The 70,666-nt window shown below is 51.0% G+C and overlaps 3 protein-coding genes across 3 annotated transcripts; 2 read left to right on the top strand and 1 right to left on the bottom strand.

Annotated features, from left to right (window-relative positions):
* The first annotated feature begins 4,661 nt into the window (after positions 1 to 4,661).
* LOC309451817 (olfactory receptor 14A16-like) lies at positions 4,662 to 7,142 on the top strand. The gene is made up of 2 exons (XM_082076512.1): positions 4,662 to 4,744; positions 6,085 to 7,142. The coding sequence occupies exon 2, from the start codon at positions 6,108 to 6,110 to the stop codon at positions 7,062 to 7,064; it is 957 nt and encodes a 318-aa protein (XP_081932638.1). The 5' UTR covers positions 4,662 to 4,744; positions 6,085 to 6,107; the 3' UTR covers positions 7,065 to 7,142.
* Positions 7,143 to 21,528: 14,386 nt separating this feature from the next.
* LOC309451814 (olfactory receptor 14J1-like) lies at positions 21,529 to 22,461 on the top strand (the record flags this gene model as incomplete). Its single annotated transcript, XM_082076510.1, has 1 exon — positions 21,529 to 22,461. One exon carries the CDS (start codon positions 21,529 to 21,531, stop codon positions 22,459 to 22,461), a length of 933 nt encoding a protein of 310 aa, XP_081932636.1.
* A 12,476-nt stretch (positions 22,462 to 34,937) lies between these two features.
* Positions 34,938 to 55,129, bottom strand: LOC309451813 (olfactory receptor 14A16-like; the record flags this gene model as incomplete). Its single annotated transcript, XM_082076509.1, has 2 exons — positions 34,938 to 35,614; positions 54,847 to 55,129. 2 exons carry the CDS (start codon positions 55,127 to 55,129, stop codon positions 34,938 to 34,940), a joined length of 960 nt encoding a protein of 319 aa, XP_081932635.1.
* Positions 55,130 to 70,666: the final 15,537 nt, after the last annotated feature.

Here is a 70,666-nt window from a genome sequence, read left to right as displayed (position 1 = left end):
TGATAGATTGGGTGCTGTCCTGTGACTGCCCTTTCTGCACAAATGATCAGGCTGATGGCTTTAGTGAACCCTTCCAGCCATGTCTGAGCCCAGAAATGGAAAGCAGTTGATGTCTGCAGGTGGAGGAGGAACAGGAGGAAGGTTTTCCTGGGAATATGGAAGGAAGAAAGGCCTCTCTGGGCTAATCATGTATGGCAGTGACATTTCTATCCTGTGGGCATGGCTGTGCCTGGGAGATGGGGAATGGCTGCTGCTGGGGTGGCTGTGCTCAGTCATGGCCCATGAGCTGACCCTGCTCTGCTCCTCTCTTACACTGCCCACACTTGGATGGTCCTCAGGAATCATCCATGTACCTGGTGGATCCATGAACCTCCTGGAGTGATGGGTATGGATCTAAATAGAGGATTCAAGCAAGTGTGGGACTGGGACATTGAGGTGACTGGTGACCATTGCAAGGTGAATGAAAGAAGCTGGATGAGTTGTGATTTGCTCACAGACATTTCCAACTCCACAGAAAACCAGAGCCTTGCAGTTAAAGCAACAACATAAAACCCACAACCAAAACACAAAACACTCACACTGACCACAGGAAAAGCCTTGAAAAACATTGGAGAAAAATCTACCAGGTCCCAGGGGTCAGGGCTCAGCCATTCTGGTGATGAACAAGCATCAAGGGCTGACATGGCAGAAACTTGGGGTTTGCTTCTGCCTTTCACTTCATTGGAGGTTTGTTCCTTCTTTCAGTAGCTACAGTTCAGGATCATGGCAGCAGAGGGCTCACTAACATCGAAAATAATCTCAAATGCCAAGGCTCTGTGCATCATTTTCCTAAAGGCTTCAAGTCGGGTGTGGATGATTAGAGAGATTTCAGGAATAGCCAAACAGAGAGCATTTCCACAATAAATAGCAGTTACACCAAATTTCTTCTATTTCCTTCCCTGCTCGCCTTTCCCTCCCTTTCCAGAACAGGTGGCATCAGCAGCTTCCAGTCCATACTGATGTGTTGCATCTCCTGATAAAGACTGAATATATTGGAAAAGTGGGTGCCTAAATCACCATGTGAGTGAGGAGACAGGCCAGGACACCTCAAGATGAGTCACACTCCTCTGGACCAAGAGGTGGGTGTTCCTGGCAATCTCAGGTGCCACAGCACAGCGATACTTGTGTTCAGGGAACTGGTCAAGTGACCCATCTCCTGTTCTGTAATGGTGTCTGAGTTTGCTCAGGTCACCCCTGACTTGAGCCCCATCCACTGCTGGGTGTTCTCCAGACTCCTGCCTTCAGGAACCAAGTCCCAGGAGACCTTGCTGGTGAAGATGGAGGCAAAGAAGCCATGATGAACCTCAGTCCTGTCTGATTCTACTCTTATGAAGTTCAGCAGCAGGCCCATGATCACCCTGTCTATTCTCTTACTGCAAGTTAAGCTCTGTCAGCTCATCTTGCTGACCTTCCCCTGCAGGTATCAAGTCCAGGGCAGCTTTGTCATCATCCCCACATCCATGGACAAGGTTTCTAAATTCCTCCTTTGCAGCTTCCCCTGCTCCCACCTCCTGTGTGCTGCCTTTTTCCCTGGAGCTCCATCAGTTCAGACCAGCAGCCTCACGAGATAAATGCTTCTGTTCATGGGTACTTGGAGATATCATTCTTGTGCTTGGAGCAGCCTGTCCTGTAAGGCTGATCAGATTTCCTGAGCTCCTTCACCCTTCAGATCTACTTCCATGTCACCCCTTTGCCCACCATCCCCCAGTATGACAAAGTCTTCTCCTCTAGAGCCCACCAGCCTATGCTCTGCTGCTGGCCTTCCTCCCTCCCCTCTGGTTCCTGGGACCCCACTGTGTCCTGGTCACAACAGCCAAGGTGGACACTGGTGTTCGCATCCCTCACCAGGGTTTCCTTGTTTCCCAGTTCCAGATCCAGGTGAACATCACCCGTGCTGGCCCACCAGGCAGACATGTTAAGCAGTTGGCCCAAGATCCTCTGGAGTGTTGGCACCTGCCACTTTGAATGGTCAATGAATGCAAGGGAAATTACAGTTCCTCATAGGAACCTGCTCATTGACTGTTGACTTCCTTCAGTTGCCCACAGAAGATCTTTTCCATTTCTTCTCCATGATCAAGTAGTTTGCAAGAAATAACACATTGTCACCCTGTACTGGGCTTACATGGCAAAGTCTTGGAACTGGGGGTGAGTGTGGGTGTGCTACAGTTGTCACCTCTCTGACAAGACAACAGGAGTTTGACCAATGTCAGACAGAGCTGATTTCAGCTGCTCCAAGATGGACCCACTCCTTGCCAAATCTGAGCCACTCACTGATGCTGGCAACACCTCTGGGATATTGTATTTGAGAAAGGGTAAAAAACGCTGCACAACAGCAGGTGGGAGAGAGGAGGGAGGAAATGTGAGAGAAAAGCTCTGAAGACACCAAGGTCATATCCCATAGGACCCAAGCAGGTCCCTCAGCAGGCCAAAGCTTGCTCTCCTGAAATCCTGCTCTTGGCCTTGTTCTCATCTCCCAGGAGCCTCAGCTCCACTTTCCCATCCCTGACTGTTCCATCCTGACCAACTCTTTCTGGTTTGTAAGTGTGAAGTCCCACAGGGCACCTCACCCCACTGACTCCTCAGTCACCCGTGTCAGGAAGATGTTGTCAATGAGCTCCAAACACTCCTGGATGGCTAGTTCCTTGCAGATATTGGGATATCTTAGGTCTTCCACGATGACACGGCCCTGGAAACATGAGGCTTCTTTCGTTTGTCTGAAGGAGGCCTCATCTAATTCCAATTCCTGATCAATGGGCCTCTAGCTGATGTGCAGTCACCACAACACTGCCCATGTTGTTCTGCCCTCTCATGCTGACTCCTCAACGTTCATCTAACATTGTCTGTCTCCAGGCAGAGCTCCATGGATTCCTGCTGCTCTACCACATGAAGGGAAACTTCCCCTCTAAGTCTAGAGCTCAGGCATTGTAAGTACCAGACCTCCAAGGCCCCACAGTTTCTCCAGTAGGGGCTATTTATAGTGTCCTGTAACTCCTCATGCTGTTATCTTGGGAGAGACATCCTCATCAGGATAAGCCGTCTGCATGCAAGCATTAACAGCTGAGCAAATGGAGCTTCAGTCCAGGGAGAGCAGCAACTTTGAGGAAGTCTGGGATTCAGCTAGGTTAGGGTTTGATAAGGGGAAGTGGCCAGTTCTGTATCAGGGTGGGACAATAACCCCATCCATCAGGACAGAGCAGGACCTGACACGCTGAGCAGTGACCCTGAGGAGAAGGGCCTGGGCACTCCAAGGTCCCCACACCAGCCCGTGGTGCACGCTCACCATGAACAAGGCAGCTGCACACAGGGCTGCATGAGGAGGAGCGTGGGGACCCAGACACCTGCAGTTCTCACCCCATTCGGTTCAGCACTGGTGTGACCCCACACACACGGGTGTGTGCCAGTGTGCGGCTTCCCAGTTTGGAGAAGCAGGGAGGAACTGGAGAGTGCAGGGCTCTGCCAAGGCAGGTTCAGCACCCTGTGCACATGGTGTGGGGTGCTGAGGGACCTGGGCTGCTTTGGCCCAGCAGCGCTGGGGAGGCTGCAGCAGTGTAGGAATAGCCTGAGAGTGCTTGAAGGGTGGTTACAGAGGTGGTGGAGGTTTCTGCATAGTGGGAAAGAGCATGAGAACGAAATAATGGCCCAAAGTGCAGCTGGGGAGTTCCAGGCTGGACATGAGCAGAAAGGAATGTGAGTGGAAGGGCAGTGCTGTGGGGGAGCAGGTCACCAGAGGGAGTCTGCATCAGCCCAAGGCTTTGTGCTTCAAGGACCAGCTGGGGAGGATGGAGAGACCTCAGCAAAGGAAGGAAGGTGCTCAGACAAGAGCAAGGTGGGCAGCAGGGGGGATGTCTCCAGCCTGCAGGGAAAGAGGTGCAGGGAATGTCACAGCACAGGACAGGCTGTCGTGGAGATGATCACGGGATGTAAAGAGGCTGAAAGCCCCACCAGATATGAGCTCCTTCTCGCCTTGGCTATGGCTGTTGTCTGCACCTCTGGTGCCTGTGAGGAGACACCTTGTCCTTCCAGCACAGGGGCCTCATGGCCTCCTTGTCCCTAGCCAGGAACCTGATAGGTATGGGACCATAGTCCTGCCCTTGGCCTTGCACAGCCCCACATCACACTGTCCCAGGAAGGGCCCTGGACAACGTCGGAGGGATAGGATCTGATTTCCAAAGGGGAGTCAAGGTTTGGTCCTTTGGTTAATGAAACACATCCAGGTTTACTGAGCATCAGAGAAACCTTTACATTGCTTTTCCTGACCTGTCATGACTGCCTCCAGTTTTCTGCTCTAAACAGACCCTGGGACAGTTTCTCAGTTGTGTCCCTCAGTGGGACCCATTAACATTACAAGAAACTTTGGAGTTTGCATCTGACTTTGACTTCTTGAGAAGTTTCTTCAGCTTCTCCTCAGGGTCTGAAGTTCATGGACTCAGCAGCAAACCCACCAGAGGGGTCATTAAAGCGCCTTGGGCTGCACCTGTGCTGCTGAGCTGGGCTGGGCTCCTGGGACACAGGGAGCTCATGGCAGCGGCAGCGCTGCAGAGAGACAGCTCTGCCCAGGAGCAGCTCCTCTGCACACGCAGCAGGGCTGAGGGCTCTGCCTGGGGATCTCAGGAGATGAGCAAGGCAGAGAGAGATTAAAGGTGGTCAGGACTGGGAGGATGACTGAGAGCTCACTGGAGGAGAAACCTTTGTAGCCCTTGCCATGGTAAGTCTCTGGTGCAGGGCAGTGCAGCTGTAGCTCCTGGAGGCATCTCCTAAACCTGGCACAGGAACCTCTTGTGGGATCTGTAAGGACGGGGCTCTTGTCAGGCCACGTTGAACAGCTGTGAAGCCGGGTGAGCACCCAGGGGTGCCCAGGGCTGTCCTGCAGAGCAGGGTCCCTGCACCCCAGGGCTGTGCCGGGCAGGGACTCTGCCGCCTGCCAGGGTCAGCGCTCAGCCTGCCCGGGAGATCCCATGGCAGCAGCTGTGGGGGAAAGGAGTGACCCCCGGCAGGGCAGGCAGGGAGCTTGTGGGGTTGAAGGGGGCTGTGTGGGTCAGGGCTGCTCAGAGCTCCAGATCACGCCACAGACATGGCAGAGGGTCCTTCTGAACAATGACATCAAGACAGGAACAGCTGCAAGGGAAGGAGTCTGTGCTTTCAGTTTTCCACTCTTGCTCGTCTGGGTGTGCAGTGGGAGATGGGGATTTATTTCTCTCTTTGGAGAAGACACTGAGACCCCAGTTCTCGTTAGGACTTGTCTGAGCTGCTCCTGAGCCCCTGCACACACAGAGCTGCCCCTGGGCAGTGCCAGGAGGTGTGAGCAGGACAGAGCTGAGCACACAGCGGGGGGGACGGGGTCTGTGACACTGACAGGGAGCAGACCCAGGGACAGACACACAGCTGCAGGCAGCACAGACATGGGCAGGGAGAGGGAGATGGACGAGAAATGCTGGGGAGGGGATTCAGGACCCCCTGCCATCCACTGCAGCGCAGACACATTTCCCAGTGCAACCCCTGGTCTCCTCTCATCCCCAGCAGACCCTCTGCCTCAAAGCCATGGGGTCCAGGTCACGAGTCTCCACCTTAGCAGCTGGACCTCCAGATGAAGGGTTCTTGCAACGTGGTACACAAAAAAGATGCTAAAAGTACTTGCTCTCCAGTGTCATTATGTGAGTGGCAGCAGCACAGCCGGGTCAGGAGAAGGTTCCACAGCATGCCCGTCTGTCTTTCTGTCCTTGCTTTATTTTCTGGTAGCACTGCAGTGTCCTTCCCTGTTTCTCCACCTGTCCCTGGTGCTCTTGCTCTCTGGGGTTGGGGTGGGAGTGTGGGTCAGTTTTTGTTCTGACACCAGCACAGGGGATCTTGACCCAGAGGTGTGTTCATGGTATCTAGATGCCCAAGCTGCATTTTAAACTCTGATGAACTGTTATTCAAACTTAGTAGAAAGAGAGAATGAGCGGAAACATCCCTCCATCAGGGAGGGGATTTTCAATGAGAAACAGCATGTTTATTTTCCTTAGAGAAGTCACCCGTAACATGTAACTGTCTTTCCTCCTTGCACAGGTCCTCATGCCCACAGGCAGCCAATGTCCAACAGCAGCTCCATCACCCAGTTCCTCCTCCTGCCGTTCGCAGACACACGGGAGCTGCAGCTCTTGCACTTCTGGCTCTTCCTGGGCATCTACCTGGCTGCCCTCCTGGGCAACGGCCTCATCATCACCACCATAGCCTGGGACCAGCACCTCCACACCCCCATGTACTTCTTCCTGCTCAACCTCGCCCTCCTCGACCTGGGCTCCATCTCCACCATTGTACCCAAGTCCATGGCCAATTCCCTCTGGGACACCAGGACCATCTCCTACAGAGGATGTATTGCACAGCTTTTTTTGTTTGTCTTTTCCATTTCAACCGAGTATTTTCTTCTCACGGTCATGTCCTACGACCGCTACGTTGCCATCTGCAAACCCCTGCACTACGGGACCCTCCTGGGCAGCAGAGCTTGTGTCCACATGGCAGCAGCTGCCTGGGCCACTGGGTTTCTCTATTCTCTGCTGCACACGGCCAATACATTTTCACTGCCACTCTGCAAGGGCAATGTCCTGGGCCAGTACTTCTGTGAAATCCCCCAGATCCTCAAGCTCTCCTGCTCACACTCCTACCTCAGGGAAATTGGCCTTATTGTGGTCAGTGCCTGTTTAGCTTTTATGTGTTTTGTGTTCATTGTGGTGTCCTATGTGCAGATCTTCAGGGCCGTGCTGAGGATCCCCTCTGAGCAGGGACGGCACAAAGCCTTTTCCACCTGCCTCCCTCACCTGGCCGTGGTCTCCCTGTTCATCAGCACTGCCATGTTTGCCTACCTGAAGCCCCCTTCCATCTCCTCCCCATCCCTGGACCTGGTGGTGTCTGTTCTGTACTCGGTGGTTCCTCCAGCAGTGAACCCCCTCATCTACAGCATGAGGAACCTGCAGCTCAAGGATGCCCTGAGGAAACTGATGACTGGATGGTTTTCTGAATCAAGAAACTGCTCATCTACTTCTGCATAGTTGTTTTAATGTAACTACAGACCCAGCCTTTCATCTGGATTGTCTGTTGTTGTTAGTAGGGTTTTTATTGTGATAATGTTGTGGTCCGTTTTCCTAATTCTCTGTCTGCTTTTCTTTTATAGCCACTGGTTGTTTAAATGAAGAGCTGTGGTCTCCTTGTCTTTAAACAAAATAAAGAGCTCTTTAGTGACTCATTTTTCACTATATCCTTCCTGCAATGCCTTTTTAAAGCTTCAGGGATGGTTCCCATGATGGGTGGAAGGGAAAAGAGTCCATCATGTCAGCCCTGTCAGGGAGCAGCAGCACTTGTTCTTCCAGAGCTGTTCTGGTTCCACTCCCACACTCTCCTTCTCATCCCTTGTGCTGGTGCAAGGCCTGAGTGCTCTGGCAGCTTGGTCACCGTCTTGCTGTGTGTCAGTCCTGTGGGTGCAGGCAGGCAATGGGCACTGCTGTGACAGAGCTGGCCTCACAACAGCCTTTCCAGATAGAAAGGTGATCTCCTCAGTGCAGGGCCTGAAGGTTTGGCTCTTCTTCCAAAACTTCTCGCAAACATATGAGCAAGAAAATGGTCACAGATTAAACATCAGTGTGCAGCTGAACAGTGTGTGTGTGCAGGGCTGGCACACAGCAGTGTCTTCTCACAGCCAGGCTCCTGCCAGAGACCTGCAGGACCAGCAGAGCAGGGGCTGGGCTGTGCCCCTGTGCACTGGACACGCCATGGAAGGAGCCTCAGGTCAGTCACCATGGACTGGCCCCTCACAACCACCATTTCCAGCACTGCCCTCTCACCCCAGCTCAGAGGTCTATTTCCCTCCATGGAATTATACCAAATGAGTAGGTGAGAGGTTTATGTTTGCTTTGTACAGATGAGATGTGAGCATGCACATCATGTACGTGAGTTGACATGAACGCAAGACAGCACAAACACCATCAGCTATTCCTTGGGGTTCCATGAAGGCCATTGAGACAGAGAGTTTATTGAGGTCACATCATCTTGGGACTAATATCCCATAGGAAAACACCAGAAAGCAGCATTGGGATGTGCTTCCTTGAACCAATGTCCACTCCTAATGATGAGGGACATCAAAGATGAGTGCAGAACATGACAACACACCATGGGGCTGAGGTGCCTCCCATCCTTTTGGAATAGGAAGAGGAGGTCAGAGGGACACTGTGACTCCTGCCTCTGTGCATAAAAGGGAAATTGTCTATCCCTGAATATCTCAATGTGTTTTAAGAGTCCATGAGGCCAGCTCAGATGTGGACACCTGACAGAACCCTGATATTTCTGCATGTTACTCCAAAGACAAACCCCAGCGGCACAGTGAGATTCATCTCAGCTCTATTGGACAGGCTCATTGCAAGTGTCCCTGTTTGCTCCATCACCTTTGCCATCTCCATCACATGCTGTTCTACACAGTCCTACACCTGCCCCTCTTTCCCTGTGGGAAATTCTGGATTGTGGTCTCAGAAGTGCCAGAGTGATCAGAGAGGTTCAGAGGTCCCTCAGAAAGGCAGACGTCAAACCCATCTTCAGGAATGGCAGGAAGGAGAACTGGGAGAATGACAGGATGCTCAGGCTATGTCTGTCCCTGGGAGGGTGATGGGCCACATTCTCCTGCAGGCATCTCCAGGCAGTTGAAGGACAAGGAAGGAATTGCTGAACCCAAATAGGCAGGGGAAAGAAAGGCATCTTGAGTACATGGAGTTTTGCAAGGCCCCAGACATGGTCTCCTGTGGTGCCTTAGAGCAGATTGGTGAGATCTGGGATGCAGATGTGGATGTTGTGATGGGTTGGGAGTTGGCAGCATGACCAAACCCAAACCTCACAGGTGGTACAAAGTCCTGTCTTCAGCCAGTTTCTTGTGGCATTCCTCAGTGATGAGTACTCGGGCCGACACTGTCCAATGGCTTTATTCTGCCTCTTCATTATGTCATGGAGTACATTTTCAGTTCCTTTGTGGAGGATGCAAAGCTGGGCAGAGGCCTAGAACAACCTCACCTGGTGGACCCTGCCTTGAGCAGGAGAGTGAGACAAGATGATGTTCAGGGCTCTCTTCAAACCTGAGTTATTCTATGGTTCAATGAGTCTTTACCTTGGAGAGGTGTTTGAAGACAGACGATGTAGTCCTTACCAGTTAAAAGAATGAATCCTGCCTGCAATTGCAAACCCAAAACATGTAAATCCACTCAATTTTGGTCAGTTTGCTCTGCTAATAAAGATAAAAGTGACATTTAAAACACCTAATCAGAACCTGCAAAGAATACTGTCCTTGCAGCGCAGACACTCTGGAGCCTGCACAATTAGCTGAGTCTTGTTTTAAGATCTGTCTCAAGACTGTTACATAAAGTGTCCTTTAGCTGAACTTTGCTCCTTTTACGCTCATTATAATACTAAAACACACATCCCCAGGATGGGAGCCCCAGGCTCAGCCCGGGACCCTCTCTCAACAAGCATGTGTAGTGGTAAAATGATTATGTAACCAATATGCAAATGTGTAATCACTTGGCTCTTAAGGATTGCCGGGAGGGTCTGAATGTAGGGATAAGATTTGTATATAATAGATGTTCCTTCTCTATCTGTTGTGCTGGTTTCATTCCAGCATCCAGACTTGCACAACTCTGGAATAAACAAGATCTCATCTCTGGTTGTGGGATTGGCTTTGCACTTCAGGTAGCGAATTCACCATGAGCAACCAGGAAGAAGGAAAACAATAAGATATAAAAGAGGTAGGAGAGGACATAGAAAAGGTTTCAACATTTCACATTCCCGTCAAGAATGCTTCTCCTCTCAGATCTTTAGTAGGAAATAGATTTGATCAGTTTGATAAAATAAGCATAGTTTTATCTAGTCAGGTCGCGGCCCATAAGGGGGGGATGGATGGGTGTGGGATTATGATGGCAGTTGAGTCTCCGAAACTTATAATTGAGTGGAAAGACTTTGGCTGTGAAGGGGACAGTGGGGTCAGTTCTGTGTCTGGAGGTGACAGCCCAGCAGCAGGGACATGGCTGGGAAAGAACCTCTGCCCAAGGGCCCACAGGTCTTACCCAGGAAGGGAGACGGGTTGTCATGTCCATCCCACCTGAGAACATGACGGGACATTGGCAGGGACATGGTCGTGTCTGTCAGAGAAGCTGAAAGGCCAGCAGCACTCATGGGATTTAGAAGATCATGGCGAGGTGACTGCTCTCTGGTCAGGTAAAAGACCACAAGAAGCCTAATGGGTTGGGTTCCCTGCATGAAGGGCATTTTATGAGATGGTCGAGCTTTTCTTGATAGTGGGAAGAAGCAGGAAAGAGAAAAAAGAAGTCTACTTGGAAGGTGAGGATGGATACGAGGAGTAAGAAATGTCACTGGAAGGGCAGTGCTGTGGAGCAAGAGGTGACTCAGAGGGAGCTGGATCAGCCCATGGTTTGTGTTCCAAAGAGCAGCCAGTGAGGGTGCAGACACATGAGGAGGAGCACTCCAGTGAGGAGCGCTTTTCACTCACAGTGTTAGTAGAAAATATATTTGACAAATATGAACAAGGTGAGGAAGCGAGATGGGTGTCTACAGCCTGTGGGAAAGAGGGGCAGGGGTAGAAGTGTGTAGAAAACGGTTCAGTCTTGGTCAGGTCCTGGGTGCTAAGGAGGGGGATGGGTGGGTTCGGTATTATGAGGTCAATTGTGTCTCAGACACTCATAATCCAGTCAGAATCAAGTGGCTGTGAAGGGGACAGTGAGGTCAGTTCTGTCTCTGGAGGTGACAGCCCAGCAGCAGGGACATGGCTGGGAAAGAACCTCTGCCCAAAAGCCCACAGGCCCTACCCAGAAAGAGACCTTGGAGATGGGTTGTCATGTCCATCCCACCTGAGAACATGATGGGACAGCAGCAGGAACATGGTTGTGTCAGAGAAGCTGAAAGGCCAGCATTACTCATGGGATTTAGAAGATCATGGTGAGGTGACTTCTCTCTGGTGAGGTGAAAGACCACAAGAAGCCTAATGGGTTGTGTTGTCTGCTTGAAGGGCAGTTTATGAGATGGTTGAGTAGCAGAAAAAAAGCAAGAAAGAGGAAAAAAAGTCACAAAATGACTTGGAAGATGGAGACTGGATATCAGGATGAAGAAATGTGACTGGAAGGGCAGTGCTGTCGGGCAAGAGGTGACCCAGAGGGAGCTGGATCAGCCCATGGTTTGTGTGCCAAAGAGCAGCCAGTGAGGATGCAGACACAGCAGTGAAGGTGCAGAAATGCTGGGGTGAGAGCAGGTGGGGAAGCGAGATGGGTGTCTGCAGCCTGCGGGGAAAGAGGGGCAGGGGTAGCACCGTGTAGAACAGCCTGTGGTGGAGATGGCAAAGGGCGCTGTGAGGCTGGAAGGGACCCACAGAACCCAGGTCTGTGTCCCCTTGGCCAGGGCAGTTGTCTCTGCCACTGAGGCCCAGGAGAAGACATGTTGTCCTCATGGCACTGGGGCCTCGTTGCCTCCTTGCAGCCCCACGGGGAAGCTGGAAGCTGTTGTACCAGTGTTGTCCTTCCCTGGGCCTTGCACACCCACATCCCACGGTCCCAGGAAGAGCCCTGAGCCATGTGTGAGGGACAGGATCCCCCTTCCCATTGCCTGGAGGTCATGGCTCCTCCTTTCTGCTTCAGAAAGCAAACCAAGGGGTTTCTGAGCATCAGAGCTGAAGAAAAGACTCAAAGGAGACTACAGCTACCTCACAAGGGGAGAAGGAAGGGGAGGTACTGATCTCTTCTCTGTGGTGACCAATGAGAGAACCCAAGGGAACAGAAGAAATATGTGCCAGAGGAGGTTTAGGTTGGACATGAGGAAAAGGTTCTTCCCCCAGAGGTGCTGGACACTGAACAGGCTCCCCAGGGAGGTGTCATGGCCCCAACCTGACAGTGTTCAAGAAGAGACTGGACAACGTCCCCAGACACACGGTGTGACCTGTGGGGTGTCCTGTGCAGGGACAGGAGTTGGACTCCATGATCCTTGCGGGTCCTTCCAACTCAGGACATTCTATGATTCTATGAAATACTAGGTCAAAAGTCCATGTTTTCATTGTGCAGATGAGTTGTAAACATACACGTCATGTGCATGTCCACTATGTGCATGTGGTGAGATGAACCCAAGGGAGCACAAATGCTATCAGATGTTTCTTGGGGTGCCATAAAGGTCAGTGGGACAGAGATGGTGTTCCCACAGAGGAAGGAGAAGAAAAAATCAGAGGCAGAAGCAGAGATATAAAATGCCGCAGAGTAACTACAGCAGCTCCTCTGAGGAACGTTTCTCCACTCAAACCTTGATAGGAATCTATTAGGTAAACGTGATGAAAGCAGCTTAGTTTGATCTGCTCACCACTGGACCACAAGGAGGGTGATGGTGGGTACGATGTCGTGTGGTCACTTGTGTCTCAGGAACTCATAGTCCAGTAGGAAGCCAATGGCTGTGGAGGGCACTGTGAGGTCACTTCTGCCTCTGCAGGGGATTGGCCAACAGCAGGAACATGGCTGGGAAAGGACTGTGAGGTCACACACACGAGACGAGCAATCGGGCCCAATCAGCATGGCTGGATGAAAGGCAGGTCCTGCTTGACCACCCTGATCTCCTTCTGTGACAAGGTGACCGGCTGAGCAGATGAGGGAAAGTCTGTCGTGGGGAGTGAATCCACCACACAGGCTGTGGGTGTGTCCTTAGACTGCAGTAAAGCCTTTGACACCGTATCCCACAGCACCTCCTGGAGAAGCTGCAGCTCATGGCCTGGATGGTGTATGTGCGGTGGAGGGCTGGACCAAAAGAATTGTGGTGAACAGAGCCAAATCCAGTTGGTGTCCGGTCACAAGTGGTGTCCCCAGGGCTCAGTATTTGACTCAGTTCTATTTAAGCTTTATCAATGATGTGGATGAGGGGATCGAGTGCACCCTCATTAAGTTTGCAGATTACACCAAGTTGGGTGGGAGTGTTGATCTGCTGGAGGGTGGGAAGGCCAGACAGAGGGATCTGGACCCGCTGGATCATTGGGCTGAGGCCTTTTGTATGAGGTTTGACCAGACCAAGTGCCGGGTCCCGCACTTGGGTCACAACAACCCCAGGCTCGGGGAAGAGTGGCTGAAAAATTGCCTGGTGGAAAGAGATCAGGGAGTGTTGATCGACAGCAGCTGAACATGAGCCTGTGTGTGCCCAGCTGGCCAAAAGGGCCACCAGCATCCTGGATTGTATCAGGAATGGTGTGGCCAGCAGGACTAGTGTGATTGTGCCACTGTTCTCAGCGCTGATGAGGTCGCATCCTGAATCCTGTGTTCAGTTTTGGGCCCTTCATCATAAGAAGAACATTGAGGCGCTAGAGAGAGTGCAGAGGAGGCAACGGAGCAGGTGAGGGTCTGGAGCACAAGTGTGATGAGGAGCGGCTGAGGGAACTGGTGGGTTCAGCCTGGAGAACAGGAGGCTGAGGGGAGACCTTCTCGCTGTCCACAAATGCCTGAAAGGAGGTTGAACATGGAGGGGGTTGGTCTCTTCCCCAAGTAGCAAGTGATAGGACATGAGGAAATGGCCTCAAATTGTGCCAGGGAAGGTTCAGATTGGATATTAGGAAAAAATTCTTCCTGGAAAGGGTTGTCAGGCATTGGAACAATCTGCCCAGGGCAGTGGTGGAGTTACCATTCCTACAGGGCTTTATAAGATGTTTAGACGAGGTTCTTAGGGACACGGTTTAGTTCTAGATTTAGGTTGTGGTTGGACTCAACAGTTCTGAGGGTCTCTTCCATCTGAAATAATTCTATGATTCTCTGTTACCAACTGGAATATTCTTCTATCACATCTTCTAAGTGCTCTTCACATATCTGCCTCTTCACCTACAGTCCTGAAACTTATTTAATTAGATGCACAAGTGTTGAATACTAATTGTAAATGATGAAAGCACCATCACTCTATCAGTCTGGTCTGACACCTGCCAGTCCCAGGCAAACACCTCAGGTACACGGGGCCTCTCTCTTGAGGTTTGCACTGGGTGCTTATAGTGAGACCATGGAGCTCAGCCCGAGAACCTGAGAACTCCCCTCAAAACTTAAAAACCAAACCAACATCAACAACAACAAAAAGAACAAAAAACCCCACACTCTTTTTTTCATCAGATGAAATAATTTAATATTTCCAATAAAATGTCTGTGGAATTTCTATCCTGCCAAAATATGAATTTTCAGAATGTGTATGGACTGTGGGAGATGAAACGTTGGCCTTTCCCTGTGCTTGCAGTGCCAGAACTCTGTCTGTCACTACGTGTATTTAATCCCCTGGACATCCTGGAGTTTCCACCTGTCCTTACCCAGCTCACCGTGTCTGAACTCATCTCTTCAGAACCTGTCTGGACATTTGCACTTTCCATCGCTCCCCAGAGGTTCTTCACCTCTCACTCTTGGCTCATTCAGAGCCTCTCAGCTCTCACTCTGCTTTGAGCTTCAGGCAGGTAAAGTCTTTCAGCAGTTGCTCTCATAGTCCCTATAGGCAACTCTTCAATTGTTGCAATGGACCTCACTGGAAACTACTTAATTTAACCACAGAACTGAGAAACATCATTAAGTTCTATTGTGTTTTTTTTTTTCTCCTTTTTTGTTTCCTCTAATTAAAAATTCCCCAGTGCCTGTTTACATCCAGTTCTCTAAGGAAACATGAAGCAATTCCTGCGAAGAAGCTGTAACAATCAGTGCAAACTTCAGTGCAGAATCTGATGTAAAGAAATGTGCTGTAAATCCCAGGGGCCAATGAGCAGAACAGGGAGTTTGGGGAGCTGATTATAGATTTTCTGCTAACAATCTGAGCAGAGAAACATTCTTCACAGAACTGCTCTGTTTATTTGACACCTTTTAGGTCTCCTCCTCTGCCTGTATTTTTATTTTCTTGTTCCTCCGCCTCTTCCTTTTTCCAAAACGTTTCCAAGGGAAAGATTCCTGGAATCACAGAGCAACTCAGGTTTGAACATTATCTTGTCTCAGTGTCCTGCTCAGGGCAGGGTGACCCAGGTGAGGTTGTCCAAGGCCTCTGCCCAGCTTTGCACCATCCACTAAGGAGCTGAAGGTTCACTGTGTCACATCATACAGGGGGAGAATAATGATGTTCAACAGTGTTGACCCAAGTGCTGGTCCCTGAGGGATCCCACTGGTAACTGGCTCTGTGGGCACTGGTGACATTTGGGCTCTACGGGGGACTATAGATGCTATATAAAATGCTATATAAAAAGATGTGCTCATGCTTTTGTGACACTAGTGTATTGAAAAATTAAAATGTCATGAGTTTGCCTGTTTAAGAGTTGGGGTGTTCAGCTGGAGGAGAGAGGCTCCTGGGAGACCTTATTGCAGTCTCTCTGAACCGAAAAGGGGCCGATAAGAACAATGCAGACAGACTTTTGAGCAGGGGCTGTTGCAATAGGACAAAGGGTGATGGTTTAAACTAGAAGAGGGGAGAGTCAAGGAATGAAATGAGGAAGAGATTTTTTACACTGAGGGTGGTAAAACACTGGGACAGGCTTCCCAGAGAGGGGTGGATGAACCATCCGGGAGACATCCCAGGCCAGGCTGGATGGGGCTCTGAGCAACCTGAGCTGCTGAAGATGTCCCTGATCGCCGAGGGGAGTTGGACCAGACGGGCTGTGAATGTCACTTCCAACTCAAACTACTTTGTGATTCTAGGATTCAGTGACAGGAAAGACTGGAGGCATCGATGCTGATAACCAGAAAAGGTCTTGTCTGGCTTGTGCGAGCCAGGCCAGCAGCTTCACCCAGCAGCTCTCCCCACCCGAGTGGAGAGCTGACCCACTTGTGTACAACCAACCCTGCCCCTGCCCCACAGTGCCCAGAGGATGCTGCCCAGGGCCCCAGGATGGACATTTGTGGGGGAGTATTGGGAGCACTGGGAGGGTTACTGGGAGCACTGGGGGTTTACTGGGACTTCTTGGAGGTTTACTGGGAACAATGGGGGTTTCTGGCATCACTGGAGAGGATAGTGGGGGTTACTACATACACTAGAAAGATTAGTGGGGGAGTACTGAGAATACTGGGAGGGTTACTGGGAGCATGTGGGGTTGCCTGAGTGTTACTGGGAGTACTAGGTGGTTACTGGGAGCACTGGGAGGGCTACTGGGAACACTGGGGGTTTACTGGGAGTCTTTGCAGGATTACTGGGAACAATGGGGGTTGCTGTGAGCACTGGAGGGGTTAGTGGGGGCCACTGGGTGCTCTGGGGAGGTGTCTGGGAACACTGGGGGTTGCTGGGGAGTTACTGGGAGCATTAGGTGGCTACTGGGAGCACTGGGAAGGTTACTGGGAACAGTAGGTTTATTAGTGGGGGGTTTCTGGGAACACTGGGAGGGTTACTGGGAGCACTGGGGGTTTCCTGGGAGTTCTTGCAGGATTACTAGGAACATTGGGGGTTGCTGGGGCTTTACTGGGAGGGTTATTGGGAGTGTAACTGGGAACATTAGAAGAATTAGTGCGGGGTTATTTGGAACATTGTGGGGGTTACTGGGAACATTCCAGTTGGTGGGGGTTTACTGGGAGCACTAGGTGGTTGCTGGGAGCACTGGGAGGGTTAATTGGAGCTCTGAGGGTTTATTGGGAATTTTTGGAGGATTACTGGGAACAATGGGGGTTGCTGGGAGCACTGGAGGGGTTAGTGGGGGGTTACTGGGAGCACTGGGAGGGGTTACTGGGAACAGTGGGGGTTGCTGAGGGCTCACATGAAAGCACTAGGTGGTTACTGGGATCACTGGGAGGGCTAGTGGGGGATTACTGGGAGCAATGAGGGGGTTGCTGGGGCTCACTGCGAGCACTGGGGGGGTTGCTGGGAGCACTGGGAGGTTTACTGGGAGGATTACTGGAAACAGTAGGACGATTAGTTGGGGGTTAATGGGAACACAACATGGTTACCGGGAGCACTGTGGGGGCCTGCTGGGAGCACAAGGACAGTTAGTGGGAGTACTGGGGGTTAACTGGGAGTTCTTGGAGGATTACTGGGAACAATGGGGGCTGCTGGGAGCACTGGAAAGGTTAGTTGGGGGCTACTAGGAGCACTGGAGGGGTTAATGGGAGGGTTACTGGGAACACTGGAGGGGTTAGTAGGGGTTACTGGGAACACTGAATGGTTACTGGGAGCACTGGAGGGGTTAGTAGGAGCATTACTGGGAGCACTGGAGGGGTTACTGGGGGCACTGGAGGGGTTAGTGGGAGGGTTACTGGGAGCACTGGAAGGGTCAGTGGGAGGGTTACTGGGAGCACTGGAGGGGTTATTGGGAACACTGGAGGGGTTAGTGGTGGTTACTGGGGGCACTGGAGGGGTTACTGGAAGCACTGGAAGGATCAGTGGGGGGGGTACTGGGAGCACTGGAGGGTCAGTGGGAGGGTTACTGGGAGCACTGGAGGGGTCAGTGGGAGGGTTACTGGGAGCACTGGAGGGGTCAGTGGGAGGGTTACTGGGAGCACTGGGAGCATTAGGGTGATACTGCTGTGGGTGTCCATCACAACCCACCAGCTCAGGGTGAGGACGTTGCCGAGGCCTCTCCAGCAGCTGAGAGCGGCTTCAGTCACAGGCCCTGCTTGTCGTGGGGTTTGAACTGCCCTGATGTTTCTGGAATGACGACTCAGCCAGACACAGTCCAGGGGGTTCAGCAAGTGCATCCATGGGAACTTCCTGATGCAAAGGGTGGAGGAGCCGACCAGGAGAGGGAGCTGGTGGACCTCATCCTCACTAACAAGGAAGGGCTGGTTGAGGTGGTGAAGGTTGAGGGCTGCCTTGGCTGCAGCGACCATGAGATGGTGGAGTTCACGATCTCGTGTGGCAGAAGCAGGATAGCAAGCAGAATTGCAACCCTGGATTTCAGCAGAGCAAACTTTGGCCTTTTCAGGCAATTGCTGGGGGAAACCCCGTGGGCAAGGCTGCTTGAAGGTAAATCCATAAATCCATGGGTCCGGATGGGATGCACCCGCGGGTGCTGAGGGAGCTGGCTGAGGTCATTGCTGGGCCGCTCTCCATCATCTTTGCTAAGTTGTGGCAAATGAGAGAGGTGCCTGAGGACTGGAGGGAAGCAAATATGACTGCAGTCTTCAAAAAGGGCAAGAAGGAGGACCCGGGGAACTCTAGACCGGTCAGCCTCACCTCCATCCTGGGAAACTGAGAGAAGAACTTCTCCTTGGTGCCGTCTCAAGGCGTATCAGGGATAAGAGGGTCATTAGGGGTAGTCAACATGGCTTCACCAAGGGGAAGTCGTGCTTGACCAACCTCATTGACTGTTATGAAGACATAACGAGGTGGATACATGGTGACAAAACAGTGGATGTGGTCTACCTTGACTTCAGTAAAGCCTTTGACACAGTCTCCCACAGCATCCTCACAGCTAAACTGGGGGAGTGCGGTCTGGATGAGCGGGTAGTGAGGTGACTGTGAACTGGCTGAAGGGAAGAAGCCAGAGGGTCGTGGTTGGTGGGGCAGAGTCCTGTTGAGGCCTGGATCTAGTGCAGTGCCTCAGGGGTCAGTACTGGGGCCTGTACTATTCAATAAATTCATCAGTGACTTGGATGAGGAAATAGAGTGACTGTCATCAAGTTTGCTGGTGACACCAAGCTGGGAGGAATGCGTGACACTGGAAGCTGTGCTGCCATCCAGAGACCTGGACAGGCTGGAGAGCTGGGCAGGGAAAATGTAATGAAATAGAACAAGGGCAAGTGTAGAGTATTACATCTGGGCAAGAAGAACCCCAGGTTCCAGTATAAGTTGGGGAAGGACCTGTTGGAGAGCAGTGTAGGGGAAAGGGACCTGGTGGTCCTGGGGACAGCAGGGTGACCATGAGCCAGCACTGGGCCCTTGTGGCCAGGAAGGCCAATGGTCCCTGAAGTGGGTTAGAAGGGGGTGGTCAGTAGCTCAGAGAGGTTCTCCTGCCCCTCTGCTCTGCCCTGGGGAGACCACACCTGGAATATTCTCATACCAATTTATTTTTTACTAGCAAGAATACAATGCTGGCAAGAAGTATCTCTGCAGAGCAGACACAACTAACATTACTGATTACTTGAGGTTGTCTCAAAGGATGTGCCCCTGGAGCCCCAGGGACACCTGGAGGAGCCCAGAGGGGACAGAGAAAGGGACATCATGGGCTGCTCCTGTGCTGCTGAGCTGGGCTGGGCTCCTGCGACACAGGGAGCTCATGGAAGCGGCAGCGCTGCAGAGAGACAGCTCTGCCCAGGAGCAGCTCCTCTGCACACGCAGCAGGGCTGAGGGCTCTGCCTGCAGCACCGAGGGCACAGGAGCCAGGCAAAGAGAGGGAAACAGAGTCTGGGCTGGGAGGATGCTGAGAGTTCACTGGAAATGAAATCCTCTCAGATATGAAGCCTGTGGCTGCAGGACATTGCATCTGCAAATCATAGTAGGATCTCAGAAAGCTGTCACATTGCAGAGCCTGCGAGAGATGTAAGTACAGCTCTCAGAGATTCTCTGATCAGAGGGGAGGATGTGCTGCAGAGCAGGGGTTGCCTTCTGCACTGTCACAGTGACAAGACGTGAATGCTGTGTTCTCCACAGGGTGGCTGTGGGGTGTAAATGTAAATGTGCAGCGGGGGTGCCCAGGGCTGTCCTGCAGAGCAGGGTCCCTGCACCCCAGGGCTGTGCCGGGCAGGGACTCTGCCGCCTGCCAGGGTCAGCGCTCAGCCTGCCCGGGAGAGCCCAACAACACTGAGGAGAAAAGCTGTGGGGGGAAGGAGCAACACCCAGCAGGGCAGGGTCCTTCTGCTGCTGGGTTCTCCGTGGGTCGGGGCTGCTCACAGCTCCAGCTCATTCCAGAATATTGACAGGAGGAGGTTTCAAGGAGAAGAAGACAATAAGGGCTACAAAGATAAGGAACCTCCCTGAGTCTGTGTTTTCAGTCTCCTACTCTGGGGAACGGGTGGTGATTAAGGCAATTCTTAGTTTTAAACAAATACTTGAGACACGTAAACTGCAGTAGGTCTTCAAGAGAATCCTGACATGCCTTGCCTCTCCTCTGCCTATGCAGAACCAGCATCACCTTTGCTGGACACCTTACACTTAATCTGACCTGTCCTGTATTCGGCCTGCAGACAGGAAGATGCCCCCAGGCAGTGCCTGTGAACAGGCAGAATCTGTAGGGCTAGGGGGAGGGCAGAGGGGTGGGATGGTCCGTGAGCACTGACAGGGAAAAGACATGGACAGGGAAACACCTCCCAGGGGGAGAATCTCCAGGCAGCAGGGAAATGATCAGAAATGAGAGGAAACCAAACCCGGAATTGTTATGGGAGGAAGAAGAGAGAAAAGACCCTGTGACCCCCTGCAGGTCAGATCCCTCCTGTGAGCAGCCCCCTGGCCTCCTGTCCCACCCAGCAAAGCCTCTGCCCTCAGGGCCGGGGGCTCCAAGGCATGAAGCAGCTCCTGTGCAGCCAGAGCTCCAGTTCCTCTGCAGAGCACAGGGGCTGAGAGCAGCTGCCCGGCAGTGTTGGTGTCTGGGAGGTGGCTGCACAGCTGGGGAAGGGTGACGCTGTCTGAGTGCCCAGATGCCTCTGCCCTGGCCTCTCTCACACCCACCCTCACCGCATTTTCCTTCTTGCTCCCCTGCTCTGGGTCACTGCTGTTGGGATCTTGTTCTTGCTGTCAGGCTCTCTGGGGATGGCAGTTTCAGCTGCAGAGTCACAGCCTGATCTTGTGGGTCCTTTCCTGCAGGTGTGTCCATAGGCACACGTGTCCCAGCTTTGCTCTGACCTGTGGGGTGTGGGCAATGCAGTCTGTGGGGCTGGGGAATGAGCCGTGTGTTTCTTGGGCTAAGCGTGGGGTGCTGAGACCTTAGGAAAGGGTGAGACCTGTCATGGTCTGAGGTGGATCCCTCTGCCCTCAGCAGTGCCTGGTGGCTTTTCAGGGTAACATGGGAGTGTGATCAGCATCCATCTCAGAAAGGTGCCAGCCCAGGGCAGCTGGAGCAAGACAGAGGGACAGAGCAGCTGTCCTCACTCTGCACTGACCCACAGGCACCCTCTGGTCTCGCAGGACTCGCTCTGTTCTCCCTGAGTGCAGCAGAAATGCTGAGGGTTTCTGACACCCAAGAACACTCCCCACGGTGGGAGGGGAGAAGGAGCTGTAGAAACCCCAAACCTCTCCAACTCAGTTTCTCAGGCCTGGGGGTACAGATTCTGACAGTCCCTTCTGCACCAGGAGCGGTTCCAGCTGACAAAGCTGAACCCCAGGACTGGCCCCTGCCCACCCGATCACACAGGGTCAGGCTGACTCCTCAGGAGCCTCTGGGCAGAGAGCCTGCTCTTCACTGCACACTCATCAAGCACCAACGAGGGCTCCAGCCAGGACGTTCTCCTGAAAAAGAGTAAAATGGGTCTCTTTGTGTGAAGGGGTGGGAGAGACTTTGGGAAATGGCTTTGGTTGTTCCCATAGAAGTCTCAATCTAAACCTTTTCCTCCTTGCACAGGTCCTCGTGCCCACAGGCAGCCAATGTCCAACAGCAGCTCCGTCACCCAGTTCCTCCTCCTGCCGTTCACAGACACACGGGAGCTGCAGCTCTTGCACTTCTGGCTCTTCCTGGGCATCTACCTGGCTGCCCTCCTGGGCAACGGCCTCATCATCACCACCATAGCCTGGGACCAGCACCTCCACACCCCCATGTACTTCTTCCTGCTCAACCTTGCCCTCCTCGACCTGGGCTCCATCTCCACCATTGTCCCCAAGTCCATGGCCAACTCCCTCTGTGACACCAGGACCATCTCCTACCCAGGATGTGCTGCCCAGGTTTTTTTTTTCTTTTTCTGTGCTACAGCAGAGTTTTGCCTTCTCACCATCATGTCGTACGACCGCTACGTTGCCATCTGCAAACCCCTGCACTACGGGACCCTCCTGGGCAGCAGAGCTTGTGTCCACATGGCAGCAGCTGCCTGGGCCACTGGGTTTCTCTATTCTCTGCTGCACATGGCCAATACATTTTCACTGCCCCTGTGCAAGGGCAAAGCTGTGGACCAGTTCTTCTGTGAAATCCCCCAGATCCTCAAGCTCTCCTGCTCATGGTCCTATGTCAGGGAAGTCAGGCTTCTTGTGGTCAGTATATTAGTTACATTTGGCTGGTTTGTGTTCATTGTGCTGTCCTACGTGCAGATCTTCAGGGCTGTGCTGAGGATCCCCTCTGAGCAGGGACGGCACAAAGCCTTTTCCACCTGCCTCCCTCACCTGGCCGTGGTCTCCCTGTTTATCAGTACAGGTTCCTTTGCCTATCTGAAGTCACCCTCCATTTCCTCCCCTTCACTGGATTTGCTGGTGTCAGTTCTGTACTCAGTGGTGCCTCCAGCAGTGAACCCCCTCATCTACAGCATGAGGAACCAGGAGCTCAAGGATGCCCTGTGGAAACAGATGACTGGATTTCTTCTGAGGCTATAAACTGTCTCTATCTTCTTCTACATATAAATTATAGACTAACTCATTGCAGATTTTCCCTGTCTGCACTATTTTTTGTCTCTAGTTGTGTTTTTTTTTTTTTTTTATTGTGATAATATTGTAATTCCTTTTGTAATGCATTGCCTGCTTTTCTTTTCTCACCGAGTGGCTGTGTCAATGAGGAACCCTACTCTTTGTGTTCAAGCAAAATAAAGGGCACTTTAGTGATTTTTTTCTGCTGACATCGTTCCTTCACGGCCTTTTTGGAGCTGCAGGGACAGTTCCTGTGTGCATGGGTGGAAGGGAAAAGAGTCTTCACATGGCAGCCCTGCCAGGGAGCACCAGCACTTGTTCTTCCAGAGCTGTTCTGGTTCCACTCCCACACTCTTCTTCTCAACCCTTGTGTTGGTGCAAGGCCTGAGTGCTCTGGCAGCTTGGTCACTGTCCTGCTGTGTGTCAGTCCTGTGAGAGCAGGCAGGGACAGGCAATGGGCACTGCTGTGACAGAGCTGGCCTCAGTAACAGTACTTCCACAAGGAAAAGTGATCTTCTTTGGGCGGTGCATGACGATTTATATCTTCTTGCAATGTTTCTCTCAATCTTATTCCTACAAAAGTCACCCACTTATAAAACGCCATTGTGCATCTGAACAGTGTGTGTGTGCAGGGCTGGCACACAGCAGTGTCCTCTCACAGCCAGGCTCCTGCCAGAGACCTGCAGGACCAGCAGAGCAGGGGCTGGGCTGTGCCTGTGTTCACTGGAAACACTGCAGAAGCTGCCCCAGGGCATCATCATGGACTGGCCCCTCACAACCACCATTTCCAGCACTGGCCTCTCTCGCCAGCTCACAGACGTTGTTCTTCCCTCCATGGAGGGAAACTGAATGGCTAGGTCAGCAGTCCATGTTAGCATTGTACAGATGAGATGCGAGTATGCACATCATGTGCGTGAGATGGCATGAACCTGAGTGAGCAGAAACGCCATCAGCTACTCCTGGGACTTCCATGAAGGCCTGCGGGACAGACAGTGTCTCGAGGTCACTTCACATTGGGAGTAACAGCCCACAGGAAACCACCCACTGGGATCTTCTTCCTTGAACTGAGGTCCCCGTGTCCATTTCTCATGATGTGGGGCTGAGGTGTCTCCCATCCCTTTGGGGTAGCAACAGGAGGCCAGAGGTACAATGTGACTCCTGTCTCTGTGAGTAAAAGGGACAGACTCTGTCTCTGAACATCCCTGGGTGCATAAGGAGTCCACGAGGCCAGCTCTGATGCAACCCTAGCATTTCTGTGTGTGACTCCAGGAACAATCCCCAGTGGCCCAGTGACATTCATCTCAGCTGCTGGGACGGCTCATTGCAAGTGCTCCTATCTGCTACATCACCCTTGCCCATGATTCTGGATTGTGCTTTCAAAAGTGACAGCAGAATCAGAGAAGTTCTGAGGTCCTTGGGGAAGGAAGATGTCAAGCCCATCTTCAAGAAGGGCCTGAAGGAGGATTTGAAGAATTCAGGGCTGGTCAGCCTACCTCTGTCCCTGGGAAGGGGATAGGCAGCATCTTCCTGCACTAGTTTCCGGGAACCTGAAGGACAAGGAAGGCATTGCTGAACTGAAATGAGCGGAAAATCCAATGAGTCCCAAGAAAAGCTCTGGACCCATTCCAGAGCTTTAGACCCCCAGGAAAGAGCTCAGTGCCAGTGCAGCCCAGCCAGTTGCATCTGTGTCCCTCACTGAGCAGCATAACCAGTGTGCAGTCACCCCATGGTTCTGCAGCCAACCTGCTCTGCAGAGCATCAGTGCCAGGTTGGGGCCCTGTGGGGAGCACAGGATGGGGCCAGGAGCACCAGAGAGAGAAATGCCAGTCCTTATGCTCTGGTACTTCAGTCCTGGTGCTCATCACGTGTCCTTAAGACAAACTTATGCACCCCTCTTGTACACCTTACCCGAGAAGTCACCACAGGACAAGGCTCCTGAGATGGGGCCGAGCTGGAGAACTGGGGCCCAGCTGTGACCACAGGAAGGACAAGGCTTGTCCTGGGTCCTCTAAAGGGCTGGCAGCCTCTGTGATCTCCACCAGAAAAGGCAGCGTGCAGGAAACTATAGACCATTCCCATGCCCATTGGAAGCACTTAGAAAGAGTTCCTCTCTCCAAATATCCAGCCCAGCTTGCTGCTGCATGAACAAGCAGGAGAAACTGCCCCTGGACCCTCATACCAGACCCCATCTCCTCCACCCATACAGGCAGTGCTCTCCCCCTTGTCACTGAGGTGGTTCCAGGGACCCAAGAGGGGAGGAGATGTTGGGTGGGGATATGGTGTCCTTCAGTGCTCCTCATGGTGCCTCCTGCTGGGCTTCGTGCCACTGGTCACAACCCTCTGAGCCTGAATGTTCAGCCAGTTCTCAGTGGTGCTAAACAGGAACATGCCCATGAGCACATTGGGCTGCACTGGGAGGAGCGTGGCCACCCAGACAAGGGCAGTTGTTGTCCATCGTGACTCAGCACTGGTGTGGTCACATCTGGAGCCGTGTGTCCCAGTGTGAGGTTCCCCATTCTGGAGGAATGGGGAGGAGCTGCCATGTGGCCAGAGAAAGTCTGGGTCATGTGTGGAGATGTTGAGAGACCCAAACTTCTTTAGCCTGGTGAAGTGGAGCCTGAGGAAACGTGCTTTTTTAACTGAAATTGAGTTAATTTTTTTCATGCATTTTGAACCTCTCTCCTTCACAGCCAGTACAGTCTTTTGTTTAGATTTACTATGAGAATATTGAGATAACACTGTTTCTTCCCTGGGATAGAGTTCATTTTGTCTTTTAGCAGCTTTACAGTGTTTGCCATTTGCTATGAAAGGAATGTCAGAACTCACTGATATCTTGGCTGTTATCAGTGAAACCAAGGACTTCTTTGGCCATCCAGCTGTGGATGCAGATTGGCAGGAGGGGACACAGACAGGACAGCGCCTGGATTGATGTGCAGGCTGATCAATGAAATATTCCCTATGATTAACGTCATGCTCAGTCTAAATCTGGAGTCGGCTTTTAGGGCTTGTTACATCCGTTACTTTGGGTTTTCCAGATGGTTTGGTCAGTTCCATTCAGAAGTTCCATTCTGTCAGGAGTTCGATGTCAGTTCGGCCTTTTGCTGTTCTGCCATTTTGCCGTTGGCCTTTGGGCCTTTCTGCCTGTTGCCCTTTTGCTCTCTCTTGCTGGGATGGGCTGTTCAGGACCAAGGTGCTCCCTTCTGCAGGACTGGCTGTTCCATGTGACTGGAGTTACACAGGGGATAGCACTGAGTATATTTTGTTAATTTAATTTATCTATTTCTATTTAACTTACCTTGAGTATTGTCAGTGAAACCAAGGTCTTCTCTGGAGTGCAGCTGCAGGTGCAAATTGTTAGGAGAGGGCACAGACAGGACAGCACCTTGATTGACATCCAGGTCAATCAACAAGCTATTCTCTACTATTAGTGTCATGCTTGGTATAAAGCTGGAGATGCCTTTTCCAGCCCGTTAGTTTTGGTTTTCCGGCTGCTTTGCTTAGCTCTGTTCGGAAGTTCCATTCTGTTGGGAGTTCAGAGTTAGTTCAGTTTTATGACATCTTGCTGTTTTTCAGTTGGCCTTTGGGCCTCTCTGCCTTTTGCACTTGTACGTTCTCTTGCTGGGATCAGCTCTTCAGGACCAGGGTGCTCTCTTCTTTTGGGCTGCCTGTTCAGCACAACTGGAGTTATGTGCGGGATTGCACTGAGTATCATATATTTTACTTTATGTAAATAGAAATATTATAAGTATATTATTATTAGTAGGTTGTTCTTTTATTATTATTATTGTCTTATTATTTTTTTTTTTTAAACCCACAAGTTTCTCCCTTCCCATTCAGTTCTCTCCCTTATCCCACTTGGGGACTGGGAGCAGGATGTGAGCAGCTCTCATGGTCTTAGTTGTTGGCTGTGGTAAAACTATTACAAGAAAGGGCAGTAGTAGCTTCAGAAAACTTGAAAATCACTTTCCAAGATGACGCCTTTTATTTTATTTTATTTTACTATTTTTGGTAGAGGGAACAGCATGAGAAAGGAAAGCCACCAGAAACTGCACCTCTGGAGGCCCAGAGTGGAGCTCAGGATAAAGAAATGTCATTCTGAGCACAGTGCTGTGGTCATTCAGAGGGACTCTGGATCAGCCATGGCTTTGTCTTTCCAGGAACAGCTGGTGAGGATGGAGAGACAGCAGCACAGGTGGGGACACACTGGGGTGAGAACAAGGTGGGGAAGCGCATGGGGTGTCTGCAGCCTGTGGGGAAACAGCCACAGGCCTGAGACAGTGCAGGATGGACCATCTTGGAGATGGCCAAGGGCGCTGGCAAGGCTGGATGTCCCTGAAAGTGCCAAGGTCTTTGTCCCCTTGGCTATGGCTGATGTTCCTGCCAGCGAGGCCTAAGAGGAGACACATAGTTGTCATGGCCATGGCACCCCATTGCCTCCTTGCACCCCCCAGGGAGTGTCACACCATTGTCCTGCACTGGGCATCGCACTCCCCACAGCCCCAGGAAGAACCTGAGCCACACGTGAGGGACAGGATCTCCCTTACCAGGGGCAGGAGCTCAAGGCTTGGCCATTGTCCTTCATCAAACAAACCAAGGGCTTTCTCAGCATCAGAGCTGCTGCACTTTGCCTTTGCCTGATGCAATTAATGCCTCCAATTATCTGCTTTAACGAGTCCCTGGGGAGGCTTTGTCAGGAACAGCCCTCAGTGGGCCCATTAATGCTTCAAGGTACTTTGGAGTTTGTTCTGGCTTGGCCTTCTTGAGCAGATTCTTCAGTCTGTGCTTGGTATCTGAGGTTCATGGACTCAGCACCAAATACACCACGGGGCTCATTAAAACGCAGACAGCCCTAACGAGCGATGTTTCTTTCCCTAATTTTCTTCAAATCATCAAGCCTTGTAGAACTAACTGGAGAGGTTTCAATGGAACACTTGCTGATGAAGATTTTAAAGAAGATTTCATAAAGGAGGTTTTTTCTTTCCAGGGTATTTTCTGTCATTTTCCAGTGTATAGAAGAAGTGGCAGCAGCATTCGACACTGGACATTGATCCCGAGGGTCTCCGGAAGACATCTGGACAGGCAGGAGAACAGTCCCTTGGGGCTGGACACTGTATGGACAACCTGGCTCCTCACCCCCACCCCCAGTCTGCCGATTCCCTCATTGGTCACCAGAGATTGCATCACATTTCCTACATCAAGACTTCTCCACTGAGCTCTGCAGGAGATGCTGCAGCTCCTGTGCACCAGCTCCACCTGCTCTCCTGTGTGAACACTGCACAGTTTAATAAACAGCAAAACACTTTCCTCAGCTGTGTGTGTAAGCTGGATCTGATGAGGTCCAGCATCCACAAGGGACGCCCACACAAGAACTGGTTTAGACAGAGAGACAGGAGAGGATAGAAATAAACACAATGAACGTGTTGACTGCCATGTTAATTAGAGCTCTGAAGAATGGGGCAAGTCTGTACCTCCCTGAAGCTCAAAGCAGAAACCAGACAGTTGAGAGGCCACTGAATGACCAAAGAGCAAGTGGAGGAGAAACCTGAGAGCACTGGGAAGGGCAAACGTCCAGACAGTGCTGGAAAGTTGTCCTGTGACAGGGACATTTAATCAGGAGAGGTGGGAATTCCTGAATGACGAGGGAGATGAAATCATAGAGTGTTCGTAATAGAAGTACAAGGGAAGACCAATATTTCTTCTCCTACCCGTAGTACATCAGTCCTCAGCTGTCTCACCATAAACAGCCAGTGCCATTTCAGGGGCCCAGTGTACCTGAGGTGCTGGCTTGGGATTGGCATCTATCACACAGGACCTGGGGAGACCAGAGCACCTTGCAGTGCAGGTGGAGCCTGGGCAGGGGTTCCCGGGGCATCTACACTGGCACCAGGTGTTTCTGTCCCTGGAGCTGAAGACATTTGTGTCCTAAATCCATGCCCAGGTCTGGAGAACTCTTTCCTTTCCAAAGAAAAGAAACTCCCCTACAAAGACTTTAAAATAGATGATAGATAGATAGGTAGATAGATAGATAGATAGATAGATAGATAGATAGATAGATAGATAGATAGATAGATAAGTAAGTAAATAAATAAGTAAATAAATAAGTAAATAAATAAGTAAATAAATGAGTAAGCAAATAAGTAAATAAGTAAGTAAATAAATAAATAAATAAATAAATACGTAAATAAGTAATTAAATAAGTAAATAAGTAAATAAATACATAAATACATACATAAATGAATACATAAAAAGAAAGAAAGAAAGAAAGAAAGAAAGAAAGAAAGAAAGAGAGAAAGAAAGTTAGTTGACACCTTCCTTTGCTTTGGATCTTTGCCTTCAGTTCTTATTATTTTAATATCCATTGACATCAACTGACATCTGATGGGCCTGCAGGCATGAAGCCAAAATCATGTTGTGTCTTGCACAGCACCCCATGCCCTCTGAACCTTCCCTGCCCAGGACTCCTCACATGTTGCCCAGAGCGAGTCACACTGAGGTGTTGGCTGGTTTACTGCCTGAGATGTTGGTTTAGATGGTCACCTACAGCACAGGTGGATCCTGCCCCATCATCGCCTGCTCTGCTCCAGTCTGAAACAGAGCCCAACATCACAATGGGGTCATGAGAGAACTGAGGTTGAAGGGGCCTCAGGAGTCTGCAGTCCAACCTGTCACCAACTGGGTCACACCAAGGTGTTCAAGCCTTGATCCAATCAGAGCTTTAGCAGGGCTAGAGAAGTGATCATCCCTTTGTACTGGGCACTGGTAAGGCTGCACCTTCAATCCTGGGGTCAGTTTTAGGCCCGTCATGGCAAGGAAGACATTGAGGTGCTGGAGAGAGTTCAGAGGAGGGTGACAAGGCTGGTGAAGGGTCTGGAGAACCAGTCTTACGAGGAGCGGTTGAGGGAGCTGGGACTGTTCAGCCTTGAGAACAGGAGGCTGAGGAGAGACCTTATTACTCTCTACAGCTGCCTGAAAAGAGGTTTTATCATGGAGGGTGTTGGCCTCTTCTCCCAAGTAGCAAGTGATAGGACAAGAGGAAATGGCCTCAAGTTGCACACGGAGAGGTTTAGATTGGATATTAGGAAAAAATTCTTCAGGGAAAGGGTTTTGAAGCAATGGAGCAGACTGCCCAGTGAGGTTGTGGAGTCACCATCACTGAATGGTGTTCAAAAGACATACAGATGAGGCTCTAGGGACATGGTTTATTGACAGAATTAGGTTAGAGTTGGACTCAATGATCCTAAGGGTCTCTTCCAACCACAATTTTTCTATGATTCCATGATAAGTCTTTTTTGCTATTTTCTTTCTCAGAGGATCATGCAGCCTCCCTGAGAGCCAGGACTTTTCTGAGGTGTTTGGGAGATGTCTCACAGTCACACCAGCCAGTTCCACCAGCCCCTGTCTGTCCCTTCCCAGACCAAACCTTTTCTCCATATCCCAACCTTCCAGGCGAGTTTCTGGGACACAGCAAATGCTGTGCTGGTCTTCCGGGCCTGTTCAGAGAGAGCAGCTTGCCAACATGTTGAATGTCTCTCTGTGCACCTCAAAGCTTTCCTGACCGTTTTTCTCAAAGCTCCACTTGCACCCAACCTTTCTGGTCCTTGAACTGTACCTGAGGGGATTGATCAGGGTTATGGGGATGGTCTAGAAAAAAGACTTTGTCAAACTGTCTTGTGAAGGCTGTTCTGGGCATCCTACAGTCCTGGACGAGGGTGCTGTAGAAACCAGTGGCACAGGTGAGGTGAGAGGTCCAGGTGCAGAAGGCCTTGTGCCTGTCTACACTGGGGTAGAGCAGTGATGCATTCATGGGATGCCTATGTGAACAGGAAGGGAACAAATGGGTCCAGGAGACAAAATGCCTTCCATCCAGTTCTTTACCCATCGCAGATACACCATCCAGGCAATGAGCTGCCACTTCTCCAGGAGATGCTGTGGGATACGGTGTCAAAGGCTTTACTGCAGTCTAAGGACACAACACCCACAGCCTGTGTGGTGGATTCACTCCCCACGACAGACTTTCCCTCATCTGCTCAGCCGGTCACCTTGTCACAGAAGGAGATCAGGCTGGTCAAGCAGGACCTGCCTTTCATCAAGCCATGCTGATTGGGCCCGATTGCTCATCTCGTGTGTGTGACCTCACAGTCCTTTGCCAGCCATTATCCTGCTGTTGGCCAATCCCCTGCAGAGGCAGAAGTGACCTCACAGTGCCTTCCACAGCCACTGGCTTCCTACTGGACTATGAGTTCCTGAGACACAGTGACCACATGGCATCGTACCCACCATCACCCTCCTTGTGGTCCAGTGTGTGAGCAGATCAAACTAAGCTGGTTTCATCAAATGTATCTGATAGATTTCCTATCAAGGGTTTGAGTGGAGAAACGTTCCTCAGAGGAGCTGCTGTATTTACTCTGGGGCATTTTATATTTCCAAGGAAAAGATTCATGGAATCCTACAATAACACAGGTTGGAAGAGACCCTGAACACCATCTCTGTCCACTGACCTTTATGACACCCCAAGGAATAGCTGATGGCATTTGTGCTCACTTGGGTTCATCTGACCACATGCACACAGTGGACATGCACATGATGTGTATGTTTACATCTCATATGGGCAATGAAAACATGGACTTTTGACCTAGTGTTTCATAGAATCATAAAATCATATCATATCCTGAATTGGAAAGGATTCACAAGGATCTTCGAGTCCAACTCCTGTCCCTGCACAGGACACCCCACAGGTCACCCCGTGTGTCTGAGGACGTTGTCCCGTCTCTCCTTGAACACTGTCAGGTTGGGGCCGTGACACCTCCCTGGGGAGCCTGTTCAGTGTCCAGCACCCCTGGGGGAAGAACCTTTTCCTCATGTCCAGCCTGACCCGCCCCTGGCACATCTTCTGCCATTCCCTTGGGTATTGTCATTGGTCACCAGAGAGAATAGATCAGTACCTTCCCTACTTCTCCCCTTGTGAGGAAGCTGTAGTCACCATGAGGTCTCCTTCGAGTCTTTTTCTTCAGCTCTGATGCTCAGAAACCCCTTGGTTTGCTTTCTGAAGCAGAAAGGAGAAGCCATGAGCTCCAGGCAATGGGAAGGGGGATCCTGTCCCTCACACACGGCTCAGGGCTCTTCCTGGGACCGTGGGATGTGGGTGTGCAAGGCCCAGGGAAGGACAACACTGGGACAACAACTTCCAGTTTCCCCATGGGGCTGCAAGGAGGCACCGAGGCCCCAGTGCCATGAGGACAACATGTCTTCTCCTGGGCCTCAGTGGCAGAGACAACTGCCATGGCCAAGGGGACACAGACCTGGGTTCTGTGGGTCCCTTCCAGCCTTACAGCGCCCTTTGCCATCTCCACCACAGGCTGTTCTACACGGTCCTACCCCTGTCCCTCTTTCCCTGCAGGCTGCAGACACCCATCTCGCTTCCCCACCTGCTCTCACCCCAGCATTTCTGCACCTTCACTGCTGTGTCTGCACCCTCACTGGCTGCTCTTTGGAACACAAACCATGGGCTGATCCAGCTCCCTCTGGGTCACCTCTTGCACCACAGCACTGCCCTTCCAGTGACATATCTTCCTCCTCATATCCATTCCTCACCTTCCAAGTAGACTTCTTTTGTCTCTTTCCTGCTTCTTCCCACTATCAAGAAAAGCTCGACCATCTCATAAACTGCCCTTCATGCAGGGAACCCAACCTGTTAGGCTTCTTGTGGTCTTTTACCTGACCAGAGAGAAGTCACCTCGCCATGATCTTCTAAATCCCATGAGTGCTGCTGGCCTTTCTACTTCTATGACAGACATGACCATGTCCTTGCCCATGTCCCGTCATGTTCTCAGGTGAAATGGACGTGACAACCCATCTCTCTTCCTGAGTAAGACCTGTGGGCACTTGGGCAGAGGTTCTTTCCCAGCCATGTCCCTGCTGCTGGGCTGTCACCTCCAGTGACACAACTGGCCTCACTGTCCCCTTCACAGCCACATGATTCTGACTGGATTATGAGTGTCTGAGACACAACTGACCTCATAATACCACCCATCCCCCTCCTTAGCACCCAGGACCTGACCAGGACTGAACCGTGTTCTACACAGTTCTGCCCCTGCCCCTCTTTCCCACAGACTGCAGACACCCATCTCTCTTCCTCACCTTGTTCGTATTTGTCAAATATATTTTCTACTAACACCATGAGTGAAAAGCGCTCCTCACTGGAGTGCTCCTCCTCATGTGTCTGCACCCTCACTGACTGCTCTTTGGAACACAAACCATGGGCTGATCCAGCTCCCTCTGGGTCACCTCTTGCACCACAGCACTGCCCTTCCAGTGACATTTCTTCCTCCTCATTCCATTCCTCACCTTCCAAGTAGACTTCGTTTTTCTCTTTCCTGCTTCTTCCCACTATCAAGAAAAGCTCGACCATCTCATAAACTTCCCTTCATGCAGGGAACCCAACCCCTTAGGCTTCTTGTGGTCTTTTACCTGACCAGAGAGAAGTCACCTTGCCATGGTCTTCTAAATCCCATGAGTGCTGCTGGCCTTTCAGCTTCTCTGACAGACACGACCATGTCCCTGCCGATGTCCCGTCATGTTCTCAGGTGGGATGGACATGACAACCCGTCTCTCTTCCTGGGTAAGACCTGTGGGCCCTTGGGCAGAGGTTCTTTCCCAGCCATGTCCCTGCTGCTGGGCTGTCACCTCCAGACACAGAACTGACCCCACTGTCCCCTTCACAGCCAAAGTCTTTCCACTCAATTATGAGTTTCAGAGACTCAACTGACATCATAATCCCACACCCATCCATCCCCCCCTTACGGGCCACAACCTGACTAGATAAAACTATGCTTGTTTTCTCAAACTGATCAAATCTATTTCCTGCTAAAGATCTGAGAGGTGAAGCATTCTTGACAGGAATGTGAAATGTTGAAACCTTTTCTATGTCCTCTCATACCTCTTTCATTTCTTATTGTTTTCCTTCTTCCTGGTTGCTCATGGTGAATTCGCTACCTGAAGTGCAAAGCCAATCCCACACCCAGAGATGAGATCTTATTTATTCCAGAGTTGTGCAAGTCTGGATGCTGGAATGAAACCAGCACAACAGATAGAGAAGGAACATCTGTTATATACAAATCTCATCCCTACATTCAGACCCTCCCGGCAGTCCTAAAGAGCCAAGTGCATACACATTGGCATATTGGTTACATAATCATTTTACCACTACACATGCTTGTTGAGAGAAGGTCCCGGGCTGAGCCTGGGGCTCCCATCCTGGGGATGTGTGTTTTAGTATTATAATGAGTGTAAAAGGAGCAAAGCTCATCTAAAGGATACTTTATGTAACAGTCTTGAAACAGATGTTAAAACAAGACTCAGCTAATTGTGCAGGCTCCAGAGTGTCTGCGCTGCAAGGAGAGTATTCTTTGCAGGTTCTGATTAGGTGTTTTAAACGTCACTTTTATCTTTGTCAGAGCAGCAGACTGACCAAAACTGAGAAGATTTACATATTTTAGGCTAGGTTAGCTTAAGGTAGAATGGTGTTTTTGCTGACTCAGGTTCATGTCATCTCACGTACCTGATATGCATGCTCACTTCTCATCTCTACAATGCAAACATGAACCTCTCACCTACTCATTCAGTGTAATTCCATGAAGGGACAAAGACCTCTGAGCTGGAGTGAGAGGCCAGAGCTGGAAATGGTTGTGAGGGGTCAGTCCATGGTGATTGACCTGGGCCTCCTTCCCTGGGCTGTCCAGTGCACAGGGGCACAGCCCAGCCCCTGCTCTGCTGGTCCTGCAGGTCTCTGGCAGGAGGCCTGGCTGTGAGAGGACACTGCTGTGTGCCAGCCCTGCACACACACACTGTTCAGCTGCACACTGATGTTTCATCTGTGACCATTTACTTGCACATATGTTTGTGAGAAGGTTTGGAAGAAGAGCCAAACTTCCAGGCCCTGCCCATAGGAGATCACCTTTCTATCTGGAAAGGCTGTTGTGAGTCCAGGTCTGTCACAGAAGTGCCCATTGCCTGTCCCTGCCTGCGCTCACAGGACTGACACACAGCAGGACGGTGACCAAGCTGCCAGAGCACTCAGGCCTTGCACCAACACAAGGGATGAGAGGAGAGTGTGGGAGCGGAACCAGAACAGCTCTGGATGACCAAGTGCTGGTGCTCCCTGGCAGGGCTGCCATGACAGACTCTTTTCCCTTCAACCCATTATGGGAACCATCCCTGAAGCTCTAAAAAGTCCTTGCAGGAAGGATATAGTGAAAAACAAGTCACTGAAGAGCCCTTTATTTTGTTTAAAGACAAGGAGAGCACAGCTCCTCATTTAAACAACCAGTGGCTATAAACGAAAAGCAGACAATTAGGAAAGTGGACAACAACATTATCACAATAAAAATCCTACTAACAACAACAGACAATCCAGATGAAAGGCTGGGCCAGTAGTTACATTGAAACAACTATGCAGAAGCAGATGAGCAGTTTATAGATTCAGAAAACCATCCAGTCATCAGTTTCCACAGGGCATCCTTGAGCTCCTGGTTCCTCATGCTGTAGATGAGGGGGTTCACTGCTGGAGGCACCACCGAGTACAGAACAGACACCACCAGGTCCAGGGATGGGGAGGAGATCGAGGGGGGTTTCAGGTAGGCAAACATGACGGTGCTGACAAACAGGGAGACCACGGCCAGGTGAGGGAGGCAGGTGGAAAAGGCTTTGTGCCGTCCCTGCTCAGAGGGGATCCTCAGCACGGCCCTCAAGATCTGCACATAGGACACCACGATGAACACAAAACAAATAAAAGCTAAACAGACACTGACCACAATAAGCCCAAGTTCCCTGAGGTAGGAGTGTGAGCAGGAGAGCTTGAGGATCTGGGGGATTTCACAGAAGAACTGGCCCAGGGCATTGCCCTTGCACAGGGGCAGTGAAAATGTACTGACCGTATGCAGCAGAGCATTGAGAAACCCAGTGGCCCAGGCAGCTGCTGCCATGTGGACACAAGCTCTGCTGCCCAGGAGCGTCCCGTAGTGCAGGGGTTTGCAGATGGCAACGTAGCGGTCATAGGACATGATGGTGAGAAGATAAAACTCTGCTGAAATGAAAAACAAAAACAGAAAGACCTGCACAGCACAACCTGAACAGGAAATGGCTCTGGTGTTCCAGAATGAATTTGCCATGGACTTGGGGACAGTGGTGGAGATGGAGCCCAGGTCGAGGAGGGAGAGGTTGAGCAGGAAGAAGTACATGGGGGTGTGGAGGTGCTGGTCCCAGGCTATGGTGGTGATGATGAGGCCGTTGCCCAGGAGGGCAGCTAGGTAGATGCCCAGGAAGAGCCAGAAGTGCAAGAGCTGCAGCTCCCGTGTGTCTGTGAATGGGAGGAGGAGAAACTGGGTGATGGAGCTGCTGTTGGACATTTGCTTTTCTTGAGCATGGGGCGCTGTCATGAAAAAAAAAAGACAGTGAGAATCCAGGGCAGAGTTCTCTGACAAAAATCAAACCAACTCCCATAGACCCTCCCCTGTCACACACAGACACTCTTTTGTTTTTCTAGGAGTACCTTTTTCAGCACTGTGGCTGCAGCCCTGCTTGGGGCTGGAAAATGTGCAACCAAGAGCAGGGCCTCTGCCCATGGGCTCTGGATAAGTCAGCCCAGCTCTGCAGAAGTGGGGCCACAGGAATGGTGGGGACTGTCCTGGTTCTGCTAACACAGAAGGGCTGTCAGCACTTGCTTTCCCAGTGATAGGGAACAGAGAAGGTGAAGGTAGTTTAGGAGTTCCAGGTTTTTCTACACCTCCCCCATATTCACTGCAGAGTCTTGTTGGGTGTCAGAAATCCTCAGCATTTCTGCTGCACTCAGGGAGAACAGAGCGAGTCCTGTGAGACCAGAGGATGCCTGTGGGTCAGTGCAGAGTGAGGGCAGCTGCTCTGTCCCTCTGTCCTGCTCCAGCTGCCCTGGGCTGGCACATTTCTGAGATGGGGGCTGATCACACTCCCATGTTACCCTGAAAAGCCACCAGGCACTGCTGAGAGCAGAGGAAGCCACCTCAGACCATGACATGTCTCACCCTTTCCTAAGGTCTCAGCACCCAACGTTTGGCCCCGGACACACACAGCTCATTCCCCAGCCCCACAGACTGCATTGCCCACAGCCCACAGGTCAGAGCAAAGCTGGGACACGTGTGCCCATGGACACACCTGCAGGAAAGGACCCACAAGATCAGGCTGTGACTCTGCAGCTGAAACTGCCATCCCCAGAGAGCCTGACAGCAAGAACAAGATCCCAACAGCAGGGACCCAGAGGGGGGAGCAAGAAGGAAAATGCGGTGAGGGTGGGTGTGAGAGAGGCCAGGGCAGAGGCAGCTGGGCACTCAGACAGCGTCACCCTTCCCCAGCTGTGCAGCCACCTCCCAGACACCAACACTGTCGGGCAGCTGCTCTCAGCCCCTGTGCTCTGCAGAGGAACTGGAGCTCTGGCTGCACAGGAGCTGCTTCATGCCTTGGAGCCCCCGGCCCTGAGGGCAGAGGCTTTGCTGGGTGGGACAGGAGGCCAGGGGGCTGCTCACAGGAGGGAACTGCACTGTAGGGGGTCACAGGGACTTTTCTCTGTTCTCCCTCCCATAACAATTCTGGGTTCAGTTTCCTCTCATTTCTGATCATTTCCCTGCTGCCTGGAGATTCTCCCCCTGGGAGGTGTTTCCCTGTCCATGTCTCTTCCCTGTCAGTGCTCACAGACCATTCCACCCTCTGTGCCCCTGGCCCTACAGATCCTGCCTGTTCACAGGGCACTGCCTGCGGGCATCTTCCTGTTTGCAGGCTGGAAATGAGATCACAGATAAAGTGTAAGGTGTCCAGCAAAGGTGATGCTGGTTCTGCATAGGCAAAGGAGAGGCAAGGCATGCCAGGATTCTCTTGAAGACCTACTGCAGTTTATGTGTCTCAAGTATTTGTTTAAAATTAAGAACTGCCTTAATCACCACCTATTCCCCAGAGTAGGAGACTGAAAACACAGCCTCGGGGAGGTTCCCTATCTTTGTAGTACTCTTTGTCTTCTTCTCCTTGAAACCTCCTCTTGTCAATATTCTGGAATGAGTTGGAGCTGTGAGCAGCCCTGACTCATAGAGAACCCAGCAGCAGAAGGACCCTGCCCTGCCGGGGTTCACTCCTTCCCCCCACAGCTTCTCCCCTCAGTGTTGTTGGGCTCTCCTGGGCAGGCTGAGCACTGACCCTGGCAGGCGACAGAGTCCCTGCCCCACCACAGCCCTGGGGTGCAGGGACCCTGCTCTGCAGGACAGCCCTGGGCACCCCTGCGTGCACATTGACATTTTCACCCCACAGCCACCCTGGGGAGAACGCAGCATTCACGTCTTGTCACTGACAGTGCAGAAAGCAATCCCTGCTCTGCAGCACATCCTCCTCGCTGATCAGAGAATCTCTGAGAGCTGTACTTACATCTCTCGCAGGCTCTGCAATGTGACAGCTTTCTGAGATCCTACCATGATTTGCAGATTCAATGCCCTGCAGCCACAGGCTTCATATCTGAGTGGATTTCATTTCCAGTGAACTCTCAGCATCCTCCCAGCCCAGACTGCGTTTCCCTCTCTGTGCCTGGCTCCTGTGCCCTCGGTGCTGCAGGCAGAGCCCTCAGCCCTGCTGCATGTGCAGAGGAGCTGCTCCTGGGCAGAGTTGTCTCTCTGCAGTGCTGCCGCTTGCCATGAGCTCCCTGTGTCGCAGGAGCCCAGCCCAGCTCAGCAGCACAGGAGCAGCCCAAGGCGCTTTAATGACCCCTCTGGGGGGTTTGGGGCTGAGTCCATGGACCTCAGACCCTGCGGGGAAGCTGAAGAAACTTCTCAAGAAGTCAAAGTCAGATGCAAACTCCAAAGTTTTCTGTAATATAAACGGGTCCCACTGAGGGACACAACTGAAGAACTGATCCCAGAGTTTGGTTAGAGCAGAAAACTGGAGGCAGTGATGACAGGTCAGGAAAAACAATGTAAAGGACTCTCTGATGCTGAGTAAACCTGGATGTGTTTCATTAACCAAAGGACTAAGCCCTGACCCCCAACCCTGAGGAGTCAGATCCTGTCCCTCCCATGCTGCCCAGCGCCTTTCCTTGGACAGTGTGATGTGGGGCTGTGCAAGGCCAAAGGCAGGACTATGGTCCCACACCTCCCAGGTTCCTGGCTGGGGACAAGGAGGGTTTTGGAGCTCATTGACAACATCTTCCTGACACGGGTGACTGAGGAGCCAGTGAGGTGGGGTGCCCTGTGGGACTTCACACTTACAAACCAGAAAGACTTGGTCAGGATGGAACAGTCAGGGATGGGAAAGTGGAGCTGAGGCTCCTGGGAGATGAGAACAAGGCCAAGAGCAGGATTTCAGAAGAGCAAGCACTGGCCTGCTGAGGGACCAGCTCGAGTCCTGTGGGATATGACCTTGGTGTCTGCAGAGGTTTTCTCTCACATCTCCTCCCTCCTCTCTCCCACCTGCTGTTGTGCAGCGTTTTTTACCCTTTCTCAAATACAATATCCCAGAGGTGCTGCCAGCATCACTGTGTGGCTCAGATTTGGCAAGGAGTGGGTCCATCTTGGAGCAGCTGAAATCGGCTCTGTCTGACGTTGGTCAAACTCCTGTTGTCTTCTCAGAGAGGTGACAACTGTAGCACACCCACAATCACCCCCAGTTCCAAGACTTTGCCATGTAAACACAGTACAGGGTGACAACATGTTTTGTGCTACAAATCACTTGATCATGGAGAAGAAATGGATCTTCTGTCAGCAACTCGAGCAAATCACCAGTGAATGAGTACGTTCCTATGGGGAACTGTAATTGCCCTGACATTCACTGGCCAGGCAAAGCTGCAGCTGCCAACAGTCCAAAGAATCTTGGGCCAACTGCTTAACACGTCTGCCTGATGGGCCAACAAGGGTGATGCTCATCTGGATCTGGAACTGGAAAACAAGGAAGAGCTGGTGAGGGATGTGAACATCAGTGTCCACCTTGGGTGTCATGAGCAGGACACAGAGGGGTCCCAGGCACCAGAGGGGAGGGAGGAAGGCCAGCAGCAGAGCACAGGCTGGTGGAATCCAGAGAAGAAGACTTTGACTTACTGGGGGATAGTGGGCAAAGTGGTGACATGGAAGTGGATCTGAAGGGTGAAGGAGCTCAGGAAATCTGATAATCCTTAAAGGACAGGCTGCTCCAAGCACAAGAATGATCTCTCCAAGTACCCATGAACCGAAGCATTTATCTCATGAGGCTGCTTGTCTGACCTGATGGAGCTGCAGGGCAAAAAGGGAGCACACAGGAGGTGGGAGCAGGGGAAGCTGCAAAGGAGGAATTTAGAAACCTTGGCCATGGATGTGGAGATGATGCCAAAGCTTCTCTGGACTTGATACCTGCACGGGAAGGGCAGCAAGATGAGCTGACAGAGCTTAACGTGCAGTAAGAGAATAGACAGGGTGAACGTGGGCCTGCTGCTGAACTTCATAAGAGTAGAATCAGACAGGACTGAGGTTCTTCATGGTTTCGTTGCCTCCATCTTCACCAGCAAGGTCTCCTGGGACTTTGTTCCTGAAGGCAGGAGTCTGGAGAACACCCAGCAGTGGATGGGGCTCAAGTCAGGGGTGACCTGAGCAAACTCAGACACCGTTACAGAACAGGAGATGGGTCACTTGACCGGCTCCCTGAACACAAGTATTGCTGTGCTGTGGCACCTGAGATTGCCAGGAACGCCCACCTCTTGGTCCAGAGGAGTGTGACTCCTCTTGAGGTGTCCTGGCCTGTCTCCTCGCTCATATGGTGATTTAGTTACTCATTTTTCTGACATATTCAGTCTCTACTAGGAGACACTCCACATCAATGTGAACGGGAGGCTGCTGATTCCACCTGTTCTGGAAAGAGAGGGAAAGGCGAGCAGGGAAGGAAATAGAAGAAATTTGGCTTTATTGCTATTTATTTTAGAAATGGTCTCTGTTTGGCTATTCCTGAAGTCTCTCTAGTCATCCACACCAAACTTGCAGTCTTTAGGAAAATGATGCACAGAGCCTTGGCTTGTAAGAGCATTTTCGATGTTCATGAGCCCTCTGGTGCCATTATCCTGAACTGCAGATGCTGAAAGAATGAACAAACCTCTAATGAAGTGAAAGGCAGAAGCAAACCCTAGGTTTCTGAGGGTGTTTGGGACCCCATGAAGGGCCATCGCTTACACAGCTGTGAAGGAAACAACCAGTGCAGGTCCCTGTCCCTGGAGGCTGGTGAAGGAAAGACTTGGAGACACTGGTTACAGGTGGTGAAGGGGATGTGGAGGTGGCTCTGATGCCATGTCAGCCCTTCATGTCTGTTTATCATCAGGATGACTGAGCCCTAACCCCAGGACCAGGCAAAGGAGACCCCTTCTCTCTTACATTTCTCAGGCTCTGCCTGTGGTCACTGGGAGGGTATTTGTGTTTTGGGGGTGCGTTTGGTGCCAAGTGCTGTTGCTTTAACCACAGGGCTCTGGTTTTCTGAGGATTTGGCAATGCCTGTGAGGTCCTCAAAACTCATTCACCTTCTTTCAAACACCTGGCAATGGTCACAAATCACCTGAGCTGTCCCAGTCCCAAATTTGCTCAAATCCTCAATTTGGATCCATGCCCCAGCATTGAAATGCACACGTTCCTTCTGCTGCTGCCCTAAAATAAAAAAGAAAAATCAGCTTATTCCACATTAGCATGACCAGCCCATGCTCTTCAGGTCCTCTTCTTGCCTTTAACGCAGTTTCTGCTACGCATAGACCACTGTCTTCCTGCACTCCCATGTGTCTCACAAACCTTTCACTCTTCTTGTTCTGTAATGGGCCAGCACTCCAGGAGGTTGGTGCTTCCTCCAGGTTCATGGATGATTCCTGAGGACCATCCAAGTGTCGGCAGTGTCAGAGAGGAGCAGAGCAGGGTCAGCTCATGGGCCATGACTGAGCACAGCCACCCCAGCAGCAGCCATTCCCCATCTCCCAGGCACAGCCATGCCCACAGCATGCAAATGGCACTGTCATATATGATTAGTCTGAAGGAACCCTACCCCCAAAAATCCTCCTCCTATTCCCCCTCCACCCACAAACATCAGCCACATTCCACTTGTGGCTCAGACATGGTTGTGAGGATTTGCTGAAGTCATCAGCCATCACCCTTTTCTACCCCACATCCCCTGACCCTCTCCCACACCACACATGGCCAGTCACTGCTTCTCAGGGGTTCTCACTCTTCAATAGAGGCCTCGAGCATGGTTCTTGGTGCTCCCTGGTGCTTGTTATAATCCTCCTCGCTCCCTCCAGAGCTCATGGTGAGATTTCTTGCTCATGACAGGCCCTTTGTAACTATCTCTTATGAAATGGCCATCTTTTTGTGATCATCTGTGCAGGTGTTACCACAGAAAAGCATCCAATATATAAAAATCTGATACCAAGTGAAATGCAATAAAACCTGACTGAGCCAGCCCTGTAGCTGTATCTTTCCAGCAAGGAGTTTCTCCTGAGAAAGGGATTCAGCCTCTGTCATTCTCTGGAGAGGCACATGAGCAGAGTCCATTCACCTGGGGACACAAAGGGCGACTTTTGCAAGACCACACTTTATCAGAACCACCTAGATATATCCCTATGGATGACCCCATCAAACCTTAGAGTGCAGCAAAGATTGGAGCTGCGAGCTCTCTTCATCTGCCCTGTGTGACACATGTAAAATAAACTAACCCCATCAAAACATTGCTTTTGATTCTCTTCACAACCTGAAGCACCATAAGGGTCAGATTTTGAGCCAGGATTCCCAACGAGGACTCACACATCCTGCTCTTCAAGTTTAGGTGTTCACTGTAATCTCAGCAGACATGTCACGCTGATATCTGGGGTCAAGGTGCTGGTCAAGTGTCTCATCTCCATTTCTGTAACGGTGGCTTTTCAGCCTGGCTGATGTGCAGACTCTGTACATGGATGCTGACACCTCTTGAACAACCTGCTCTGAAAGGATGAACAAGGTGGGCAGTTCTTTCCAGAAGGGTATTAGGACAGCAGAAAAGAAGACCCTGGTTGGGGCAAATGAAAAGGGATGCAAAAGATGTGGTCAGGGCTATTTGGGGGCACTTGTAAAGCAGCCCTGCACATCATGTGAATTATTCTTGTAGTCAGAGAGAACCTGAGAATTTTCTCTGAATTGAAAACCTGAAAGGTGATGAAAGGACAGCATCTTTCAGGCTCAAAGGGACCTCAGGAGGTGTCTTGACCAACCTCCTGCTCACAGCAGGGTCAGACCAGATTACTCAGGGCTTGATCCAGACACATCTTGGTCACTTTCTGGGACAGAGTGAGTGCGCACTCCTGGGAAACAGCTTCCACTGCTTGACTGTCCTCATGACTGGAAAGTTTCTCCCTTTCTACAGCACCTTTCCAAGCCCAACCGTCCAGATTGGTTTTACCCATCCATTTGCACACTGACAAAGATCATAATATCCTACCTTGGACACAATAATATTGTGGGGAATGGTGCTAAATGCCTTGCTGACTTCCAGGTAACAGATCATCAATGTTTTCCCCACGTCCACCACCCTGTCCTTTCCTCACAGAAAGCAAAGAGGATGGACAGGCACAACCTGCCCTGGGTAAACCCCGTCACCTTCTCTTCCAGACACCCGGAAATGGGGTCCCAGTGGACATGCTCTGGGGCACAGCCCTTGGTTCCCCTGCTCACCCACTGGCCACTTTTGAAAAGTGCACACACAGTGTGAGAGCTGCCAGTGGTCAGGGAGTCCCCCCAGTCTCCATGAGCTTTCCAAGATGGTGGAGAGTGGCCTCACTGTGACACGGTCCTGCTGTCCCAGCTCCTGGGATGCTGCCCCTGCTGTCCCATAGACTGGAAAGGATTGTGTTAGTTCCAGTGACCCCTGACTTGATCCACATCCACTGCTGGTTGTTCTGCCTCCAGTCACAGAGGCCTGGGAGACCTTGCTGGTGAAGAGGAAGGACAAGAGGACACAGGGATTCTCACCTTTTTCCCTTATTAAATTCGTCAGTAGCTACAAAGTGTCTTTGTTTCTCCTTTAACTGTTCCTGCAGTAGTACCAGCTCATTATGGGCCCTTGAATTGCCTTACAGGTCTGGGCTGAGTTCTGATCTGGGCTGTTGCTGTGCTTGGAGGCTGCTGTCCTTGCAGACAAGATGAACTCACTTCTGCCACCCTGCCTGGCAGTTTATTCCATCCGTGTCACAGGTCTGTCTGCAGCACTGACAGCTCCAGCTCCCCCAGTCAGGTCCCTGGCTGAGGACGTTTCCTCACATCTGGGCTGAACCACCCCAGCTGTGGCACCAGCCCAGCTCTGACCTGCCACAAGGAAACCTGGTATCAAGTGTCCAAGAGCCCATGTGTGCAAAGGCTTTGAATCAGAGCACAGACATGACATGGCCAAAGACTGATGAATGTCTCTCTAGACCTAGGAGTATAAAACCAGAATATAATGCCCAGATTCCTTCAACTGAAAATATTCCTCCCAGAGCATGGAGAAGTTTTGCTCTAACATTCCTGCTGTCCTGTCTAATGATGGGACAAGAAAATTTGATTCTCATACTAATTCATTATTTAATACAAAGAACACAATGATGTGTCTCTGAAGAGGAGAGAGAATCAACATCACTGATTACTTCAGGTTGTTTGAAAGGATGTGCCCCTGGAGCCCCAGGGACACCTGGAGGAGCCCAGAGGGGACAGAGAAAGGGACATCATGGGCTGCTCCTGTGCTGCTGAGCTGGGCTGGGCTCCTGGGACACAGGGAGCTCATGGAAGAAGCAGCACGGCAGAGAGACAGCTCTGCCCAGGAGCAGCTCCTCTGCAAAGCGCAGCAGGGCTGAGGGCTCTGCCTGCAGCACCAACGGCACAGGAGCCAGGCACAGAGAGGGAAAGGCAATGTGGGGGGAGGATTGCTGTGAGTTCACAAGGAGAGAATTCTTCACATACAGTAAGTCTGTGGCTGCACGTTATTGCATTTGTAGATTATGGTGGAATTTCCTAATGCTGGTACATTAAACGAGATACGTAAGTAAAAATATTAGAGACATTCTTCTATAGATAAGGAGGACCTGCAGCAGAGCAGGGATTTCCTCCTTAAATCATCAGAGCAGTAACACATGGCAGCTGCCTCCTGCTGAGGATGACTCCAGGTGTGAGAAGCTGTTTGCACAGGCAGGGGTGCCCAGGGCTGTCCTGCAGAGCAGGGTCCCTGCACCCCAGGGCTGTGGTGGGGCAGGGACTCTGTCGCCTGCCAGGGTCAACGCTCAGCCTGCCCGGGACATCCCAACAACACAGAGTGGAGAAGCTGTCGGGGGAAGGAGCAAGATCTGGTAGGGCAGGGTCGTGCTGTGGAGAGGGTGCTGTGTGGGTCAGCACTGCTCACAGCTCCAGATTTTTCCAAGCATTTTTCCCAGCAGATGCCTCAAGCAGAAGATCAATGCAAGAATTACCAAACAGATAAGGAGCTTTCCTGGGCCTGTCTTTTCAGTTTCCTCTCCCAAGGGATGGGGAGTGCAGGAAAGGATAAAATGAAAATGACCTCTCATGCTTAAACAAGTCACTGAGACTCCTGAACTGCAACTCTGAGTGATCAGTACATCTGCCAGAAAGCCCATGACATCCCTTCACCACCCCTCTGCCTGTGCACAGCACCTGCATCACCTTGGCTGGACCCGTCAGCCTTAGTCTGACCTGTCCTGTTTTCCAGCCTGCAGACAGGAAGATGCCCCCAGGCAGTGACCTGCAAACAGGCAGGATCTGTAGGGCCAGGGGGAGGGCACAGAGGGTGGGATGGTCTGTGAGCACTGACAGGGAAGAGACATGGACAGGGAAACACCTCCCAGGGGAGAATCTCCGGGCAGCAGGGAAATGATCAGAAATGAGAGGAAACCAAACCCGGAATTGTTATGGGAGGGAGAACAGAGAAAAGTCCCTGTGACCCTCTGCAGTGCAGTTCCCTCCTGTGAGCAGCCCCCTGGCCTCCTGTCCCACCCAGCAAAGCCTCTGCCCTCAGGGCCGGGGGCTCCAAGGCATGAAGCAGCTCCTGTGCAGCCAGAGCTCCAGTTCCTCTGCAGAGCACAGGGGCTGAGAGCAGCTGCCCGACAGTGTTGGTGTCTGGGAGGTGGCTGCACAGCTGGGGAAGGGTGACGCTGTCTGAGTGCCCGGCTGCCTCTGCCCTGGCCTCTCTCACACCCACCCTCACCGCATTTTCCTTCTTGCTCCCCTGCTCTGGGTCACTGCTGTTGGGATCTTGTTCTTGCTGTCAGGCTCTCTGGGGATGGCAGTTTCAGCTGCAGAGTCACAGCCTGATCTTGTGGGTCCTTTCCTGCAGGTGTGTCCATGGGCACACGTGTCCCAGCTTTGCTCTGACCCGTGGGGTGTGGGCAATGCAGTCTGTGGGGCTGGGGAATGAGCTGTGTGTGTCCTGGGCTAAACATTGGGTGCTGAGTCCTTAGCAAAGAGTGATACATGTCATGGTCTGAGGTGGATCCCTCTGCTCTCAGCAGTGCCTGGTGGCTTTTCAGGGTAACATGGGAGTGTGATCAGTCCCCATCTCAGAAAGGTGCCAGCCCAGGGCAGCTGGAGCAAGAGAGAGGGACAGAGCAGCTGCCCTCACTCTGCACTGACCCACAGGCATCCTCTGGTCTCTCAGGACTCGCTCTGTTCTCCCTGAGTGCAGCACAAATGCTGAGGGTTTCTGACACCCAAAAACACTCCACGGGGTGGGAGGGGAGAAGGAGCTGTAGAAACACCAAACCTCTCAAACTCAGTTTCTCAGGCCTTGGGGTACAGATGCTGACAGTCCCTCCTGCACCAGGAGCGGTTCCAGCTGACAAAGCTGAACCCCAGGACGGGCCCCTGCCCACCCAATCACACAGGGTCAGGCTGACTCCTCAGGAGCCTCATCCTGGACTGTGGGATGCCCAGAACAGCCCTCCCAAGACAGTTTGACAAAGCCTTTTTTCTCCACCATCCCCACATCCCTGATCAATCCCTTCATGTACAGCTCAAGGACCAGAAAGGTTGGGCGCAAGTGGAGCTTGGAGAAAAACGGTCAGGAAAGCTTTGAGGTGCACAGAGAGCCCATCAACATGTTGGCAAGCTGGTCTCTCTGAACAAGCCCAGAAGACCAGCACAGCATTTGCTGTGTCCCAGAAACTCGCCTGGAACGTTGGGATATGGAGAAAAGGTTTGGTCTGGGAAGGGACAGACAGGGGCTGATGGAACTGGCTGGTGTGACTGTGAGACATCTCTCCAACACCTCAGAAAAGTCCTGGCTCTCAGGGAGGCTGCATGGTCCTCTGAGAAAGAAAATATCAAAAATGACTTATCATGGAATCATAGAATAATTGTGGTTGGAAGAGACCCTTAAGATCATCGAGTGCAACCATAACCTAAATCTGGCACTAAACCATGTCCCTAAGAGCCCCATCTATCTGTGTTTTAAACACCTTCAGTGATGGGGACTCAACCTCACTGGGCAGTTTGTTCCGTTGCTTCAAAACCCTTTCCCCCAATAATTTTTTCCTAATATCCAATCTAAACCTTCCCATGTGCAACTTGAGGCTATTTCCTCTTGTCCTATCACTTGCTACTTGGGAGAAGAGACCAACACCCTCCATGATAAAACCTCCTTTCAGGCAGCTGTAGAGAGTAATAAGGTCTCTCCTCAGCCTCCTGTTCTCAAGGCTGAACAGCCCCAGCTCCCTCAACCGCTCCTTGTAAGACTGGTGCTCCAGACCCTTCACCAGCCTTGTCACCCTCCTCTGAACTCTCTCCAGCACCTCAATGTCTTCCTTGCCATGAGGGGCCTAAAACTGACCCCAGGATTGAAGGTGCAGCCTCACCAGTGCCCAGTACAAAGGGGTAATCACTTCTCTAGTCCTGCTAAAGCTCTGATTGAATCAAGGCTTGAACACCTTGGTGTGACCCAGTTGGTGACAGGCTGGACTGCAGACTCCTGAGGTCCCTTCAACCTCAGTTTTCTCATGATCCCATTGTGATGTCGGGCTCTGTTTCAGACTGGAGCAGAGCAGGCGATGATGGGGCAGGATCCACCTGTGCTGTAGGTGACCATGTAAACCAACATCTCAGCCAGTGAACCAGCCAACACCTCAGTGTGACTTGCCCTGGGCAAAGTGTGAGGAGTCCTGGGCAGGGAAGGTTCAGAGGGCAGGGGCGCTGTGCAAGACACAACATGATCTTGGCTTCATGCCTGCAGGCCCATCAGATGTCAGTTGATGTCAATGAATATTAAAATAAGAACTGAAGGCAAAGATCCAAAGCAAAGGAAGGTGTCAACGTTCTTTTTCTTTCTTCTTTCTTCTTTCTTTCTTTCTTTCTTTCCTTCTTTCTTTCCTTCCTTCTTTCCTTCCTTCCTTCCTTCCTTCCTTCCTTCCTTCCTTCCTTCCTTCCTTCCTTCCTTCCTTCCTTCCTTCCTTCCTTCCTTCCTTCCTTCCTTCCTTCCTTTCTTCTTTCCTTCCTTCCTTCCTTCCTTCCTTCCTTCCTTCCTTCCTTCCTTCCTTCCTGCTTTCCTTCTTGCTTTCCCTCTTGCTTTCCCTCTTGCTTTCCTTCTTTCTTTATATTTATTAATGTATGTATTTATGTATTATGTATTTATTTATGTATTTATGTATTTATGTATTTATGTATTTATTTACTTATTTACTTATTTACTTATTTACTTATTTATTTACCTATTTATTTACTTACTTACCTACTTAGATAGTTAGTTAGTTAGTTAGTTAGTTAGTTAGTTAGTTAGTTAGTTAGTTAGTTAGTTATTTCAAAGTCTTTGTGGGGGAGTCTCTTTTCATTGAAAAGAAAAGAGTTTTCCAGAACTGGGCATGGATTTAGGACACAAATGTCTTCAGCTCCAGGGACACAAACACCTGGCCAGTGTAGATGCCCCGGGAACCCCTGCCCAGGCTCTACCTGCACTGCAAGGTGCTCTGGTCTCCCCAGGTCCTGTGTGATAGATGCCAATCCCAGGCCAGCACCTCAGGTACAATGGGGGTCCTAAAATGGCACTGGCTGTTTATGGTGAGACAGCTGATGACTGATGTCTGTCTGGAAGTGTACTAAGGATAGGAGACGAAATACTGGTCTTCCCCTGTACTTCTATTACCGACACTCTAGTATTTCAACTCCCTCATCATTCAGGAGTTCCCACGTCTCCTGATTAAATGTCCCTGTCAAAGGACAACTTTCCAGCACTGTCTGGACTTTTGCCCTTCCCAGTGCTCTCAGGTTTCTCCTCCATTTGCTCTTTGGTCATTCAGTGGCCTCTCAACTGTCTGGTTTCTGCTTTGAGCTTCAGGGAGTTACAAACTTGCCCCATTCTTCAGAGATCTAATTAACATGGCAGTCAACACGTTCATTGTGTTTATTTCTATCCTCTCCTATCTCTCTGCCTAAACCAGTTCTTGTGTGGCTGTCCCTTGTGGATGCTGGACCTCATCAGATCCAGCATACACACACAGCTGAGGAAAGTTTTTTACTGTTTATTAAACTGTGCAGTGTTTCCACAGGAGAGCAGGTGGAGCTGGTGCACAGGAGCTGCAGCATCTCCTGCAGAGCTCAGTGGAGAAGTCTGACGTAGGAAAAGTGATGCAAGTCTCTGGTGGCCAATGAGGGAACCAGCAGACTGGGGGTGGGGGTGAGGAGTGAGGTTGTCCATACAGTGTCCAGCCTCAAGGGACTGTTCTCCTGCCCGTCCAGATGTCTCCAAGAGACCCTCGGGATCAATGTCCAGTGTAGAATGCTGCTGTCACTTCTTCTATACACTGGAAAACGATAGAAAATACCCTGGAAATTAAAAAACCCTCCTTTATGAAATCTTCTTTGAGATCTTCATCAGTAAGTGTCCTATTGAAACCTCTCCAGTTAGTTCTACAAGTCTGGAAGATTTGAAGAAAATTAGGGAAAAAAACATCGCTTGTTAGGGCTTTCTGTGTTTTAATGAGCCCCGTGGTGTATTTGGTGCTGAATCCATGAACCTCAGATATCAAGGACACACTGAAGAGTCTGCTGAAGAAGTCCAAGTCAGAAGCAAACTCCAAAGTACCTTGAAGCATTAATGGGCCCCACTGAGGGCTGTTACTGACAAAGCCCCCCAGGGACTCGTTAAAGCAGATAATTGGAGGCTGTGATTGCATCAGGCAAAGGCAAAGTGCAGCAGCTCTGATGCTGAGAAAGCCCTTGGTTTGTTTGATGAAGGACAATGGCCAAGCCTTGAGCCCCTGCCCGTAGGAAGGGAGATCCTGTCCCTCACGTGTGGCTCAGGGCTCTTCCTGGGGCTGTGGGGAGTGCGATGCCCAGTGCAGGACAATGGTGTGACACTCCCTGGGGGTGCAAGGAGTCAATGGGGTGCCATGGCCATGACAACCATGTGTCTCCTCTTAGGCCTCGCTGGCAGGGACATCAGCCATAGCCAAGGGGACAAAGACCTTGGCTCTTTCAGGGGCATCCAGCCTTGCCAGCGCCCTAGGCCATGTCCACCACAGTCCATCCTGCACTGTCCCAGGCCTGTGGCTGTTTCCCCACAGGCTGCAGACACCCCGTGCGCTTCCCCACCTTGTTCTCAGCCCAGTGTGTCCCCACCTGTGCTGCTGTCTCTCCATCCTCACCAGCTGTTTCTGGAAACACAAAGCCATGCCTGATCCAGAGTCCCTCTGAATGACCACAGCACTGCGCTCAGAATGACATTTCTTTATCCTGAGCTCCACTCTGGACCTCCAGAGCTGCAGTTTCTGATGGCTTTCCTTTCTCATGCTGTTTCCCACTACAAAAAAAAAAAAAAAAAAAAAAAAGTGCCATCATCTTGGAAAGTGATTTTCAAGAGTTCTTGAGCCACTACCATCCTTCCCTGTCAATGTTCTACCCCAACCAGCAACTAAGACCACAATAACTGCTCTCACGTACTCCCCCAACCTATTAAGTGCGATATGGAAGATAACCGAAGGGAATGGAGAAACCCATGGGTTCAGAAATAGCATTTTAATAAGACAATAAAAATAGTATAATATACTACTACTACTATGTATATAATTAAATGAAATGAAATTTAAAAATTAAAATGAAATATAAAAAATCAAACTAAATTAAATTAAGAAAATATACTCAGTGCAATCCCTCATGTAACTCCTGTCACATGGAACAGCCAGTCCTGGAGAAAGGAGCACCTTGGTCCCAAACAACCAATCCCAGCAAGACAGAGCAAAAAGGCCCAAGGGCCAACTGCAAAATGGCAGAAGAGCAAAAAACTCACTCAAAACTCCCAACAGAATGGAACTTTCAAACTAAACTAACCAAAGTACCTGGCAAATCTGAACTAAGGGAAGTAACCAGCCAGAAATGTCAGCTCCAGCTTTATACTGAGTATGACACTAATTGTAGGTGTGGGAATATAAGGGAAGATTGGCAAGAAGGAGATTTGTAAATACACTTAAGTGACTGTACCGAGTTTAGAAAACACAAATCACACTAATTTAGGTTTAGCCTTCTGTGCTTCACAAGTTGAACCTCTGTCTTTATAGAACATAGACTTGTGAAATCTTAAAGGCACCTCCTCAAACATCCTTGAAATTCCTGCTCCACTCAATGACAAGAAGATGTGCCAGGGGAGGGTCAGGTTGGACATGAGGAAAAGGTTCTTCCCCCAGAGGTGCTGGACACTGAACAGGCTCCCCAGGGAGGTGTCACGGCCCCAACCTGACAGTGATCAAGAAGAGACTGGACACCGTTCTCAGACACACGGGGTGACCTGTGGGGTGTCCTGTGCAGGGACAGGAGTTGGATTTGATGATCCTTGTGGGTCCTTCCAACTCAGGACATTCTATGATTCTGTGAAACACTAGGTCAAAAGTCCATGTTTTCATTGTACAGATGAGATGTAAACACATGGCTCAGGGCTCTTCCTGGGACCGTGGGATGTGGGTGTGCAAGGCCCAGGAAAGGACAACACTGGGACAACAACTTCCAGCTTCCCCATGGCGCTGCAAGGAGGCAACGAGGCCCCAGTGCCATGAGGACATCATGTCTTCTCCTGGGCCTCAGTGGCAGAGACAACTGCCATGGTCAAGGAGACAGAGACCTGGGTTCTCTGGGTCCCTTCCAGCCTTACAGCGCCCTTTGTCATCTCCACCACAGGCTGTTCTACACGGTCCTACCCCTGCCCCTCTTTCCCTGCAGGCTGCAGACACCCATCTCGCTTCCCCACCTGCTCTCACCCCAGCATTTCTGCACCTTCACTGCTGTGTCTGCACCCTCACTGGCTGCTCTTTGGAACACAAACCATGGACTGATCCAGCTCCCTCTGGGTCACCTCTTGCACCACAGCACTGCCCTTCCAGTGACATTTCTTACTCCTGATAAACAGTCTCCACTTTCCAATCTGCACTTGGTGGCTTTGTTTTTTTTTTTTCTCTGCTGCTTTTTCCCACTACTTTGGAAGCTTTACCGCCTCAGAAACTGCCCATCATGCAGAGATCCCAACCTGTTATTCTCCATGTGGTCTTGCACTTGACCAGAGAGAAGTAACCTCACCATGATCTCCTAAATCCCATAAGTGCTGCTGGCCTTTCAGCTTCTCTGATACATATGACCATGTCCCTGCTGCTGTCCCGTCATGTTCTCAGGTGGGATGAATGTGACAACCTGTCTCCAAGGGCTCTTCCTGGGTAGGATCTGTCATACTTAGGCTGAGGTTCTTTCCCAGCCATGTCCCTGCTGCTGGGCTGTCACCTCCAGAGACAGAACTGGCCTCACTGTCCCCTTCACAGCCACATGATTCTGACTGGATTATGAGTGTCTGAGACACAACTGACCTCATAATACCACACCCATCCATCCCCCTCCTTAGCACCCAGGGCCTGACCAAGACTGAACCATGCTCTACATAGTCCTACACCTGCCCCTCTTTTCCTACAGGCTGTAGATACCCATCTCACTTCCTTGCCTTGCTTGAAGAGAGTCCTTGTCTCACTCATCTTGTCTCACTTTCCTGCTCAAGGCTGGGTGAACACTGTCCTGTTCAAGGCCTTGACCCATCTTTGCATCACCGTCAAAAGAGTTAAAATCGCATTCTACAGGAGGACATGTCCAATCCCTTCCCAGGGACAGAGAAAGGCTGACCAGGCTCCCAATGCCTTTGCTTGCCTTTCTTGAATATGGTTTTGATTTCTGCCTTTTCCAAGGAGCCCAGAACCTCCTTAATTACCCTGTTTCTTATGAGAGCACAATCCAGAATCCCAGGCAAGGGTGAAAGAGCAGACTGGAGCCCTGGCAATGATCCTGTCCAAGGCAGCTGAGATCAGTCTCACTGGGGCAGTGGGGTTTGTTCCTGGAGTCACACACAGAAATGTCAGGTTCTGTCAGGCATCCATGTTTGAGCCGGCCTCGTGGACTCCTTCTGTACCCAGGGATGTTCAGAGACAGAGTCTGTCCCTTTTACGCATAGAGGCTGTAGTCTCAGTTTCTCTCTGGCCTCCTGTTGCCACTCCCAAAGGATGGGAGGCACCTCAGCTTTGTGGTGTGTCACCTGCTCTGCACTCATCTGAGATGTCCCATGTCATGAGAAATGGACACGGGGATCACAGTTGGAGGATGCACAACCCAGTGTTGCATTCAGGTGGTTTCCCATAGGATGTTTCTGCCAACATGAAGTGACCTCGAGACATTGTCTGTCCCACTGAACTCTCTTCATGGAAATATCAGGAATAGCTGATGCTGTTTATGCTCACTTGGGCTCATCTCACCTCACATACATGATGTGCGTGCTCACATCTCATTTGTACGATGCAAACATGGATTGCTGATCTGCTCATTCAGTGTGCCTCCATGGAAGGAAGAGCAACCTCTGTGAGCTGGGGAGAGAGGCCAGAGCTAGAAATGGTGGTTGTGAGGGGCCAGTCCATGACAATGCCCTGGGGCAGCTTCTGTGGGGTGTCCAGTGCACAGGGGCACAGCCCAGCCCCTGCTCTGCTGGTCCTGCAGGTCTCTGGCAGGAGCCTGGCTGTGAGAGGACACTGCTGTGTGCCAGCCCTGCACACACACACTGTTCAGCTGTACACTGGTGTTTAATCTGTGGTCACTTTTCTGGGCACGTTCTTGAGAGCATCTTTGTAAGAAGAGCTAAACCTTCACACCCTGCCCTGATGAGATCACCTTTCTATCTGGAAAGGCTGTTGTGAGTCCAGCTCTGTGACACAAGCACCCATTGCCTGTCCCTGCCTGCGCTCACAGGACTGACACACAGCAGGACGGTGACCAAGCTGCCAGAGCACTCAGGCCTTGCACCAACACCAGGGATGAGAAGGAGAGTGTGGGAGTGGAACCAGAACAGCTCTGGAAGAACAAGCGCTGGTGCTCCCTGTCAGAGCTGCATTGCTGGACTTTTTTCCCTTCCATCCATGCACACAGGAACTGTCCTTGCAGCTCTAGAAAGGTTTTGTTGAAAGGATGTCAACTAAAAAATTTGGTGAAGGACCCTTTATTTTCCTTAAACACAGAGAGCACAATTCCTCACTGACACAGACACTCGGTGAGAAAAGAAAAGCAGGCAGTGAATTACAAAGGGAATTAAAATATTATCATAATAACAAAACCACAACTAGAGACAGAAAAAACTGCACACATAATGATCCTGCAAGGAGTTAGATTGTAACTCTTATATAGAAGACAGAGACAGTTTATAGCTTCAGAAGAAATCCAGTCATTTGTTTCCAGAGGGCATCCTTGAGCTCCTGGTTCCTCATGCTGTAGATGAGGGGGTTCACTGCTGGAGGCACCACTGAGTACAGAACAGACACCACCAGGTCCAGGGATGGAGAAGAGATGGAGGGGGGCTTCAGGTAGGCAGACATGGCAGTGCTGACAAACAGGGAGACCACGGCCAGGTGAGGGAGGCAGGTGGAAAAGGCTTTGTGCCGTCCCTGCTCAGAGGGGATCCTCAGCACGGCCCTGAAGATCTGCACATAGGAGAAAAGAATGAAAACAAAACACATAAAAGATAAACAGGCACTGACCACCATAAGCCCAAGTTCCCTGAGGTAGGAGTGTGAGCAGGAGAGCTTTAGGATCTGGGGGATTTCACAGAAGAACTGGCCCAGGGCATTGCCCTTGCACAGGGGCAGTGAAAATGTATTGGCCGTGTGCAGCAGAGCATTGAGCAACCCAGTGGCCCAGGCAGCTGCTGCCATGTGGACACAAGCTCTGCTGCCCAGGAGGGTCCCGTAGTGCAGGGGTTTGCAGATGGCAACGTCGCGGTCGTAGGACATGATAGTGAGGAGATAAAACTCTGCTGAAGCTAAAAAGAAAAATAGAAAGAGTTGTGTAGCACATCCTGCATAGGAAATGACCCTGGTATCCCACAGAGAGTTGGCCATGGACTTGGGGACAGTGGTGGAGATGCAGCCCAGGTCGAGGAGGGCGAGGTTGAGCAGGAAGAAGTACATGGGGGTGTGGAGGTGCTGGTCCCAGGCTATGGTGGTGATGATGAGGCCGTTGCCCAGGAGGGCAGCCAGGTAGATGCCCAGGAAGAGCCAGAAGTGCAAGAGCTGCAGCTCCCGTGTGTCTGTGAATGGCAGGAGGAGGAACTGGGTGATGGAGCTGCTGTTGGACATTTGCTGCCTGTGGGCATGAGGACCTGTGCAAGGAGGAAAGACAGTTACATGTTAGGAGTGACGTCTCTGAGGAAAGTAAACAGGCTGTTTCTCATGAAAAACCCCCTCCCTGATGGAAGGGAGGTTTCCGCTCATTCTCTCTTTCTACTAAGTTTGAATAACAGTTCATCACAGCTTAAAATGCAGCTTGGGCATCTAGATACCATGAACACACCTCTGGGTCAAGACCCCCTGTGTTGGTGTCAGAACAAAAACTGACCCACACTCCCACCCCAACCCCAGAGAGCAAGAGCACCAGGGACAGGTGGAGAAACAGGGAAGGACACTGCAGTGCTACCAGAAAATAAAGCAAGGACAGAAAGGCAGACGGGCATGCTGTGGAACCTTCTCCTGACCCGGCTGTGCTGCTGCCACTCACATAATGACACTGGAGAGCAAGTACTTTTAGCACCTTTTTTGTGTACCACGTTGCAGTAACCCTTCACATGGAGGTCCAGCTGCTGAGGTGGAGACTCGTGACCTGGACTTTGGGGCAGAGGGTCTGCTGGGGAGGAGAGGAGACCAGGGGTTGCACTGGGAAATGTGTCTGAGCTGCAGGGGATGACAGGGGGTCCTGAATCCTGTCTCAAGCATTTCAGGTTGTAGCTCCCTCTCCCTGCCCATGTCTGTGCTGCCTGCAGCTGTGTGTCTGTCCCTGGGTCTGCTCCCTGTCAGTGTCACAGACCCCGTCCCACCCACTGTGTGCTCAGCTCTGTCCTGCTCACACCTCCTGGCACTGCCCAGGGGCAGCTCTGTGTGTGCAGGGGCTCAGGAGCAGCTCAGACACGTCCTAATGAGAACTGGGGTCTCAGTGTCTTCTCCAAAGAGAGAAATAAATTCCCATCTCCACTGCACACCCAGACGAGCAAGAGTGGAAAACTGAAAGCACAGACTCCTTCCCTGGCAGCTGTTGCTGTATCAGTGTTGTTGTTCAGAAGGACCCTCTGCCATGTCTGTGGGGTTGATCTGGAGCTCTGAGCAACCCTGACCCACACAGCCCCCTTCAACCCCACAAGCTCCCTGCCTGCCCTGCCGGGGGTCGCTCCTTCCCCCCACAGCTGCTGCCATGGGATCTCCCGGGCAGGCTGAGCGCTGACCCTGGCAGGCGGCAGAGTCCCTGCCCCGGCACAGCCCTGGGGTGCAGGGACCCTGCTCTGCAGGACAGCCCTGGGCACCCCTGGATGCTCACCCGGTTTCACAGCTGTTCAACATGGCCTGACAAGAGCCCCGTCCTTACAGATCCCACAAGCTGTGCCTGTGCCAGTTTCAGGAGATGCCTCCAGGAGCTACAGCTGCACTGCCCTGCACCCAGAGACTTACCCTGGCAAGGGCTGCAAAGGTTTCTCCTCCAGTGAGCTCTCAGTCATCCTCCCAGTCCTGACCACCTTTAATCTCTCTCTGCCTTGCTCGTCTCCTGAGATCCCCAGGCAGAGCCCTCAGCCCTGCTGCGCTTTGCAGAGGAGCTGCTCCTGGGCAGAGCTGTCTCTCTGCAGTGCTGCCGCTGCCATGAGCTCCCTGTGTCCCAGGAGCCCAGCCCAGCTCAGCAGCACAGGAGCAGCCCATGGTGCTTTAATGACCCCTCTGGTGGGTTTGGTGCTGAGCCCATGGACCTCAGACCCTGGAGGAAGTCGGAGAAACCTCTCAAGAAGTCAAAGTCAGATGCAAACTCCAAAGTTTCTTGTAATGTTAATGGGTCCCACTGAGGGACACAACTGAAGAACTGATCCCAGGGTCTGTTTAGAGCATAAAACTGGAGGCTGTGATGACAGGAAAAACAAAGTAAAGGTGTCTCTGATGCTCAGTAAACCTGGATGTGTTTCATTAACCAAAGGACCAAACCTTGAGTCCCCTTTGGAAAACAGATCCTGTCCCTCCCACATTGCCCAGGGCCCTTCCTGGGACAGTGTGATGTGGGGCTGTGCAAGGCCAAGGGCAGGACTATGGTCCCACACCTCCCAGGTTCCTGGCTGGGGACAAGGAGGCCATGAGGCCCCTGTGCTGCAAGGACAAGGTGTCTCCTCACAGGCATCAGAGGTGCAGACAACAGCCATAGCCAAGGGGAGAAGGAGCTCATGTCTGGTGGGGCTTTCAGCCTCTTTACATCCCGTGATCATCTCCACGACAGCCTGTCCTGGGCTGTGGCATCCCCTGCACCTCTGTCCCTGCAGGCTAGAGACATCCCCCCTGCTGCCCCACCTTGCTCCTGTCTGAGCATCTTCCTTCCTTTGCTGAGATCTCTCCATCCTCCCCAGCTGCTCCTTGAAGCACAAAGCCTTGGGCTGATGCAGACTCCCTCTGCTGACCTGCTCCCCCACAGCACTGCCCTTCCATCACATTCCTTTCTGCTCATGTCCAGCCTGGACCTCCTTAGCTGCACTCTGTCCCTTTACTTCATTCCAATTCTGTTTCCCACTATGAAGAAAACCTCCACCACCTCTGAAGCCGCCCTTCAAGCACTCTCAGGCTACTCCTGCACTGCTGCAGCCTCCCCAGCGCTGCTGGCCCAAAGCAGCCCAGGTCCCTCAGCACCCCACACCATGTGCACAGGGTCCTGAACCTGCCTTGGCACAGCCCTGCACTCTGCAGTTCCTCCCTGCTTCTCCAAACTGGGAAGCCGCACACTGGCACACACCCGTGTGTGTGGGTCACACCAGCGCTGAACCGAATGGGATGAGAACTGCAGGTGTCTGGGTCCCCACGCTCCTCCTCATGCAGCCCCGTGTGCAGCTGCCTTGTTCATGGTGAGCGTGCACCACGGGCTGGTGTGGGGACCTTGTAGTGCCCAGGCCCTTCTCCTCAGGGTCACTGCTCAGCGTGTCAGGTCCTGCTCTGTCCTGATGGATGGGGTTATTCTCCTGCCCCAATACAGAACTGGCCACTTAACCTTTTAAAATTATGATATTCCTGATGGTGGAACCCCAAAGTTTCTCAAGGTCTGGACTCTCCCTGGACTGCTGCAGCCACAGTCCCTCCACTTCTGGCCAGGGCAGGGGCCACTCGCCCAGAGAGTCCCCGGTGCCCCTTGAAGAAAGGGTGCCCCAGCCTCCAGGACTCTCCTGAGCCCAGAAAGAGGCCACTACAATGGCAGCAGTAGCAGGTTCCATCAAGAGTTTATTCAAAAAAAGGAAAGAATTTCCAATTTCCCTAGCACAGTCTTTCAGTGCTGCTTTCTCCTCCTTATCCTGCTGCCTCTCCCTGAGTGCTGTGCCCCACTATCGGTGGCACCAGATCGGGGGACATGGCCATCTGCCCCCACAGCCCCAGGGCCTTGTCATTGGTACTCTCACTCACGATGAAAACCCATGATACCACATAAAGGAGCTCCATAGATCCAAGCAACTTCTTCGCTTTGAGGGAATCCCACTCCTGATCCTTCCAGCCCATCTCTCCTGAAAAGCCTGTACCCACCCATGGCAGCACCCCAAGCTGTGTGACTTGTCCCACACGCCTTGGTGGTTACTCCATGGATGTCAAACAGCACAGGCTGCAGCTTGTCCTGGCTGTGCCTTCCAAGTGCATTGTCTGTATGTGAGAGCCTTGGCACCTCACGTAACACTGCAGGCCTGTAATTGGCATTAAAGGGAATAACTGCCCTGAATTTGATTTGTCAATAGAATTATAGAATAATTTAAGCTGGAAGAGACCCTCAGGATCATCGAGTCCAACAATACCCCAACTCTAGCACTAAACCATGTCCCTAAGAAATCCACTAAACATCCTTTAAACCCCTCCAGGGATGGTGACTCCACCACTTCCCTGAGCAGCCTGTTCCACTGCTTCACAACCTTTTCCATGAAGAAATGCCTCCTAATATCCAATCTGAACCTTCTCTGGCACAACTTGAGGCCATTTCCTCTCACCCTATCACTTGCTACTTGGGAGAAGAGACCAACATCCTCTATGTTGTAGACAGCAATGAGGTCTCCCCTCAGTGTCTTTTTTTCCAGGCTAAACACCCTCAGGTCTCTCAGCCACTCCCCATCACACTTGTGCTTCAGCCTCCTCACTAGCTCCATTTCCTTCTCTGAGCTTGTTCCAGCACCTCAAGGTCTTTCGTGTCGTGAGGGGGCAGAACTGACCCCAGGATTCAAGATGCAGCCTCACCAGTGCCCAGTACAGGGATGGTCACTGCTGGCAACACTATTCCAGCCAGGAAGCTGTTGGCCTTTTTGGCCACCTGGGCACATGCTGGTTCATATTCACCTGCTATTTACCAACACCCCCAGGTCCTTTTCCACCAGGCAGCTTTCCAGACACTCTTCCCTGGGCCTGTAGCACTGCCTGGGTTATGTGCTCAAGGCACTGGGAACGGGAGAGAAGGGCTGGACTGGGAGCAGGGTAAGTGGGAAGAAAGCAGGAGGAGCAGACAAGGCGGGCAGTGCTGAGAGCTGGAGAGGGTCACTGTGTTGTGGTCGTTGCTGGGCAGCAGCACTGCAGATGGAACACGGGCCGTGACATCACACCTCGGTTGCATGGGCACTCTGGTGTCAGCTGAGCAGCAGGGATGGGGATGACCCCCTCTCAATGGTGGTTGTGGATGTACTAACCTGCCTTTGCACCAAATTCATAATCCCAACCAGTTATACTTCGGTGCTGCCTTGAGCGGTTCTTCCCAACTGCCCCGTCACGCGCGGCAGCCATCCTCACCCCTCAGAAATGTTGTTCTCCAGCTGGTTCCTGCAGTAGCTGAAGTTTACCTCCCTGTCCATGGCCATCCCTTTGCAGGCTCTGATCTCGCTCTGCCTCTGTACAGCACAGCCACTCTTCCATGTGGGCAGGAATGGCACTGCAAGGCGGAACCTGGGTAGAATCAAGGAAGACTCTAAAGCTCTGGGGGTGTCAGTGAATTAAAGTGGTGCCCAAGTCATCTTCTCCTCCATTCTACCATTCGGAGGAGAGGGGGCAGCCAGAAATGTATAATGCACATCAACTCCTGGCTTTGTGGCTGGTGCCGTCCTGAAGGGTTTTGGCTTTTACTGCAATTGGACATTCTTTGATGACTGGAGTGGATTATTGAAGCAGTTTAACTAAGTTGTTCTTTCAACATTGGGGACACAGAGGGAACAGTGTCTGATTTCACAGAATCACAGAATCGACTGGGTTGGAAAAGACCTCAGAGATCATCGAGTCCAACCCTTGGTCCAACTCTAGTCCGTTTACTAGATCATGGCACTAAGTGCCATGTGCAATCTCAGTTTAAAAACCTCCAGGGACGGCGAGTCCACCACCTCCCTGGGCAGGCCATTCCAATGCCTGACCACTCTCTCTGTAAGGAATTTATTTCTAATATCCAGCCTAAATTTCCCCTGGCAGAGTTTAAGCCCATACCCCCTTAAGCTGCTGGGCGGGCCCGGGTTTGTTTTGGTCTGATAAATGCACGCGTCCCCGGAGGTCGGCGCTCGTAACTGTATTTATTAACTGTAATTGCAGGAGGAACTTTGAGAGGCACAAGTTGATGAGAAGCTTGGTGCTTGGCCTGGAAGATAAAGCTAAGCCCTTGTCTTAAATAAAATAAATAGTGACATAGTTTTTTCTCAAATAGAAGTGTGGAGAAGTTTTCTTCTCACATGCAAAAGCTTCCAACTGAATGACCTCCAGTTTTGGGAGTGCTCTGCAAATGTCATATCCCTGCCAGAGGAATCCAGATGTTGACAATTTAAACTGGGAGCCTTTTAGTCTACCTTTTTTTTCCCTGTAGCTACTTCCAAAGTTTATCTGGTACCATTAGGGAAATTAAAAGAAACAAAGAGCTCTAGACACTTCAGGGATTGGTTTTACCTTTACAGTTTCTTACTTCTAAGCTGATGGCAGGTTTGTATCAGGGTTGTGTTCTGTAATAGAAAACCTATGCTTGTAGTTCAGCCAACAGAGCCTGCGTTACAGAGCTGACATGTGCTAACAGGGATATGATGGGCAGAGATGGGATGTGTTGTCATTTTTGGCCAAGTCACCTATTCCAGAAAGAGTCACTAGTGTAAGAATAGTTGTACTGACAAAATTTTCGGATTGTAATTTTGTCACTGCTTGTATGACGTGGCCTTTTCCACCCAAAATAAACATAGTACAAAAAGCTACTGCATAGTTGCCTAATAGCCACTACAGGATGTCCTCTACAGGCTCCTGAGATTTTCATGTGAATCTGTGGGTGGAAAACAGGCACGGGACTAGTGCTGGAAAATCCCTGTATATAGTGGCATGTTTTGTTTATGGCCCCCATAAAAGTCTTTTGAAATTATTATACTTCTGAGATGAATCTTGGCATTTTCCTTACAGACAAGTCTCCTGAGGTGCCCTGGTATGCAGTTTGTAAGGGTCTCTGGGAAACCTTGGGGCTAATTCCTCCTCTTTGCTTAAACTTAAAGATTAACTTAAAGATTAACAAAACAGGGAGAACAGAAGGGTAAATCTGTCTCTGGAGGGGGCAGGAGGAGGGGTTTAAAGCCCATTTGCCCTGGCTTTGTGCTGTCCCCGTCCTGTGCCGCCAGGTCCCCGCTGGGTCTTTCCCCAGGCAGGGACACCCTTAGCGGCTTCCCCTGCGGGTCTTGCTCAGACTGCGAGGCTCTGGGCTCTGGAGGAGCACGGGGAGGGGTCCCCTTCATGGGGGACATGGCACAAGGGAGGCTTTGGGATGTTTCTCTCGTTGGTGAGCAACACCTGGACTGTGACCCTGTTTCTGCGGCACTTTCTGGGATCATTCCCACACATCCTTCCCCTCTTCTCAGGGGGATGATTACTTAGAAAAGATCTTCTTGGAGTCCCTGAAGAAAGCGCCATACAACACTTCACGTCTGTCAGCATCCGTCCGTCCTTCTGCCCTTCTCTGGACCACGATTTTTTTGAGGTTACGCAGTTATTTCTGGAGATCCCGAGGAAAGGGCCCTACTGCACTTCACCTCTACCAGCGTCCCGGCCACTCTCCCTGCCCCTGACCACCATTTCTTAGAGGGTTTCTGAGAGAAATGGGTTTAGAAGCCCAAGTCTCTTTTGCCTTGTGTTCCCTCCCCTGAGAGGCCCCCAGCCTGGACTGTTTCTTTGCTGTACCTTTTAAGTTGTTTTTTATCTTATAATTAAAGTATCTTTTTAAAGCGCAAACGTCTGAGACTCTGATACAGGGAACCTGGGGTCAAGAACATTTCTGTGACAGTTTGTGCGCATGAATCCGCGTGTGGCACTGCTGATGGAGCTGGGAAGGAAATACTCGTCCTTCTCTGGAGCCGAAAAACCACATGCGGTGGTTGGAGAAACTGCCAGTTTGACCTGGAAGGATGAAGCCAGAACTTGAGGGCAGAAATCAGTTGCCCCAGGTCCTTGGGTCTGAAGATTGTTCTGGGATGTTCTTCTGTTTTTTAAAGGCCATCTTCCAGAAAACAACAATCCCAAGTGAAGTATTGAAATAAATAACTTACATTTTTTTCTATGGATAAACAACATTTAATCCAATTCCTTGTATTCCTTAAACATGTGTTCATTAGAGCATAAGCAAAACAGCGCTGGGTGCGCGGGGGATTCATTCCGCCCAACACGCACACTTTTAACAATAAGAAGTGTGCTGAAATACAGTATGGTATTACATATTCATAATGACCCCAGAAATGCCTATACATATTCATGACCTTTCCCGCTTTTTATTAAGATGAGTCTCAGATAACCATTTCCATAGTCTCCTCCTTGACCCTCCCCTGTTGCGCCTGCGCGATGTCACTTGGTGAATTTGAGGAAGGGTCTTTGGGGGTCTTTGGATGAAGGCTCCTTCAGCTTCGTCACAGTGGACGTTTTACCTTTGGCTCATTGGGAGGAACTGGCTGGAACCCAAGCTACCAAACCGACTGCAACCAGACTGGCGCCCCCTTTTTGCTGTAAATCTTGGCTGTCTTGTCTCCTCAAGGTTGCAGCTGGTGCTGTAAAACTTCTTATCTCAGCATTTAATGAAGTTCTGCTTTTTTTAGCACAATTAGTTACATACAGCTCTAAACTAGATATTAATAATGTGGTTTAAAATGTTAGCTTGTAAGTAGGCTCTTATTATATAGTTGCTTAACCCTTAAAATGTTAGTTCCCTCTATCAATGTAACTTCCTAAACAAGTTTCATAACTTTTTACATAGAACTCAACCACCTTTCCCTTTTCCAAGTTCAGAGTCCGTGCCTCATTTGGTTATACTTGTAAACATTAAACGTCTTAGCACGAATCACAACTGCATTTTTCACAAGTGTCCAGGCTGTTTTTTCCTCCCCATGCATTTCCCTGTGTGATCTGCTCTGGTGACCAGACATTAGCAGAGGGGTTGGACTGGGGCCTCTGCAGATGTCCCTTCAGCCCCACCAGCCTGGGATCTGTGACTCTGTGACTGTGCACTGCGGGTCCCCAGCACCCCCAGGATGTTCCACAGCCCACAGGAACTGCAGCTTTTCCTTCACGGGCTGATTTCTGAAAAAAACATGGCTGTTGTTTTGGGCTTCACCTCCCGTCCTGCTACCCCGGGGTGACAGCGGGGCCGCTCCGGTCCCTTCCGCGGGCTCTGCCCGCTCGGAGCAGCAAGGCCGGCGATGGGGAGGGGTTCCCGGGGAGGGCAGAGCCCGTCCCGCGGGGCTGTGGGGACGTTTCTAGGCAGGCTCTGTTAGCAAACAGGACACATAACCATGGATGTAGTTCTATGCGGTGCTTTTATTTCAGCGCTGGGAAACCAGGGGTTCGCACCCAAAGCTGGCTTCGACCACTGATTCGAACTCCACTACATTTATACAATTTGGTTACATACATATTCATTAGGGTTACAATGTATGTATTGCATATTCATCAGATTACACAACTATTTCACAATATCAGTTGCAACCCCTTGGAACTACTCTAAGCATGCGCAGTGTCCTCTGGTGGTCGTTCAGGGGCTCTTCAGGATGAAGTAAGGAGTCTTCTTCGCCCGTGTACTTTTCACCTTTTGTCACTGCGCATGCGCGCTATTCCTATGTTCATTGTGAAATCATGTAAAATTCTTGGATTTCTTAGATGTGCATTCTCAGCACATCCTATCCTTTCAAGATAAGATAAGGACTTACTGTGGACTAACTTTCAGTTCTCTTTTTGTATACAACCTGTAAAGCCTCAAGATAAGGTAAGAATCTTGGATATAGTTTACAAATCTTAGTTACAACTATAACAAGGGGGGCTCTCTGAGCCAGGGCAGTGCCCGGAGGGGGCAGGAGGGGAGAGGCCGGTGGGTTAAAGCCCGTTTGCCCTGGCTTTGCGGTGTCCCCGTCCTGTGCCCCCGAGCTCATCCGTCTTCTCCCATGTCTGCTCTGTCTGATTTCAGAGTGGGAAAAGCAGTGTCCTTTCCTTCTGGGTGTCTCCATACTGCCTGTCAGGCACCTGGCAGCATGGAGAGCCACCTTCAAGATGCTGATTTAGGCAAGATGGCCCAAAACACCCAGCTCTTCCTTCGGTTTTCTCCTCGGTGCTTTTCTGCCATGCCCAGGAGGGGGTGCTCTCAGACAACTTCAAACGTGCTTTGCACACCCTCATAAAAACAACCACAACAAACTCCGGGCTGCACTGAAAAAAGCCCTGAGATGGCCGCTGCAGAGCTGCCACGGTCTGGAGCTGCTGGTGCCCACCAGCTGGGATGTTGCCTCTTCCCCACGAGGGTGGACGGGAACTGCTCATCCTCCAGATGATCAGAAATTTCAGTCCGGTCACCGGACACTGTGGGGTTTGTGAAGGGACCTGCCCAGTACCTGGCGTCACAGCCCCGACCCACTCCTGCCCGCCTGCTGCTGGCAACAAACCCTCCCCGGAGTGACCCCAACCTGGCCTGAGCCCAGCAGGCCCCATCCTGACACCGAACGTTGGGCGTTTGTCCCATCCAGTCCCTGCAGGACCACACAGCCCCATGGCCAGCAGGACCAGGGCAGTGACTGACCCATGGACTGGGCGCTGGGGAGGCCAAACCTCAAATCCTGGGGGCAGTTTTGGGCCCCTCATGCCAAGAAAGCCCTTGAGGTCCTGGAGCAAGTGGAGAGAAGGGAACGGAGCTGGTGAGGGGCTGGAGCACAAGTGTGATGGGAGCGGCTGAGGGACCTGGGGGGTTCAGCTGGAGAAGAGGAGCTGAGGGGAGACCTTCTGATCTCTGAACTGCCTGAAAGGAGCTTGGAGCCAGGGGGGGTCGGGCTCTGCTCCCCAGGAACAAGTGCCAGGAGCAGAGGAAACGGCCTCAAGTTGCGCCAGGGGAGGTTGAAGTTGGATGTGGGGAACAATTTCTTCCCCAAAGGGCTGTGGGGCATTGGAACAGGCTGCCCAGGGCAGTGCTGGAGTCACCATCCCTGGAGGACTGGACAGATGGACATGAGGTTCTCAGGACATGGGTTAGTGCCAGGGTTGAGTTAACAGTTGGACTCAATGATCGGGGCTTTCTCAACCAAGATGATTCTGTAATTCTATGTGGCGCTTTTTCAGGGTATGATGGATGATGTGAAGATGGCCGCCAGTGACTTCTTGGTGGCTTTGGCCCGCTCCCACTTCATCATGGCTGAGCTCCAGAGCCATCTGAAGGTGGTGGGGAAGGTCCCTGATGAGGCTGTGCTCATCACCTTGGGCAAGATGGCTGGCAGCTATGGTACGGCACATGCAGCCTCCTGGTTTTGGCAGGGGTCTGTGATAATAAGGAGAAGGGATCCCCCCTTCCTAAATGCCCTGTCTTGAACTCAGGGGGACTCTGGAGTTGCCGTGCCTCCTCGCTTGGTGCCAGGACTGGCCAGCAGCTCTGCCTCACCAGCCCAGTCCTGGTGCTTGGACTGTAGGAACCCACTGGAGACAAACCCACAGGGTCTCTGTCCCACCTCTTTTCCCACAGGGCTTCCCCGCACCCTCCCCACACCCTCAGACACATCCCACACATCCCAGCAGCTCCAGCCTTGCCAGAGATGGACCCTGGTGTCCCCTGTGTGCCACTGACCCTCTGGGTCCCTCTGTCCCTTCTCTGCAGCCCTGCGCTGTGTCCCCTTCGCGGGAGCGACGCTGCTGGCCCTGCGCAGGACGCTGAGCCGGGCGGGGAGCGGCCAGACCCTGCGCACCATCTGCAGGGTGAGTGTCAGCTCGGCCAGGGCCCGCGCAGGGGCTGGAGTGGCCTTTGGTGGCTCCATGTGATCCTAGAGGAGAGGTGGTGGGTGTCAGCCCACCCCGGGACCCGGAACTGCTGAGTGTGCGGAGGAGCGGGGGAAGCCTGGGAGGTTTCTGGGGCAGGACACGTCAGGGGCTCCTGGGTCCCTTCCCGTGGCTTCTGTTCCTTACAAAGATTTTTTGCAGTAAATGTTTAAAATATTGGACTCAACAAGGTAAAAAGTGAGTCACGCCGTTGTTGTGAGGACAGCTCTGTGCAGCTCCGTGCTTCCTTGTTGTGCCCTTAAGTACTTGGGGATTTGTTCCTAAAACTGTGTAATTGCAGTGATTTTGTTGGGGCCCCTCTGAGTAAAAAAATGTCTTTAATAGATTGCTGTGAATTTAAATATCGTTGCTACACAACTATGAATTTACATTTGGGAAAGGTGTGGTGTTTTTCTTCAGGTTTGCAAACACTTATTCTGCTACTAAAATATTGTATAAATGAGAAACACAAGGAAACACTTGACTGGTCTGGATCTGGATCTGGATTTGCCGCTTTTGTCGAATACTGTGTGTCGCTCACTTGGTTTTTATATTTTGTCTTTATTTTAACGTAAATTGCATTTATTGTATTGCAACTAAAACAGATGAGTTTTTATTTCTTGAAAACAGTTATTTTTCTCTCTCCTTTTTTTTTTTTTTTTTTTTTTTTTTTACTAGCATGTGTATCAACACAAAATCAGTCTTCATAAATACAGTTTATTTGGCTTTTTTCCATGTTTCTGTATGCATTTCAAAGCAGAAGTTAGTCTGATAGGAATAAATCACTGGAAAGTTCATCCATAATTGTGGAACAGTAAGACAACAACACTGGAATTTGTTACAGATTTGTTGTGCTGCTGTCCCGCTGTTCCACTGTTACTACGCTCTGTCTTGAATGTACAATTGAACATGTGTCTAATTTTTTGTGAACAGATCAATGACTCTCCTGCATCTCTTTCTCTGGCACACCTTATTAAGGTATTACAATAGAATATAAGGTATAAATTCTTGTCAAATACTTTAATACTTTCTGGAAGAGAAAAGGAAAAAAAAAACAACCAAGCCAAATCTGAGAGGAAAAAAACTGGGGAGAGTGACAGCTTTGAAATAATGTAATTATTTTTCTGTGTTGTGCTTTCTTAAGGTCCAAGTCTCCTGTAGTGCTTTGTCTTACCCTAGAAGTTCGTATACCCACTGCAAGTCACGATCAGGTTCTTCCTGTGCTCGCTCCAGCTCTCGATCATGGAGTTGTTCCCGTTCCCATTCCTACTCGCCATTGCTGCCATCTCCAAGAAGACGCAAAGGGAAGAGTCATAACTATCATTCTAGGTCAAGGTTGCGTGGTGATCACCACTCATGGTCAAGGTGTTCTTAAAGGACATGAAGCGAGATGAGGCCAGCCCCATCGCTGAGGAACTGGCAAAAGATCTCCAGCCCCTGTTTGACTCTGTCAGACCCTGTCAGGCTCTTTCAGGCTTTTTCATGCTCTGTCAGGTCTAGTTGGGCTATGTTGGTCTCTGTTGGACTCTGTCAGGCTTTGAAAGGACCTGTCAGGCTCTGTCGGGCCCTGCTGGGCTCTGTCAAGCCTTGTCAGGCTCTCTCGGTCTTTGTTGGGCTCTATCAGGCTCTGTCGAGCACTGTCCGGCTCTTTCAGGCCCTGTTGGGCTTAGTCAGGATCTGTCAAGCCTTGTCAAGCTATGTCAGGCTCTGTCGGCTTTGTTGGGCCCTGTCCAGGTTTGAGGCTTTGTACAGGCCCTGCCAGGCTTTGTCAGGCTCTCTCAGGCTCTATTGGGCTCTGTCGAGCCCTGTCAGGCTCTGTTGAATCCTCTTGGTCATTTTTGGGCCCTGTCAGGTGCTATGGGGTTTTGTCGGGCTCTGTCCATCCTTGTCAGACTTTGTCTGGCTTTGTCAGGCTTTTTCAGGCTCTGTTGGGCTTTGTTGGGCTCTGTCAGTCGCTGTTGGGCTTTGTCAGGCTCTGCTGGGCTTTGTCAGTCTCTGTCGGTCTTTATTGGGCTTTGTCAGGCTCTGTCTGGCTCTATCAGACTTTGTCTGGCTCTGTCAGGCTCTGTCGGGCTCTGTCAGGCCCTGTTGGTCTCTTTCAGGCTTTATTGGGCTTTCTTAAGCTCTGTTGGGCTTTGCCAGTCCCTGTCGGGCTCTGTCAGGCTCTGTTGGGCTTTGTCAGATTTTTCTGGGCTCTGTCGGGCTCTACAGGTCTTTGTCGGGCTTTATTGGGCTTTGTCGGTCTTTGTCAGGCCCTGTCAATCTCTTTTGGTCTCTTTCGGCAAAGCTCAACACAGCCCAACAAACCTTGAAAGAGACTGACAGAGCGTGACAGAGCCCGACAGAGACAGACAGAGCCCGACAAAGACCAACAAAGCCCGACAGAGCCTGACAAAACCCAACAGAGCCCAATAAAGCCTGACAAAGACCTATAGAGCCTTACAGAGCCCCAAAAAAGTCTGACAGAGCTCGACAGGGCTTGACCAAGCCTGACAAATCCCAATAAAGCCCGACAAAGCCCCTTAAAGCCTGACAGAGCCCCCAAAAGCCGAACAGAGCCAAACAAAGCCTAGCAGAGACCAACAAAGCCCAGTAGAGACCAACAAAGCTCAAACAAGACCAACAGAGCCTGACAGAGGCTGACAGAGGCCAACAGAGCCCGACAGAGCTGGACAAAGCCCAGCAGAGCCCAACAGAGCCCAACAAAGCCCCAAAGAGACCATCAGAGCCTGACAGCCAGGCAAAGTCTGACAGGGCTGGACAGAGCCCGACAAAGCCCAATAAAGACCAAGAGAGCCTGACAAAGCACAACAGGGCCTGACAAAGCTTCATAAAGCTCCACAAAGCCTCATGGAGCCTGACAGAGCTTGAAAAAACCTGACAGAGCCTGACAGGGCTCAACAGTGCCTGATAGAGCTCAAGAGAGCTCAACAAGGCCTGACAAAGCCTGACAGACCCCAGCAGGGCCCAACAAAGCCCGACAGGTCCTGACAGGGCCTGACAGAGCCCAACCAATCCTGAAAGCACCCGACAAAGCCTGAAAGCACCCGGAAGACCCCAATAGAGTCCAAGAGGACATGAAAAAGCCCAACAGAGCTTGACAGAGTCTGACAGGGCCCAACAGAGCCTGACAGAGTTTCACAGAGCCTGACAGGGCACAAAGAACCTGATTGTGACTTGCAGTGGGTATATGAACTTCTAGGGTAAGACAAAGCACTACAGGGAGACCTGGACCTTGAAAAAACACAACACAGAAAAAATAATTACATTATTTCAAAGCAGGCACTCCCCCCAGATTTTTTTCCTCTCAGATTTGGTTTGGCTAGGGTTTTTTTTTCTCTTCCAGACAGCAAGTCGCAAGGGCTATAGTGCAGTATCAAATAGCAAGAAAACATGATTTAGCCTGCAGACAGTCACTCCTGATTTTAAAATGCTAGTCTAGTCTATTTAACTTTACTACTTATTTGGCAATTTGTAGAGGATGCAAAGCACTTGTACTGCAATCCTATATACTATTTAATCCTCTCTACTATTTAATCCTCCATACTGTTTAATCAACACTTCCAGCCAGATGTCCCTGCAAAATCTTGCACATACTTTGAGCTCTGACCAGGAACAGTGACCACATGTTGATCAAATCACCTCTAAAAGCTTCTAAACTCAATATCTAGAAATATGACAGATCCTGGCACCATGACTAATAGAGAGCTCTTCAGACTCCTGCCCAAGGGATTTGGGGGATAGAAAACATCAGCTGCCCTGATTCTTTTTTTTTTTTTACACAAACTTTCCCTTTATTATTTTTTGAAGAGTCATTTCACATTATTCCACATATGTTCATTAGCATCATTCCTCCTCTAAATGTCCTTCACCAATTGAAAATTTCTTTACAAACAAGTCTGATGTTTTAATTCCTAAGTTAGCCATGTCAGCAAAAGACTAGTGGAAGTCACCAGTCTGCAGTCCAGGTTAAAATCTCTGTGGGTATCCATGTGACAGAAATGAATAATGAAATGAGTACAGTTTCTCTGACCATATTTGAGCTGTAAATCACACAGGAAACTCCTGTCACTGCAAACCCTGAAGTCATCCAATCCACCCAATGACAGAGATGTGCAATGGAACTCCTCTGGCTTCTTCTAGACAATCTTCTTCTCCATTACAGACATATAAAGCAGTTACTTGGTGTCGAGGGTTAAGATTGCGGGGTGACAATCAAACCCTGGCAGATGTATTGTTAACCTCCTCTCCCCCCCAATTCCCCCTTTTGCCCCTCCCTCTCCCCCCTTCCCACTAAGGACAGGCGATCGGGAGGGAAAGAAGGACAGAGAGAAGAGAGTTGGAAAAATTAAAGATGTTTTACTA

Source organism: Streptopelia decaocto (assembly GCF_964273445.1).
Source record: "Streptopelia decaocto genome assembly, contig: HAP1_SCAFFOLD_110, whole genome shotgun sequence".
Lineage (NCBI taxonomy): Eukaryota > Metazoa > Chordata > Aves > Columbiformes > Columbidae > Streptopelia > Streptopelia decaocto.
Note: the sequence above shows the minus strand (reverse complement) of the source record. Positions and strands in the feature narration are given on the sequence as shown.

Bases quoted from the DNA above. Each gene is read 5' to 3' on its own strand.
- LOC309451817 (XM_082076512.1), top strand. From the start codon at position 6,108: ATGTCCAACAGCAGCTCCATCACCCAGTTCCTCCTCCTGCCGTTCGCA.